We start from the raw sequence: 70139 nt of genomic DNA, 5'->3' as shown, positions 1-70139 counted from the left end.
CTTTTTTTTTTTTTTTAAATTTCTCCTGGTTTCCTATGATGCTTCTCTAATAAAAGAACTTGCATTAATAACAAGAAGCATGTTGGAAATATGTGCGTGGTGATAGTGGCCCAATGACAATCATTTTAGCACAACAAAACATGGGGTACCTAAAGCTATAGCAAGATGTCAGATTTGACTGCGTTTCTTGTTTTAGATGTTTCTTGTAGTTCCTGTTGTTTTTCTCCATTTAAATCACTTTGGGTCATTATCTTGCAGATCTGATGATGAACTTCTGATGGAGAACTGGGAATACATCTCCGGTAGAAGAATGCAGTTGCGGGATCAGGGATTCCGGATTGCAAGTGTGATTAGCAGCCGAATGGATGCCCTACAAGGACCATGTTTAGGAAAGCGTAATTTCAAGCTTGCTAGTCCAATTTATTACAAAGTTTGAGCAGCCTGAAAATGGTTTATGAACGTTGCCAAAAAAATTATTTTGCCAGGGTACCTTGTTCTATTTTTCCAGAGTGTATAATTGAGGTCTGTTTATTCCTGGTTGAGCTATTCAGATTCTTCTTTTTTAAATCAAAAATACATTCCAGTGCATATTTTCAATATTCAATTGAACCGGGGTGCCACATGTTTGTTTTGTTCCTTTTCTTACAGAAGAAGGAAAAAACAAAGATTTTCATGGAAATTGGCATGGTAAGTTCCAGAGGAGGTTTTATGCAATAAAAGTGAGTATTTGATACATTCAACAGGGAAACATGCGAATGCAATGGAAGCAAGCAGGCTTCAGAGTAGAGAACTGGAAGGCAGAACAAGAGAAATGTGGCCCCTTGTAAAATGGTTTATATCTTCAAAAGATTGTACCAAGATCCGTATGTCGACATTTAGTGCAAGTCTGTATGGTATCCGATCGCAGCGGGAGGTTGTAAATCGCTAACCTTTAACGTGATACATGGTGGTCGTTGTTTCGACTGCTTTAACATCTATTACTTTATTGATTTTCGATTTTCGTTGCTTTTTATGTTCCCTACACTATATGCTACTCAAACTATTCACAGTATTACTCCCACCATTTTGGTAGATCCATATTCAACTTGGTAGCCTTGTCGCTTGATCAGCCGAGGAAAAAAACAAAAAAAATCTACCCAAAAAAAAAAAAAGTCGAGAAAAATTTTGTGTTGTATGTCTGCATTGCCCACAATCAGGAGATAGATGGCGTTCCATTTTCAGATTGTCCCTACTTCAGATTTCTGCAAGCAGGGTCCTTTTCTCCTCCTCTTTAGGCAAACTGCAGCAGACGCTGGGTATCATGATGATTTAGGCACCTGGTTGGTCCTTGTCTACGAAAAATTAGTACGTGGGCCAGATTTCCTTTTTTTCTAATCTTTTTTATGTGTAATACCAAGATGCGTTGGGATGATTGCATTCTAGATTCACGATGAATTTGGCCCACCTAATAATTTCTTCTCATCTATGGTAACTTTAGGGATTCTATTTCTCCAAACTTGTGATATATAACAAAGGCCAAATATACATGTTACCCACAAAGCTTGTGCATCCTTAGCTATAAGAAAACGGTTGTCATTTCTCTGAAAAAAACAAATCATGAGAGGATGGAGCGTTTAAGCCATTCCCACAAAGATGGATGGTTTAGCAAACAAGTGCCTGTATTACTTTTTTTTATATTATTTATCTATAATTAGAAAGGCTAAATTCTTTGTAAAAATAAAATAACAAATAGAATAATTTTTTTAAAAAGAAAAAGGCTACAACGAAAATCTGTTTGTTTGACCTGCTTCCAACAAGAAGTATAGAGAGAAAAGCATTACGAATTCGAATTTCCTCGCTAATCAATAATGGCAGGGGAATGATTTTTTTTATTCATGTTTTTGCCTTACGCCAGACAAAATTGCATCGCTAAATCCAAGATGAAAGATAGGAAGGATTGTAATAAGAAAATCAATCGAATTAACCCCATATAGAAGCCAGTGGCCACAATGGATTCAGCGTACATCAGTAGACGAGGGGCACGACGGCCTTCCTGGACCTGGGGTAGTCCTCTCCGAACTTCTCCAGGTACCACTGGTGATGCGCCCTAGCCCTAGGCACCAGGTTGGAGCAAGTGTAGAGGAAAAAGGCCAGCGCCGCCGGAGAGCAGGCCACCACCGCCCAACCCAGCCACTCCGCCGCCTCCCCCATGTAGTTGGGGCAGGTCACCCACTCGAACCACCCGCCCCGCGGGATCTTGTATCCTCCCCCTTCCGCCTTGAGCCTCAACAGCGCCAGATCCGACCGTATGTTCACCGACATCCCCCAGAAGAAGATCCCCATCCCTACCAGAACCCGCAGCCATACCCACAACCCGAAGGCGGCGGCGGCCGGGTACTCGGCATAGTGGGAGGCGGAGCGGGCCTGGAGGTAGGCGTTGAGGAGGTTGAAGGAGAAGGCGGAGAGGGCGATGACGACGGGGAAGCCGGACTTGGACCTGGAGTTGATGGAGAGGCGGAGAGGGTAGATGAGGGTGCGATGGATGTAGTGGAGGAGGTAGAGGGCGAGGATGGCGAGGGCGAACGGGTGGGAGCGGTGGCGGCCGCGGGGGAGGAGGAGGAGGGTGAGCCACAGGGTGGGGCTTTCCATGAGGACCCAGGCCAGGGCCGGGGGGAGGGCGGGACCCCACCCGGAGCGGGCGTGGCGGCCGTAGGGGGCGACTAGGAAGCGGAGGGAGAGGACGGTGAGCGGGCACATCACGTATAGGATCACGAGAGCCCTCCGGAACAGGGTCTCGTCCGATAACGATGATTCCATCCTCTTCTCGGCTTCTTCTTGGCCTTGGACAACAGGGAGGAGAAGGGGGAGACAGACGGGCCAGGGAGAGGCGCGAGAGGCGGGTTTTAGGACTGGACTGGGAGGGATGGGTGAGAATCTTCGTACAGATTTTGTGGATTGATTTAAAATTGGCAGCCGGTTGCCATTTGCCATTCTGGACATAGCAACAAGGACAACGTCATACCATCAAAATCAATCAATCAAACATGGACGATCACATCCGATCCGATGATATTGCGGTAAGGTTACTCAAACCCATTGATGGACGGAGAAAGGACTGCGCTTTCGGTGGGTAAGATGCTTTTAGGTTGGGGTGGGGGTGGGGGGATTAATCCAATCTCAAATTATTTTTTCAGAAAACAAAAGCTTTACCAAATCCAGGTTAATCCAATCTCAAATTATTTTTTTCTCTCAAATTATTTTTTCAAAAAACAAAAGCGTTATCAAATCCAGTTGAAATCATGGTGGAATTAAAGCCATGTCACCTACTGAGACCTTTGACCTCGAGACTTCTTTGATTCGTAAAAAAAAAAAAAAAAATCTTTAAAAACTTATTTTTTAAAAATAAATTTTTTATATATTTAATTGATTATTAAAAAATAATTTATTATAAAATAATTTATATTTAATTGACTATCTATTTTTTCAAAAAAAATTATATAAAATACCTATTATATCCTTAATAAATATAAGATCATTTTTTACTTTTAAATTTTATATAAATATAATATTATAATATAATATTAAACTATAATAATTTATTATGTTAATATAATACTAATATATATTAATATAATATTAATATTTTTATATATTAAATTTATTAATATAGATATAAATATAATATTAAATTAATATTAATATTATATTAATATTAATAAAAATATTATATTAATATAAATATTAAAAATATAATAAATATTATAATATTAATATTATATTCATATAAATATTAAGATAATATTAATATAATATTATATCACTATTCAATATTTTATCCTAAGAATCTAATATTTTATAAAATTAAAAAAAAATTGAAAATAAAAAAAATATTATTTATTATTCTATAAAAAATATCAAAATTCCTCTCTTCTATGAATTTTTACTTTCGTGAGAAGTGATTTTTCATAAGAAGAACTTTTCAATTTCCTCCCATTTTAAAACTCCAACCAAACAAAAGATCTTTTTTTCAAATTACAGTTTTGCAAATCGGATATGAAAAAGAAACTCACCTCGTACCTAAGTCTTTGCCTACGATAGTCCAATCATCTTTGTACATGAAAGAGAAACTCACCCCATACCTAAATCTTTGCTTACAATAGTCCAATCATCTTTACCATAACCGACGTGATTCACAGAATTCCGATGGTAGCATATATATCCATTAGCATATATATATATATATATATATATATATATATATATATATATATATATATATATATATATATATATATATATATTCATTCATTTATCAGGAGTTCCAACGAGGAACGGCATTTCCCTGAACAAGCTGCATGACAATGGAAAGATTGCAGTACACCATGCTGCTAAAATTGAACTGTTCCAGCTCATATTCATATTTAGAGAACAAAACTGACAAATCTTAGTTGCACACGAACTAACTGACAGAAATGTCACTTGCACTCAAGTATTTATAGAATGCCATGCCAAATTGCTGGAAGAGATCTCTTGACGATAGGGATCCATAATTAAACAAGTCATACATCACTCCTATTAGGTTTGTTAGAGATTGGAGCCACCTGGAACAAAAGAGAATCAGATGCAAAGAGATAGATGGGGTAAGCGATCACTCAAAGGTCAAGAATTTTTCATACCGTGTCAGCAGATGGAATCCATTCATTTGTTGCTGGATTTCCCTTGCAGGACACGTTGCGGCCAGATGCAGGGGAGACTGGTCCAAGATCAATGCAGCTGCCATTGGATTTCTCTATCTTGATGAACCCTGTTCCAGTCTACGAGGCCAGTGCATAAAATATATAAGCACGAGAGGCAGAAATTCCAACCATATATTCCGGCCTTCCTTGACCACTTCAAAAACGAGGGCTAAAAGCATGATGGACTACAGTGTATTGGTGCATGGCAAAGGATGAGCTCAGCTATGCCATCGGCATACCACTAGTTAATATATTGTGATATGTGATGTGAAATTTATTCAAGCTGGACTTTGAAGTTGTAACAATGAACTGAACAAAGAAATCAGTTAATATATATATTTTTGATCATTCATTACGTAAAGCTTTTTAAAAAAAAAAAAAAAAAGAAAAGGAAAGAAAAAAACACACTAACTCAAGCATTCAGCAGAAGGTAATATACAACATAAAACCTATACTCAAAAAGTGTAGGTCATTTAGCATGAGAGAAACAATGATATTAGCTAAACACCTCTTTGGTATTGTTGCTGTTTCTGTTTTTGTGTTTTTGTCCCTATAAGCATGTGATGGATGTTGATGTTGCACATGGCATTAGCATTAGCATGGACGTTCTTCCATTCCTTGCTTTTATTTTCACTGTTTTTTTGAAAGCAATAAACCTTTGCTACCAAAATCTTTAAAGGTTTTAAAAGCAAAAGAGTTTCATCATACACTTTGTTCAGTCTAGTTCAATTTTCTTCTTGAATTCTGGAAAGATAAACAAAAAACAATAACAATAAGAAAAAGGCCCTAAAATAACCAAATAATAGAGTGAATCTATTGAATTATATAGGATGGCAGTTGCATTGAGACAAGAATATAGTTCATTAAACTAAAACTATATCCCGTCAGAAGGCCTTCAATGGGTACCATCTTAATCAATATAAGATGAATATGCCCATGAGCATGCAAGCATCAATCAATTGACAGGCACTAACAATCTGTATTAACAGTTATTTTCTCTCAAATCCAAGTGGCCTACAGCACTTAAAGAGTAATGTCACCACAATTTCCAGAGATAAATAGATAGATAGATAGATAGAGAGAGAGAGAGAGAGAGAGAGAGAGAGAGTGTGTGTGTGTAAAGGAAAGCTTATTGCACAGAAGCTTACAGATTCCAACTCTCTGAGAGAAAATGACTGAGCAAAGCCATGACAGACTAAATATACTTATCATCCAAGAGACTGAATTTTCTTCAAACAAGTACAAGAAGGATGGCAAATGTGGTGGGCAGATAGGTAAGCGGTGCAAACACTGGACCAAGCTGTAGAGTTTCTAGAGGAGATTTAAGGTGAGGGGTTTTTTTGCCCTAGCATAATACAAATTAGAACTCAGGAAAAAAGTACTTTTGTACCCAAAAATTATAACCCATCTGCACAGATACACCTCAAATATCCTCAAGGGATATATTTTGAACTGGTGAAGCGACATGATTATGTATATTAGCCTAATAACTTTGCTGATTAAAAGATAAAAGAAAGTTAAAAAATAAACAAGTTAACTACATTACCATTAATTTTCTAAAAGGAGAAGGGGGGGAGGAGGGGGGGGGGGGGGGCGCAGAAAAAAGGAACAACGATGGAATTAGACAAGATTAGACCTCCATGAATGAAGCAAAAGGCATGAACTAAATGATCCACGCAATTGCATAGCATTTTTATGAATCAAAATAAGTGAATAAAATTTACATCTATATTGTTCATTTGTACTGTGCCCATGGATGCAAAGCTATGAAAAGATGCACAGGCGATAAGTACAATATAATAAACAATATAACATCATCATATTTATATCATATTCATGTCATATTTACATAACATCATCATATAATACATAATCTATAAGCACATATGCATGTCATTTTTATGAATCACAATAAGTGAATAAAATTTCTATCTGTATTGTTCATCTGTAATGTGCACATGGATGTAAAGCAATGAAAAGATGCACACATGTTCGATGCAATATAACACAATCATATCGGTCTATTTCAATCCGCAGTATCACATGAACGACTCCGATGGCTTGACCGGATGCTGTGAAACTTCGGAAAAAGTTTCAAATATCTGCTTGAATCGTAAAAATCAAATAGTCATGACATCAAATCACAAACCTTCAGATGCGGCATCAAATCGCACAATAAATAGCAGAATTTTAGTGAAGAAGCAAATAGATCGATAGATACCGTGTGGTGTTGCTTGTCGATGCAATTCAATTCCTTGTAATACTCTGTCTCCACGAATTCCTCTACCACCTCACCACCATCGCAAACCAGTTTCTGCAAGCAAGCAAACAAAAATCCTAATCAATCAAAGGAGCAAAGCCGCGAAATTTAATCGGTACGTGGCGGCGACTAGGCCTGGATCAGTTGGAATTAATAAAGAGGGGAGCCACCTGGGGATCGGCCTGGAGATCTCGGAGCTTGTCGAGCTCGGGGATGGAATCTTCATCAGAAGGGGTCAGGGCGTCGGAATAGACGGGGGAGTATTCACTCCGAGAGGGCTTGGAGTGGCGCTTGGGGGCGATCCCTTGGAAATACGCCCGCGCCTCCGCCTCTATCTTCGCCGCCTCCTCCGGTGGCAGATGAACGTCGCTCCGGGCCGGCATCGACATATCTCCTCTCTCTCTCTCTTGCTTGCGGATCTCTGGGCGGAGTAAAGGAGAAATACCGAAGATGTGAAGACAGCGTAGAATAGATAAAGTTCATGAAAACCGGGGGCGGTAGTTGTTGTTGAAACGGAAAGGAAAAACCAGGAAACGGGGCGGTAGCTGTTGAAGGAAGCCTTCCAGAACGCAATTATTTGAAGTCTTTTAAGAGTCGGCTGGTTCGCCAATAGAATTTTCTTTGATTAGATTTTTTTTTTTTCTCTGAAAAACTGATGATTAGATAATAATATCTGAAAGCATAGTTTTTATCTGTTTAGTTGATCATGGAGGGAAAAAAAAAAAAAGAATGGTTTATGTTTCATCGAGAAAAAAATTATATAAAATATTTATTATATTTTTAAAAAAATTAAAAAAAATTTTTCATTTTATCAAAAAATTTATAAATATTTAAAAAATAATAATTTTTAATTGATAAAAATTAAATTTTATCATATGTCATATGAATTTTTATTTTTTATAAAATATAAAAATATTTTTTTCATGAAATAATTTTATTATTATTATTATTATTATTATTATTATTATTATTATTATTATTATTATTATTATTATTATTATTATTGACCACATTTCTCCCTTTAATCTTTGTGCAAACTAAATGGGTGATAAGGCAGCCAAGATTTTAATATGAAGAGTAATTTGGTATGGACATTGACATTGAAAATGACTCCTAATAACCATCATAATTTGGCAATTAAATATCTATACAATCAATAAAAAATGCAAGTTGGGTCCATTGGGCAGCGGCCTCACCTATTTTGAGATCGGTGCTCTGCTATTTAAGATGCATTATCTTTTGCGCCAAAGAAAGATTCATCCTCCTTCACACGAATTAATCATTGGATCGTATAATGATTGCTTTAAAATATATGCAGATGGATGAATGAAAGTTCGAAATGCTTTGAGATCTATGCAAAATATAATCCAATGGACAGGCAAAAGAAGGCCTATCATTCCTTCGTGCAAAAAATACAACCTAAATCCTATGTGTTATAGGCCTATCAAGACTTACTGGTACTTTAAAACCCCTCTCGTCTGGATCCTCTCCCAGTCGAGGCCGGTCATGTAGTCGAGCTCTCCATAAGTTGCATATATGGGTTCCATGTCACAAAACACAAGCTACTCTTCCATGAATTACAAGGGGCTCACACAACTATGATTGCCTTAGCTATAAGATATTCATTGTCGATGGCCACAAGATTGGATCTCTTCATCAAATCAATCCCAGACTCGGGAGTATTTGAACACACGATCCATCCAGCATGTATCTTCATACTGGTAGCATGCATCTCATGGTCTATTGAAAATATTTAATCTGGATGGCAAGGATTATTTTCGAGATGGAGACTATGCAAGTAAAATGCTGTTGTATAACAATAGCACAATAAAACATCTGATCATGTATTGGAATGAACAATGAAGTAGGTGAGATTTGCTTTGATATCCACAGAAGTAAAAAGCATTATCCGCAAGCTGTTCTTCAACTAGGATATTGATGCAGTAAAACTCTTTAAATATGTCCGTGTGTAAATGACAACACAAACAAAACAATTATTAAAGAATAAACATTATATATCCTACCAAAAAAGAAAAAGGATAAACATTATAAGCTCATAATGAGAATGAATGGTTTGCTACTACTGCATTCAGAGATCCTGGAAAAATAAAATGCCCTAATAAGCATTGGCAGATCTCACCTTTGGGTTAAGCTTTGATTACAAAATGCGTTTACCGTATCCTGAAACCCAAAAGATACACAGATCCCCTAGTAATTGCATAAAATCTAATGCATCTTTGGTCACGGCTCTAGATATTCTGACTGCCAAAGTTGGAATAAGAACCTGAAAATATTCTCTGTGGGAAAATTCAGCAGTATAATTGTCCATGATCCGTGTTCCTACGAGGTGCTAGTGGTGCACTACTAACTCTAGGCGGCGTTTGGATTTTTGATATTGCAGTTCCAATAGCAAAATATTGTGCAGCTTGGGAAGATCTGAATTATGCTATATACATATTAAGGGTTTCATGGATTCATGTAAAGAGACATTCTATCACAGTTATTAAAAGACTTTCTGATTTACTTTCTATTGATGGAATAGGACTGTTGGCGAATAATACACTTACTGCTATCAGTTGAGGTTTCATGTATTATATCGAAGCCGGTTGATTGGACGGCATCTTATGCAACAAATCATATAAGATCTATATTATGAGTTTCTCTGACAGGTCTTTTTTATTTGATTTTTTTATATTTTATTTTATGAATATGCTTATACTTGATAAATTTAAATCTTTCGATTTGCACGGAAAAAAAAAAAAGCTAGATAGAATCAAAATAAGCATCATAAAACTTCAAACTACCGTATACAAGCAGCATGGCTACCCAATCGCAAGGCAACACCACCATTCTGCATGAAGAAATTAACCAAAACATACTTGAGAATTTTCATATTTGAATGGTTGTAGAAGGCACATCAATGTTGATTTCCATATTTTTTCCATTTTAAGTAGAACTCATAGGGTTCAGAGGATGATCCTAATGAACCCTAAAACATGTCACCGGCACTACACCGGCAAGGCCTAGAAAATCGTCTATACCACTATACAATGGAAGTGGAAAGATTGTCTCTTTTATTTGAGAAACAATGGTAACTAAATAAAGTTTCCATATCTCTAGTAAATGGCATCTTCTATGTTTGTTGGCGTTCTCAAATAATCCTTTTCCCGAGTCATTGTTTCACGAGTGTGTGCCATCGCGTTTGCCCTTCATTACTTTCCTGTAACCATATTACTTTTTGCTTCCTTTAAAGTTGCTATTAATTATAGCCTTTCCAATTGTTCTGCCATCGTCTTTAAGATGCTAGACTCATGTCGCTTAAAATCCTCTTTGTTATGTACCAAACAAACAAAAAAAAAAAAAAAAAAAGAAAAACCCCTCTTTGTTGCCCAAAATTCTTACAAACTAATCAATATAATGGTGGTCATCTTGGTGGCCTTGTAGCTACGCCCAACAGATTTATACAAGTTTCACTGGCGATGACTCCGCATACATGCCCGCTTGCCGGATTGTTGGATGTCCGAATCCTATTTTCCTGTAACATTGATGTTCTTGGATGAAAATACCAATTGCAAAGCTACACTCCCCTATCTATGCTAACTTCCTCCACTAATATGACATCGTCTAAAATTTGTTTTAGATTTTATAAAATTTAAGAACTCCCTCAAAAGAGTTTCTTGCACTTAAAATTAATATATATACCCCCTTGGTATCATCTCGTCAATCTACATTTGTGATTCATAAACAGCAAAGGTTTCGTGCAAATACTTGATGCAGACTTCAGCTGGAAGCTTAAACCCATAATTAATGACTGGTCATTATGTCACGCCCCGATCCGAGATTTGAATCGAGGGTCATGGCAACCGCCGCATACTTATAGAATACTTTTTTCATAAGCATGCAAGGCATCTCATCATGATATCTTCACAAACAGTTAAATAAATTTTTCTTCATTCAATAATCAAACCTTTGTTCAAATAACAAATCAAAACTAAATGTTCAAAAGAAAGTAACTGTCTGACAATGTCAATACTAAAAGCAAAACTAAAGGTCTTGAATCAATTCTAAGAAAATCTTAAATCAATGAGTTAACTCCATCTCTAATCGCTCTCCCAACCGAAATCCCGCATCATGCTAATTTTCTGGATCTGTAAGAAAAACATAAAACTTATCATGAGCTAAATAGCCCAGTAAGCAGTGTATACCTTTAACTGAATAATCAGGCAAATAATACTATGCATAACAAATCAATATGTAATTTCATAAAATCATATTCATACTGTCAACCATATATAAAAGTCAATTCATCATAATTTCTAATTATACTTTTCTTCTTAAATTCATCAATTTCTTAAATTCTTCTTACCAACTATGACTATGACCACATTATCCCTGTGGCAGGGTCATAATACCGCGTATCTGCTTGCGGTGGGCTGCGAATCATCTGGCAGCCAAGTCCTTTGGAACCGCTGGTCTAACTGGCGGTTTTGTCGCTGGTCTATCTGGCGACATGTCGCTGGTCTTACTGGCGACGTAAACCCTCAGGACAGTCAATTGCCAACGTATATGTCCCCATTGGCGGGGTCCTCAACACAGTCAGGTTGTCAATTTCATATTGTCTTCCAATTCATATATTATTTTCAAGAATAATAAAATTAATTGATATTCGAGTCAAATCAATTATAACATTCTTTGAGATCATATATCATCATAATAATTGCTCCACAAATAACTTCAATCATAAATAATTTTCTACAATTAACTTTCATCATAAATAATTTTCAATAATTATTTCAATAAATAATTACAATCGCAAGCATGCATAAATTTATTTAATTCATAATTTACCAGATAAATTCAGTAAAAGTAAACACTACTTACCTCGAACGCATTCCAATAAATCCATAAAATTCTATAAATTTTCTTCCAAAAATTCTGTTCGTAGATCATATCGCGATATCCCATGATCAAACATCCACAATCCTATACAGAATCAATTTCAATAATTAAAAAGAATACGAATACCATATTTCAACGGTTTAGACTGGGTCCGATCATCTAATTTCATCTAATCAAAATCTAATTAGGACCTAAACAATCCAAAGTTTGACTATCAGATCAAATCGGATTCGAAATGATAGGATCGAGGTTTCTTCATCGATTTCATAAAATCAAGTGGAGAGAGAAAATCAGAGGAGAGAGAATTCATAAGGTACAATTCGAATTGATCAGGTGACACAATCCAACATTACGATTGATCCAATATCTTGATTGATGAAATCAGCATGATCAAATCAAGTCATGTCTAGATCGGAATCATGGATGATCAAATCTAAAGATTCATGGTCTGATCAAGGTGGGTGCCAGTACGCTGTCTGACAATCATGGATCAGGGTTCTTCATTAGAATCAGATCAGACTTATTAAAAGAAATTTTTTCATTCACTAACCTTTTTTTTAGAGAGAGAATCAATCAAGAGAGAGAATATTTTAGAGAGAGAAAATTCTAGAGAGAGAAAATTTTAGAGAGAGAAAACTCATCTTGAATTCTTCAGACAATATGATTCAACAAATTCTGATCGATCAGATCAAATCATGCTAAAATTATCATGTGGACAATTCAATAAGATCATGAGAAATAAAATCTAAAAATACTTGATCTGATCAAAGTGGATGTCGGTGTACCGTCCGACGATCACGGATCAAAAATCCATCACGATGATCATTTAAATTCATCGTCATTCTTCTCAAAATTCTAGAAATCTTAGGAGAGAGAAATAATCTAGAGAAAGAATTCTAGAGAGAGAAAGTAGAGAGAGAAAATCTAATTCTAGAGAGAGAAAGTCAGGGTTCAGACTGAAGTGAAGAGAGAGAAGAGAGAGAAACTCTCTCTCTCATCAATTTCATTTTTTTTTTCCTTTTCCCTTTTCTTTTTCTTTTCTTTTTCCTTCTTTCTCTTCTCTTTTTCTTCTTTTTCTTCTTTTCTTCTTTTTTTTTTTTTCCTGGTTCTTCCCACGCCGGAACAGAGGACCGGCGTGGCCCATGTTTTGCCGGGCCGTTCAGGCCATGGCCGCCGCGGCGGAGGCCGGCGGCCGACGGGGGCCACTCCCCCAGTTACGGAGGGGCGTGGCCGGCGATCAATTCCGATCGCCGGCGCCGGAAAATCCAAAGAAAAAAGCTCAAAAACAGGGTCTCTTTTCCGTTCGGAAATCGGCGACTCTCGTCGCCGGCAGCCGCGCACAGAAGCATGGGAGGAAGGGGAAGAAGGAAGGGAAGAAGAAGGAGACTTACCTCAGCCTCCGGAGACCTCGCCGGCGAGCAATTACGGCGAGAATCGAACGGTGTCCGCGGCTCTAATTCGAGGAAATCGGAGAGAAAGAGAGAGGGAGGAAGCCAATGATCGGTCTCAAGAGGGAGAGGATCTTCTTATAGAGGACCCTAGGACTCCGAGGGGTCCTAGGAGTCCTAATTTGCCCGGGAATCGCCGGAGAAGAAGACACCTACCGGGAGTCTTCTTCCCGGTTGCTCTGTTTTTTTTTTTTTTTTTTTTTTTTTTGGGCTTTGATCGACTGGCTGGGCTGGACTTGGTTGGGCTATCACATTCTTCACCCCTAAAAAGAAATTTCGTCCTCGAAATTTTTCTTGCTTGAGTTTTCATACTTTCTTACTTGAATCTCATCCACAAATATTCTAATTCTTGATATAAATTCATTCTTAAATCATTTCATAAGAAAAAGTCGGTACATCAAATATCTATCTGAAACGGAACCATTTATTTTCTTATTTATCAAGATCCACGTCTCAAAGATTTTCAATGTTTCAAGATTTCGAAATTATGATCTTATTTTCTGTAAAAATTAACATTCAATATCTCATGACTCAAATTAAAATCAAATCTATCTCTTGTGAATAGAAGAGGATCAATGTCTCTATTCTTGCATAAGAACTTCATTCATCATCATCATTCATCATTTTTTTTTTATATTTATTTCAAAATATTTATCACTCTTAATTTCAACCCATCATAAGATAGGAAAAACATACTTATGTGAATCATTTGATGATATCACAATCAATCAAAATTCAAAAATATTTCTCTTATTCATACTTTCAAAGGTTTAAGATTTATCATTTCAATCTCATTCTCGAACTTTTGATATTTTATTTCTCGATGCAACTTCATCATTAAGTCATTTCATAAAGATCAATATCATCATTGTTGATTGAATCAATATCACTATTTCTAGTCATCGAAATTTTCTTACTCAAACCCTCAAACTCTTAAATATTCTAAGTATATCAATTTTCTTTATCTAAATATTAACATCTCTTAATTAATCGATTCATTATCAAATTATGAATAACTCCAATCCATCTTTTGTAGAACAATCGTCAATATCAATAGATAACCTTAATCTTTTTCATTCAGTCGGAGAAATAATAATAATCAAAAGAGTTCAAACTTCAAATTTCATTATACTCTGGAGATAATTATTTGAGTATACTAATCTAAGATCAAAATCATCATTCGATAAACAATCTCAAATTCTTCTTAATAAATAAAGAATTATAAAATTTAATTCTAGAATAGAGAAAATTTATCTCTAAATATTCTAAATCTAAAATCAAAAATCAAAGGTCCACTCATCCTAGAATTAGGATGCTAATTATTTTTGTAGCATAGTAGGTGGAAGCACTACTTTTAAAAGTCACATTAGGATATCTAAAATGATTCAAAATTTTAAAATATTATTCTTTCTAATGTCAATAAATTTTTTTGTATCAAACCATATCATCTATCATAATTCTTTGACTCAAAGAATCAAGATTCCTGACTTACTCAAAGTAATCCAAATTACCATGCTTCCGCTGCGCACTCTGATCTAACAGTCAAAATTTCTTAGCTTCACCAAAAAAAAATTTGATCAAATTATTTCTTTATCTTATCAATAGAAAAGATCTAAAATTTTAAATTTCAATTGAAGTCAAAGATTAACTTTCGATTCTCATTCATACCTTTACTGGTGTACAATAATCTTGATTAATCCTTGAGTCCAATATCATATTTAAACCATCATATAGATTTACTATAATCAATATGAATCAAATCTCAATTCTCATATCAATTCAATTCGAAAATTTTCAAACCAAAAATCCTTATAAGTCAAATTAATGAAGAAAAAAAAATACTTCGATGCTCCACCAAATTTGGACATAATCTTAATATATAAGAACTTCAAATCATTATTTTTTTTCTAAAATTTCTATCATCAGGATCTTCAATATCTATCAAATATCCTTTCATAATAATCATACAAATTTCAAAAATCAAATCTCCATTTAATAGTAGATTCAATTAGGGACCTCGTTAACAAAAGCAAAGGAACTCAATATCAATTCCTAAATCTCAAATTTCTAAATTGTAAATTCACATGGATCCCTTAATCTGAAATAAATATAAATCAGATCTTTTATCTTAATCTAAAGATATCAATTTTTCATTAACAACCTCAACAATAATATCAGAAAATCTCTTGATCAACTTAGATACGAAGTCTTTAAATTAAAATTTCATACACATCATGTAGTCTCCCAGAGACATAATAAGATCCATTATTTAGATGTAAGGATGATGATTAAAGCTTTCAGTATGATGAATATCCTATAATCTCAAAATCAATTTCATCAATAAGACATAGGTTTCTTTGCAATATCCTCAAATATGTATTCATCATAATATGCCACTTTATATATAATCCACATACCAAATTCAATTTCGATAAATATTCCAATCAAGCATCATAAAAGATTTTTCTTAGCCTATTCTGGAATAATATTTTATTATCAAATCTTTATCTTGCCAATAATAGTCAATCTCTCAACTAGAAGTAATATCATAGTATTATTCTCACATCGAATTTGAACTTACGATTCACTTGAATAACCAATGATCAAATTAATAACCATAATGCACAATAAAATTTTATATCAATCCTTTTGTGATTACTTTCGATCAAGATCTAACTAATCATATCATGATCTATAGATCATCCATCATATTTCAAACTCCATATGTCATAATCTCTTATGATCCTTTTATACATAATCTCAATATTTAATCAAAATTTTTAAATATTTCTCCCACAACAATCATCAAAGATCTACACTATAATGTCCCTGGTGTCTATCCACTTATATCCATTCTATATCTGATTCTATGTTTCATAATTCATCCACTTATGCTCTGATACCATATTAATTGTCACGCCTCCGACCCGAGATTTGAATCGAGGGTCATGGCAACCGCCGCATACTTATAGAATACTTTTTCCATAAGCATGCAAGGCATCTCATCATGATATCTTCACAAACAGTTAAATAAAATTTTCTTCATTCAATAATCAAACCTTGGTTCAAATAACAAATCAAAACTAAGTGTTCAAAAGAAAGTAACTGTCTGACAATGTCAATACTAAAAGCAAAACTAAAGGTCTTGAATCAATTCTAAGAAAATCCTAAATCAATGAGTTAACTCCATCTCTAATCGCTCTCCCAATCGAAATCCCGCATCATGCTAATTTTCTGGATCTGTAAGAAAAACATAAAACTTATCATGGGCTAAATAGCCCAGTAAGCAGTGTATACCTTTAACTGAATAATCAGGCAAATAATACTATGCATAACAAATCAATATGTAATTTCATAAAATCATATTCATACTGTCAATCATATATAAAAGTCAATTCATCATAATTTCTAATTATACTTTTCTTCTTAAATTCATCAATTTCTTAAATTCTTCTTACCAACCATGACTATGACCACATTATCCCTGTGGCAGGGTCATAATACCGCGTATCTGCTTGCGGTGGGCTGCGAATCATCTGGCAGCCAAGTCCTTTGGAACCGCTGGTCTAACTGGCGGTTTTGTCGCTGGTCTTACTGGCGACGTAAACCCTCAGGATAGTCAATTGCCAACATATATGCCCCCATTGGCGGGGTCCTCAACACAGTCAGGTTGTCAATTTCATATTGTCTTCCAATTCATATATTATTTTCAAGAATAATAAAATTAATTGATATTCGAGTCAAATCAATTATAACATTCTTTGAGATCATATATCATCATAATAATTGCTCCATAAATAACTTCAATCATAAATAATTTTCTACAATTAACTTTTATCATAAATAATTTTCAACAATTATTTCAATAAATAATTACAATCGCAAGCATGCATAAATTTATTTAATTCATAATTTATCAGATAAATTCAGTAAAAATAAACACTACTTACCTCGAACGCATTCCAATAAATCCATAAAATTCTATAAATTTTCTTCCAAAAATTCTGTTCGTAGATCATATCGCGATATCCCATGATCAAACATCCACAATCCTATACAGAATCAATTTCAATAATTAAAAAGAATACGAATACCATATTTCAACGGTTTAGACTGGGTCCGATCATCTAATTTCATCTAATCAAAATCTAATTAGGACCTAAACGATCCAAAGTTTGACTATCAGATCAAATCGGATTCAAAATGATAGGATCGATGTTTCTTCATCGATTTCATAAAATCAAGTGGAGAGAGAAAATCAGAGGAGAGAGAATTCATAAGGTACAATTCGAATTGATCAGGTGACACAATCCAACATTACGATTGATCCAATATCTTGATTGGTGAAATCAACATGATCAAATCAAGTCATGTCTAGATCGGAATCATGGATGATCAAATCTAAAGATTCATGGTCTGATCAAGGTGGGTGCCAGTACGCTGTCTGACAATCATGGATCAGGGTTCTTCATTAGAATCAGATCAGACTTATTAAAAGAAATTTTTTCATTCACTAACTTTTTTTTTAGAGAGAGAATCAATCAAGAGAGAGAATATTTTAGAGAGAGAAAATTCTAGAGAGAGAAAATTCTAGAGAGAGAAAACTCATCTTAAATTCTTCAGACAATATGATTCAACAAATTCTGATCGATCAGATCAAATCATGCTAAAATTATCATGTGGACAATTCAATAAGATCATGAGAAATAAATCTAAAAATACTTGATCTGGTCAAAGTGGATGTCGGTGTACCGTCCGACGATCACGGATCAAAAATCCATCATGAGGATCATTTAAATTCATTGTCATTCTTCTCAAAATTCTAGAAATCTTAGGAGAGAGAAATAATCTAGAGAGAGAATTCTAGAGAGAGAAAGTAGAGAGAGAAAGTCTAATTCTAGAGAGAGAAAGTCAGGGTTCAGACTGAAGTGAAGAGAGAGAAGAGAGAGAAACTCTCTCTCTCATCAATTTCAATTTTTTTTTTCCTTTTTCCTTTTCCCTTTTCTTTTTCTTTTCTTTTTCCTTCTTTCTCTTTTCTTTTTCTTCTTTTTCTTTTTCTTCTTTTTCTTCTTTTCTTCTTTTTTTTTTTTCCTGGTTCTTCCCACGCCGGAACAGAGGACCGACGTGGCCCATGTTTTGCCGGGCCGTTCAGGCCACGGCCGCCGCGGCGGAGGCCAGCGGCCGATGGGGGCCACTCCCCCGGTTACGGAGGGGCGTGGCCGGCGATCAATTCCGATCGCCGGCGTTGGAAAATCCAAAGAAAAAAGCTCAAAAACAGGGTCTCTTTCCCGTTCGGAAATCGGCGACTCTCGTCGCCGGCAGCCGCGCACAGAAGCATGGGAGGAAGGGGAAGAAGGAAGGAAAGAAGAAGGAGACTTACCTCAGCCTCCGGAGACCTCGTCGGCGAGCAATTACGGCGAGAATCGAACGGTGTCCGCGGCTCTAATTCGAGGAAATCGGAGAGAAAGAGAGAGGGAGGAAGCCAATGATCGGTCTCAAGAGGGAGAGGATCTTCTTATAGAGGACCCTAGGACTCCGAGGGGTCCTAGGAGTCCTAATTTGCCCCGGAATCGCCGGAGAAGAAGACTCCTACCGGGAGTCTTCTTCCCGGTTGCTCTGTTTTTTTTTTTTTTCTTTTTTTTTTTTTTGGACTTTGATCGACTGGCTGGGTTGGGCTTGGTTGGGCTATCACACATTATGTCTTCATACATGCAATTAATCATCATATTACATCACAATACATCTTTTATGCCTGTTTGATTTAAGCAAGAAAGTAGCCTTAAGATCTATTTTAGTAAGATCTAAATTAGTCTTTTGGGATTCTAAATATACAAATTAACTTGCAAATAACCCAATCCGTTAGCAGATATCGAGCTTCTGCTGTCATATTTAGAAAATTTATATACAAGTAGCTCCAAATTTTGATCTTGAAACAAGGAAACACAAGTACTTTCTTAGATGCTGCCACCCATTTGGCACATTTGGCGACTCGTAACAATTATGACATTCGAATCTAGCATACATTCCAGACTCAGGTCCCAACTTTGAACATTATTTTATTATAAGAAATTGAACCATGCTATCTATTACAGTAGATTCCTGACTCTAGTTCGGGTGGCTGGAATCAAACGGAGATCATGGATATAACAGAACTTATAAAATAAATTTTAATAGAAGTTGGTTCTGATAGGAACCCTCCGATACTTAAGTTAGAATTTTGGCACAGATGAAAAAAAACATACGTGAGAGAGAATGTGTATATCTTAAGGATTCTTTTGAGATCTCTATTTATAAATAGAGGTGAAAGCCATTTAAAGAACGATATTTCGGATCCATCCTGACCAGCTCAGACATAATATGATGAGATTTGAGATTGGGATAATCGGAATGCAGCAGTTGTAACTATCTTTTTTTACTTCTGGACCAACTATCGTGCCATAGTAAATTTGAAAAGAGGTGTAAGATTTTTAAATCAAATGGAGTTTGGTTGGAGTACTCCTAATTGACTGTTGGCATCGCTGGCAAGAATATCTCCTTAGTATTAGAAGCTTAGATCGGTAACCGAAATTAGGATCAGTGGCCGAAGTCAAAAGGCTTTTCAGTTAATGGCACTATTCAGTGTGGTTCGAAAGAAAAGTGGGGATCCGTGAGATCTAAATTTGTTTGGATCTTTCATTTACTTATATCTTCAGCTTGGACGATACATTACCCCCAACACTATTCTTTACGTACAGCCACTGTAGCGGTGGAAATCTAGCAATCAATGCTTAAATAGAATTCTAAAACCAGGATTTATCGTATTGGCCAAGATTTTGCCATCTTGGTGCAAACATATCAACTGGCATCTCATAAAATCTGGGTTCCCTCCAAAATTTTCCCACTTAATTATCATATAACCCAACATAAACCGAGGTCTTGGTTCATCTCGCGGTCTGGTCCACTAACCGAGATGACTGAAATATCAGGATTTAAAAACCTTGATTTTACATGGTGCGGATGGAAAATGATGGTTTTGTCTTTTCAATCCAAAAATATCATTTGACGGGTATATATTGAAGTTCGATACCAACGACATGAGAGGAAGGCGGGTAGAAAACTTTAAAGATGGATTTACCAAAAAAGAAAACTCTAAAGATGCAAAGAGCCGCAGCGGGAGGGGAGTTGCGGCGTTCTTTGGGTTGACACGGAATGGTTACCAAAGATGAAGAATGTATAGAACTCATGGGTACAATTGCAACCTAAATTGTGTCCATCCGAATGAATGAGAAGCAATTTTTTGCTAAAGGATGTTAGTTGCTCCACCAGGCAGCTGCAGTAGAGGCAAGTTTTCACTTGGCTCCACCAGGCAGCACTACTGGGAAGTTTTGTCGCTCGTCAAACTACCCAGAGATTAGAATCTTTGAATGTGCATTGGGTAGCTTCACATACCTCAAAGTGATTTAGGCGGAAGGGTTAACTTGCGATCTCACTAGTGAGCGAAGCTAATTAAGCAGCTTCAACTTCAAATAACTTATGGCTACCTCAAAATAAAACATGCAAAAAATGAGAGTGGCAAGGTTTTGATTAAATCACTGTTATATCAAATCACAAGCCATGTCTATTGTTGTGGCCAATATTTGCTTGCTTGATCTCTGAGTAAACCGAAGTAATGCCGAAGTCCTTCACCTCAAACCATGACGAACTGAAAGCCACAATTATATCAAATCCACGATTTCAGCAACAGTTATACTTGTTTGGCAATGATTGCATGATTAAAATAATTATAACCACAGAGAATATGGATATCCGTTATCGTGCACTTATTGCACTTTAGAAACTATTGCTAGAGGGTTATCCTACATTATATTTATCTTGATAACAGTCACCGGCCTTGGTCTATAAATAATAGGAACTAGGAGATCGTCAAATAGGCCTTTTTTTCTACAATATTCTCTATTGGCACACACACTCTCTCTCTCTCACTATTTCTTAGATTTTTCTAATTTGAGTTTTGAAAGATCCTCCACCGAAAAATCTCCATAAGTGAACTTGGTTTCTAAATCAACCATGCATCCAAAGAGTCTGGACGGCTACATCTCCAAGTTCCTTCGCCTCACCATATTTCTTTTCTCCACCTCGAGAGGAGTTCGACCTCGTCATCACCTAGTGTTTCTACCGACTGATTGACATCTACTTCCGTCTGCTCGTATACTTTTCTTCGCCGCTTCGTTCATCTGGACTCCATGGTTCGGGCCATCCATCAGCCACGGCCCACATGCTGGATGGTGGGGTTTAGCCGTAATTCCGAGTGCGCTTTTGACGAGGCTAGCACCGATGCAACATATCATCCATACCGTCGATGTGACCTAATGCAAAGTTTTAAATGCTCGCTTCCAAAGCGGCACCATTAAATGGGATGTAGCTACGAAGTAGAAAACCCATCGCTGCTCCCCCTACTCAGCAAAAACAAGCACAAGGAAACAAATCCCATCCTAATCTAGTCTTGGGATGTTGGGGGGCAGTGCCTCTTGACCGCATGACTTCGCACATTTCTGACGCGTGGATCAGCCCTTGTCCTCCCCCTTCCTTTCCAAGAGTTCTTAAACCACTCAGAAGGTTACGAGAATAATGGTAGTCGATACCGAAAAGATCTGCGGCTTTGCTTCGCTGAATATGTTGCCACAGATGTGCTTCAGCTTCGATAAGCTTCTGCCCAGGTGAGTTCTGGAAAGCTTAAGTTTGAGCATATAGTTTTTGCATCTGTTAGAGAACAAGTTTATATTACAGTTAGGTGAGATGGATGATTTTTTCTGTAACCTATGATTAGGCCAAGACCACATGCGTGTCCAAGCCACGGGTGGAGTTCAGTTAATTCGAACTGGCTCGGACGTTTAATCCATTTACCTGGTGCCTGTCATTACAGCGATTCCTACGTCCCCTCGCCATCTGAAATCACTCCCTTGGTCTACTAGTTGGCACCTTTCTTGCTTGCCAAGAGCCTTTCTTTTTGATGCTTGTCATCAACCTCCCGCCAAGTCACTGAAATTTGTCTACAAACAGTTCCTATTTGTAAATGGGAGCAATCTGTGCAATCGTGATAGATCAGTTCTAACCTTTTTGTTGAGGTGTTCTGCTTTTCTGAAGTCTAAACTTTGTTCCGTGTGTATGGTTAATTTCACATTTTCCCCTTCTATATATTAATCGTTTTTATTATTTCTGTTTCAATTAGTGGTTTTTTCTGATAAAATTAATGGTATTTCAGAAGAAGGAAGGATGCTCGCAGGACCGTGGCAACCAAGATGAGCGGCGGAGATCTGCGATATCCGTCCGTTATCTACACTGGGAAGCCAGACTCGAACACAATAAGATTCCCTGTCCGGTCCGAGCGAGGAGACAGGTCACACACCGATCGCCGTCTCATTAGTCCGCATTCTCGAGATTAATTAATTTAGTAATCATGTTAACTTAGACTTAGTTCACTATCATAGTATCATCAACCCGAGGCCCCTGATATCGCCATGTAGCACACCGTGAGAGCGGGTCACGGTGCATGTCGGCCGTCGCTGGCAGATCAGATCGTGGACCAGGTGGTCTTCCTGGAGCGCAACCATTCCACGGTCCTGATCGCGGGACCATGCCACCATGGATGGCCAAAGACCGCCCCACGTGATCGCACACCCACCCCATCCCCATCCCACTGTAGTAAAGTATTTAATACGTTGCGCGACAGATAAAGGACGACATACACGCGTACAGCAGGCTTTCCTTTTCTTCTTTGTTTTATTCTCGAACTTTACCGTTGGTGGGAATAAATGAGCATTGACCACCATCTCTCTTGCAGTGATTGTCTTGGCTCCTGAGAGCTGAGGATCTCCACTAACTTAATAATAGCTATACAGGAGTGGAGAGATCGGAGAGAGGAAGAAGGAAATGGTGAACAAGGTGACCCATATCTCTGACTTGATCCACCGAGTCGCCTCTTCTTGTCTCACTCATCATCTCCCGGGAGTCCATGGACTAGAAAGCGGGAACGATGTCGATGGGGAAATAGAAGAGGAGGAGGACGCTGTGGAGAAGGAAGAAGAAGAGGTGGAGGGAGAGGAGAATGAGCTCAAGATCTGGGAGGAAGAGAAAGGAGGACCAACTGGTGGAGTTTCGGAGAGGGTGAGGAAGATGGAGAGCGTGATGGGCGAGGTGTTCGACTCCGTTTCGGCGGTGAAGAGGGCCTATGTCTGCCTCCAGGACGCCCACCGCCCGTGGGATATGGACAAGATGAGGGTAGCCGACGCAGCGGTGGTGGCGGAGCTGAGGCGTCTCGGGAAGCTCCGGGATCGGTTTCGAAAGAACGGTTTTGGTGCGTCCGCCGCCGCCGTGGCACCGCTGAGGGAGGTGGTGGCGCCGTACGAGGCGGCGTTAGAAGATCTAAAAAAGGACCTGAAGGCAAAGGAGGCCGAGGTAGAGAGTCTCCAAGAGAAGCTCCGGAGCACCACCCTCCGTGGTTCTGGCAGGAAGAGCCGGCTTCCTTCCAGCAAGAAGGTCGCATGCACCAGTATTTTAGGTCAGACCCCTCAAACTCTCTACATTTACTAGGACGCCCTCGAGAAATCATCGTAGTTCAATACAGTTATAGAGATGGGTATTTTGGCGCATCTATTGTCCGGTAAGACCCAATCCCGATCCTATGACAGGGGCACCCGGGATGCCGACTCCGGAGCTGTTCGAGACGTACATGGAGCAAGTGAAGTCGGCGTCCAAGTCCTTCACCGGCCACCTCCTCTCGCTGATGCGCTCCGCCCACTGGGATATCGCCGCAGCCGTCCGGTCCATCATTGAGGGTGGCGGCGACGGTGCAACCGACCACAATCCCCGCCACGCGAAGCACGCGGTGGAGTCGTACGTGAACCGGAAAGTATTTCACGGGTTCGAGAACGAGACCTTCTACATCGAGGGGTCCCTCACGTCACTGCTACGGCCGGCCGATTTCCGGCGCGACTGCTTCTCCCAGTTCAAAGACATGAGGGGGATGGAACCGGCAGAGCTGCTGGGCGTGCTCCCAACGTGCCAGTTCGGCCGGTTCGCAGCCAAGAAGTATCTGGCCGTCGTGCACGCGAAGATGGAGGAGTCGCTGTTAGGGGGCGTGGAGCAGCGGCGGCAGGTGATGGGCGGGACCCACCCGAGGACGGGGTTCTACGGAGAGTTTCTGAGGCTGGCCAAGGCGGTGTGGCTGCTACACCTGCTGGCCTTCGCGCTGGTGCCGGCGCCCAGCCACTTCGAGGCAAGCAAGGGTGCGGACTTCCAACCGGCTTACATGGAAAGCGTGGTCCGGTTCGCCGGCGGCCGGGTCCCACCTGGCTTGGTGGTGGGGTTCTCGGTCAGCCCCGGATTCAAGCTCGCCAATGGGTCCGTGATCCGGGCAAGGGTCTACGTCGTCCCGAGAGCCCACGGGTTGTGAAACTGTGAGTGGGGGTAATTGCTGCCTAAAGACCTGCTGAGTTTGGCTGCTAGCCTAGTACGAGGTCTCTGCTGCTTCATTGTTTATTTTATCATAATTTTGGGATAAGATGTCATATACTTTCTAGTCCTTCGAGTGTGGTATTTTGGTGTGCGAGTAAACTTAGTAGCAATTGTGCTGCCTCGCGTGTGAACTTGCGGCGCTATAGCGTGGTGTATTCATGCAAACCAAGCATTTTCATTTGTGGTGTAATCTCATAAACGATGATTTTTTTTAGCAGATTTGATAAATGTATCTTTTGTTATACATCATGCACATCCTTTTATTTTCACTGTTTGATGATTATTCGGATCTTCCCTTCAAATCATTTTTGAAAAGTCTAATGGGCAGTCAAATCTTATGTCCCCTCGGGAAGACCGGTGGGTACTAAATACTATATTTTAGAAATTTCCAAACCTAACCCAAATCAAATAGGTGTGTCTCTCAAGCGGCTCGGCTTGAATAATTTGTTTACTTCCTTTATTTAAGTTGAGAAAAATAACTCAAACGCAAAAAATGGTAGATAAGTAATATCGCTTAGATTCATCCATTGATGATGGTTATGGACTAAACCAACCGATCAATGGTAGAGCGCCGTATGTCCAGTTAACCAGTCAATAATGAAGCGACCCATGTCCCTGAATCAAAGTACGTTAAGGATAATTAAAGATCGTCCAGGAGGAATAATCTCATATTCATAAGATGTATTGTGAGATGGTTATAGCTCGTCTCATACGTCTTTGCCGTTACTATACATCCACTGGCTACTGCATGTTTGATCTTTTCGAGTAACTATCCTATATATATATATATATATATATATATATATAATTCTCCATTTTGAGCAAACCTTTCAGTCTGAGCAAAACAATCCGGCCAATCTATATGAGATTGACTTCAAGACCATCAACCTTCGTGAGGTTGCATTTTTGTAACAACAGCAGGGTTCCCAACATCCTTCTGCAAAAAACTAAACCATCTCCACATAGATGAATCTAGTTTACATGTACATGAAAGTTTAAAGAAATTACATGCACAGTCCCCGCCATCTCGCTTCCGAAGAAAAGTAGATCCAAAGCAAAGCCATGCAAGCAAACCAGGCTAGCTCACCCCGAGATGCACCTTGGATGCTTTCAAAGTTGTGCACTCGGCATCTTGAAGATGCGTGCGCACATCACGTCAGACGCATTCTCTCTCGTACGCCAAGTCAAGGGCGTATTAACCATTTATCTAACAAAATCAAAGAGGACTGGTTCCTACTAAAAAAAAAAAAACACAAAAAAGAGGACTGGTTAGCATGACACGGTTGCAGACAAATTAGACGTCCAGCTGATGTGTAGCTAAGCTATTGCTTTGCCTTTTGAGCTGGCCCCATACGTACAGCCAAACTCGGGACGGTAGGAGCTGTCAGTTCATTCAAACATTCTACACCATTTAATTAAAAAAAGAAAGTAAGTAAGTAAAAAAAAAAAAAAAAAAATTCCAGGCCATGACGTTTATGTTACCACGTCTAGCTCGAAAAAGACTGGAAGTCGAATCGTGTCGAGGATGAAGAAAAAGGAGGCTGGAAGAGTAGTGGGCGCCCTGTGATGCTACGCCTCTGTCCTTTTTTTCCTCTCCAAAACAGGAACCAGCCTACTCGCTTTTTGTTGTTTTCAAGTCTGGGAGTCAGATTCCAGCAGCCCCACGGTCCCCACCTGAGCTTTCCTCCGTGAGAGCCACTCCATCACGCGCCCCGCGCCGCGCAGACCGACCAGGAGACGGAAGGGCAAGCCGCTTGTCATCGATTCTCCACCGCCAAGCTCCAGATCCTGGCTTACGATCGGGTTCATGGGATCCTCTGCTAGATTGTTTGGGAGGCAGAGATCCGTGCATCAGATCCTCGGAGGAGGAACCGGTAAGTGAAATCGGAACTAAAAACGCAAAGCTCTCTTGAAAGCGTCCTTAGATTACTTGTTTTGATCGGTTCAGTTTCTGGTCTTACTGATGGCTTGGAGTTTGGAATTAGATTGTTTTTTGTCCGTCTTCTGAATTAAAGCGTTTTCGCTTGTACGAATTCGAGTCTAATTGGTTAATGGAAGCGGTTCTGCTGATTAATGTTTTCTTCTAGCACAATATGATCATTGTATCAGATTACCAAATGTTTGATCTCTTGGATTCTCCAGAGTTTTGAGTGTCTTTATCAGCATGCGATCTCCGAAATTTTTCATTCCAAATGCCTTTTCTCTACTTTTATTTACTTTAGATTTATTGTTGTTTGAGATTGCCAAGGACAGCAAACCACATTTATGGTCGAAACTACTATATGAATTTGCCCTCTGATCGTGGTGTTTATATATTTTGGTTATTGGATTGAGCATTTATGCTAGAGTGTCTCACAGTTGCAGATGTGGTGCTATGGAGGAGAAGAGATGTAACGGTAGGGATACTGCTTGGATTGCTGGCTGCTTGGTTGGTCTTTGAAAGATCTGGTTATACTCTGCTGTCCTTTGTTTCTAACGTTCTGCTGCTTCTGATTTCCATTCTTTTTACGTGGGCAAGGGCAGCTGCAATTCTTAACAGGTAATTGAGAGTTTCATGGAGCACTTATAATGAATCTTTGTTTTGATCCAACGTAGCTTGTTAGCATTTTAATAATCAGTGATAGGTATATGGGTGTTATCAGTCTTTGGCATGTGGTCAAAAATTTAATATGCTGCATAAAGCATCTAGTTTATGTCCTATGTTACATTATAAATGCTCAGGATATTTTATCATCACAAACTATTATTCATGACCTCCGGAGTTAGGATGTTGCAGACACCGATGCACTCCCATCACAGAACGCACAAGTTAAACAATGGTGTCTGTTTAACTGTTTGCAACAAAAGGAGTTTATACATTCAAATAATAGTATTTTCGTTTTTATATTAAGGCGCTGGTTCCTTTTTCTCCTCTTATTATGTGAAATTATAAATGTCCATCTTCTTGTTGACACAACGCAGGCCCCCTCCACCCTTACCAGAGATGTACCTAACAAAAGAAGCCATGAATGAAGCAGCAGTGCTTGTGCATTCTCATGTGAATATGGCACTCCTGGCTTTTCATGATGTTGCGCTTGGAAAGGACTCAAAGCTTTTCTACAGAGTAGCCATAAGTTTATGGCTGATCTCAGTCATTGGCAGCTTGACTGATTTTCGTACTTTATTTTACACAAGTAAGTAGTTATTAAGACAAATATGTATGTTGAGGGTCAGCATTAAATTAACTGCATACTTTAACTCCATGGAAGAGAAGTCAGGTAAATTAGAGTTCCTTGGCTTGACATGTGGTGAGTTATCTCCATGAATTGAACTGATGAAAAATAGTACAGAGCAAACTGTTAGGAATTGGATGGAGTGCTGATGGTTTGCTGATTTCTCATCAAGTTGGTAGTTTCAAGTTTCAGTAGAGAAAAATGATTTTTTTTTTTTGTGGTGGTGGTTGCTTTGTGGTTAGAGAGGGGGGGGGGGGGGGGGGGGGGGGTTGTTCTACAGAATGATCTGGTTATGGAGACCTGCATTAGAAATAACTACTTATCCGTTTTGGACCATTTGAAATATTGGAAATCTGATGATGGCATCAAATATCAGAAATAAACTTTTACTCTACTGCATCTGGTTGTTTATCATAGAGGTTAAGCTTTCAAGAATGAATGAACCAGGGTCTTTCCTCCAGAATTATCATCACCTCACTAACTGGTCTTAAGTTCACTTTCTTTCTTTTCTTCCTTGCAGGCCTTGTTACTGTCTTTACTATCCCTGTGCTGTATGAGAAGTATGAAGATTATATTGACAGATATCTGAAATTGGCTTATGTGGAGATGCAGATGTACAAGGGAATATATTCCGAGTATTTTCATGAGGTTAAGAATTGGATTCTGGAGAAAAAGAAACCAAGCTGATGGTATCTACGCTTTTTGTGATTGACCTGGGCTTCTTTACCCTGTTTTGCTTTTCTTCTATGTCAAAGCTCCAAGATTTTAGACTTCTGAGTGCATTTTATGGCATCCGGCTCTGTTCAATTTGTGAGCAGTTATGTTACTTCTTAGCATTAAAAGAAGTTACGGAGTTCTTTTTTGTGTGTGTTGGACTTTTCAAGTACATATCAACCTAGGAAATAAGGATGAGATAGAGATGTGTGATTCACAAAAATTTGTATCTTGAACGAGTGATCACACAAGTTGGACTCCTGGAATTTGCATCGAGTTCTGTTTCTTCATTCCCACGGGATCAATGTATATCTTATTTTACTGAAGTCCTTCCTTTCAATTACTGGTAGACCTCCACCTCATATTACCGGATGAAATGGGTCTCTTATTTTGGTCATGTTAGTATGAGTAACCGTGTATAGTTGTTTTAAAAGCATTCTATTTAAGTTCTGTTGCTCACTACCCTGAACCTATATAAACAGATTCATCGCACTTGTATGTAATCCGTTAGGCATCCAATTTATAGAACCTAGCCTTGTTACTTTCGGATTGCTTGATAGAACGGGTCTAAACAGTTGAGTTCATTTCATATTTCCCTGATCTAAAGCCAAACCCGGCTACCTATTTGCAAAGATTAAAAACACCTTGAAAATTATCAGAAGGGGTAGGCAAGGGATATAAGCAATATCCCTATTTCGTAAAGCAGGATTATCATGCTGATGAACATGTTGCTGAAGATATTTTCAGCAACAATAAACGATATTTCAGGCTATCACCCAGCAAACAAATAAATTAGAAGATATCTCATATTTTTCCTTTTTCTTGTCCTCAATCGGCTGTACTCTGTTAATTGTCATGCATAGCTTGTTGAATTATAATGTCATGATCACTTAGTAGTGGCATATGGTTGCAGCTTCAAGGAACCATTACATGGAGAACCATTGGCATTCGAAACCTTCTATCTGATGTTTCTAAATGAAGGATGCAGGGTTTGACAATGATGGCACTGCTCTGGTGCTCCTCTGTAGTCAAAATGGTGATGTTGAACAAGCACTGGAAAAAAAAGATGCAAATCCATGTGATGAATTGAACAAAATTTAACTTAATATATAAAAGCATGAATTAGCTGTCTTCTGACTTGTTTTATGCACAAGATCCATAATAACATTATAGCCTATGTTTTCAGAGAATCAAACACTTTAAGTTTGAAAGTTCTAATACCTTAACCACCGTTAAGCTGTTGCTTGCAGCAATAGGCTCGGGTTGTCATTACTGAACCTTATTGATGCTGTCATTCTTTAGCTCTCTGTTGCTGGAACTTTTTATGTTGCCGGGTTATATGATACTCTAGTTCGATAAGGTGTCTGAATATGATCAAGAAAGCTCCCTTAGGAATGTGGAGAAAAATTTGAGAAAAGTTTGCTGGTTACACAAATGATCAAGTGCCAGGTCATATCATGTCACTACTTGCCTACTGATACCTGCAACCTACGTTCAAGCGCCAACTATCCTTGTTCCATGATCTCTGCTTGCATGGCAAATCCAACCCATTCACCACTTGGCATGTCCCCCCACCCCCCGGCCCTTCTTTTTTTTTTTAATTTTTGTGGTATAATTGGCATGTTCCCCTTTGGTTGAAAATTAGATCGCACGTAACTGTTAAATGTCTGTTGATGTAGTCCATACTCCAGCACTCTAAATTCTCCCAACCACAGTCAAAAAAAAAAAAAAAAAATTGCATATTGTATCCAAGCGAGGCACCAAAACATTGGGGCCCTTGCAAAATGTGCAAACTTTTTATAAGACCGGTTAAGTAATTTGATTTGGGCACCTGCAAAATTGCAAATGTTGGCTTGCAAGGGCATTTTGCAACCTAAGATGAGGATGCATGATCTCTGCTAGACACCCGGCTTGGGTCTGGACAAATACAAATCCTAGCTTATAATTCATATTTTGTGCCTCTAGATAGGATATATTTTCTATACTATATATATATATATATATATATATATATATATATATATGTGTGTGTGTGTGTGTGTGTGTGTGTGTGTGTGTTCGTTCTAAAAGATTTGTGTATTTGGAGTATATATTGATGCAGTAGTGACACAAGTTACAACTAGATGGATTGATTGTTCATGCTCTCATTCTTTCATTTCAAGGATGCCATATTTTTGGACTTGATTTATCCAGTGCCAGGTAAATTTAATTAATTGGTCATTTAATTCGACTTTGACTTCATGATTTACTATTTGTCATTCTCAATGAATTTGATTTATCTAAAATAGCATAAGAAATTGTGGTTATATAAGGCCACACTATTTTAGAGTTTATTTTGATTCGTAATAATTGTTATATTATTAAATATTTTTGAAGAAAATAAAAGGCCTCGCATTTAGCAAAATACATGATAAAAATAACAAAAAGGCTTTTCTTTTAGAATCTAGAATAGGAGATATTAGAAGAAATGCTTATAGAACACGTATGGTTTGTGCAACTCCTTGCACTGGATCAACTTGTTTCTCTATCGTTTGTATTGAATCTATTCATTTAGGAGGTCTTTTTTTAGTGGAAAAAGTCAGAAACTCCCAAATCTTATATTTTAAAAATCTTCTTTAAGCAACACCGAACACGTGATAAGTGAATCAGGAACAGCAGACGGCCGTTACGGTATCACCTCCTCTCCAGTATCACAGTGTCGTCCGTCGAATCAGCAAAACAGGATGAAATGGAGCGGTTTACATTCATTGGACGGACACGATTAAATCGCATGCAGAACGGATGACGCCTTCCAAAACGGAAGAACCAACCGAAGCCTGCACAGCAGCATAATTCCATCGCATCGGCGCGGTCGTGGATAGGACCAACCAATAGCATAGCGCATGCCAAGGTATTCCATAAATCCATTATTCCGCGACAAAAATAATCCCAAACATAGAGTCAGCCCATCCCGCTGCAAACTTCCCAAGTAGATAGTCCCATAGGCTCCACCTTAGCTCGCAACGCGTACCCATCCTTCCAAATACACGTCGTGCCCCGTTCGAAAATTCCCACGCGTCATGCATGTAAATGCCAATTCTATTTCGCTGTGCTACAATCCAAACTCCAGACCTCCTCCTCTAACGGGTTCCTTTTTATCCCGGCGTGCCTTCGTTATCATCACAGTCACTGCCCTCTTTTTCTAAGTTTTCCACCCGCTCCCATCCTTTCCATCACTTTTTATTAGCCGCCTCCGCTCGCGGCGAAAAGCGCAGAGACCGCCTTCGTCTTCATCTCTTTCCCATTTCATCTGTTCCAATTTTTATCCCCGGTTCTTGCTCGGTATTAAGAGCAATCTGGGAGGTCTCCGAGGTTCCAATCCTTGATCCATTGCTTCGTCCTGGCGTCCGTCGTTTCGCTTCCTCATTTTTCTTATCTTTTATCATATTTTTTTACGTTTTGAGGGCTGGGTCTAAGGATTTTGGTAGCCGCCAGTCTCTAGATCTCTGGACGCGGGTTTAGGAGGTCAGGGAAGATATTTGGGCGTCTATTTTGAAAAGCATCAGGTCGTGTAGATCTCGGACCGTCTGATCCGAAATCGATGGCTTTCAGCGGCACGCAGCAGAAGTGCAAGGCCTGCGACAAGACGGTCTACCTGATGGATCAGTTGTCCGCCGATGGGATCGCCTATCACAAGTCCTGCTTCAAGTGCAATCACTGCAAAGGCACCTTAAAGGTTCGCCTTCTTTTCCTTCGTTTCTTTGGCTCCTCGATTCCTGTTGTTGTTCTTGAGAGTCGCTTTCTGAAAAATTCGGGGCAAATCTACTGTTCCTTTTTTTTTTTTTTTTTCTTTTTTAAGGGGCATAGTTCATATCTGATTCTTGCCAAATGGTAGATAATTCCGGCAATAGTTCGAAAAGGAACGCCAGGTTTATTTGACGTCTTTTAGATCAACAATCGCCTTTTGATTTTGTTGGTCATGTGAGTTCTATAAGATGTTCATGCGAGATCAACTACACACAATCTACTCTTGTGCTTTTTCTGGGCATGGCTCTGCTGGTCTCTATTGTGTGGATTTCATAACCTGGAATATAAAAAGATCGATCACTTGATGCACCGATGCAATGTGCCGAATTATCTCTAATCTATATTGTTGAATACGGGTAAAAAATGCTGCGGCTTTTTTATGATTTAAAAATTCTTCTTTCATGCATGACACTTTGATGCACATGATATTTCGCTCTCTCTAGGATAGTCGATTGCCCCTCATTGCTTCAGTTTTATCAAAATTACCAGTGGGTTATGATTATCCAAATCATTTTTCTAGAACACACTCCATCGAACATTAAGCACCGGTCTTAGGAAAGATTCTCAAAGTGTCATGCTTTGAAACATGCATTGAAGTTTATTGGGTTATATCCGAGATATGATTAAATGTTTCTCAGTAATCTTGTGGCTTACATTCACATGTCCAATACTGTGGACAAATTTAAGTGCGCACTTGCTTAACTACAAATCAGAATGATTATCCAACACAAGCACCTAGCATGAGCAAATGATGACGTGTATGGATGCGTGCATTCGTGCTATCCTCGACTTCACAATGCTGGCTTTTCCTGATTTCACAATAACTGTATAATACTGCATCAGCAAATGTACATTCTTACCTAATTTGTGCTGCACTCAGAAGCTATGTGATTCTGTAGCAGGAGCAGGGATAAGACCTGATAGGGGGACCAGTCATCTTATATTGCACACGGTTCAAAGTGGTATGGGAACAAGATTAGATAGTAATTTTTGCTTATTTGGCATATGATGTGTTGGTGCAAAGTACAACAATTGGAGCAAATATACAATAGAGAATAAGTATTTCCTTCAAGGATGATAACACTAATCAAACTAAGGCATAGAAATCTCGTTCTCTTTAAAGAGATTTGTCCTCTATAATTGGCAAAGCCCACGAACCGGTGTAGCAGACTTCTTTGACTTATCCCCTTTAGGATGCAACCATCCAACTGGATCGTTGTATGGTTCAAGACCAACTCTACACAAGAGGTTGGGCCCAAAGCTCCACCAAGAGAACACCATTCTTTGGCTAGAGAACTCTCAAGTTTTGTTTGCAAGTGGAATAAGGATAACTTATATGATGTGTTGTGTGTTAGAGACTAATAGTGAGGGTTCTTTTTATAGGCTTATAGAGCCCATCCAAGTTAATATGGTCCATCATTATCCAAAATAGGGGGCTAGAGAGAGAGAGAGGGTGATAAATTTTTATGTACAAAATATAAATATAATTAGGCCTTTAGTAGGAGAGTGAATTTCCTTCCCAAAAGATACTAGGAATAAAGACCTCGTTAGCACACGAATAATAAAGTTAATATATGAGACTCCCATGCATATAATGGAGTCAAAAAATCGGGACCAGAGATACTGCATTTAATAGAAAGAATGAATCATATGGTAGTCATAAGAAATACACTATTTATTTTATGTTAAACAATTTATTGGTTTAATTTTTTGAATCCATCTCTATAGTGTGAGTGCATTTATCTTGTAACATTTTGAAGGTTGAGTTTTTTGAAACTCTTAATGAAAATCTATAGCTCTTATTAGTAGGATGTTAGAGTTATAGGAGCACCCTTGACAGATGTCACCTATATCAGCATGGGAGTTAGGCCACTCCTAATAAAAATTGGGTTTGTTTTCAAATACGCTCATAAAAAATCAGGATAAGTACAAAGCCGTGACGTACTAGCTAATAAAACTGATGTCAACACTTGGATTGTTGTATGTGGGCAGTGATACTTTATTTCTCCTAAGCATTCATAATTCAAGTCTGAGACTACTAACTTTGGAGTAGAGGTTGTTGTTTCACTAAGTGATGGTTCAATGCAGAGCACATCTTCATGGGGTGTAACAATCCCTCTTTGGCTGGTAAACTTTCTTCTTTCATTTTAATTTTAAAATGAGTTGGGGAATGTGGGTGCATTTTATCATTAAAATGAAAACAATTTCTTAATAAATTTTGGGATAATGGAGAATATGAATGGTTGGGAGTTTATTTTTGACTCCATACTCATATGCATGGGAGTTTCATGTATTAATTCCATTATTTAGGTGCTAAAGAGATCTTTATTCCTATTATCTTTTGTAAAGGAATATTCTCTCTCACTAAAGGCCTAATTATTCTTATATTTGTAATATAAAAATTTATTACCCCCTCTCTCTTTAGCCCATTACTTTGGCTGATAATGGATCATATTAACTTGGGTAGACTCCATGAGCCTATAAAAAAATCCCTCACCATTAGCCTCTAACACAATATATAACACATTATACAAGTCATCCTTATTCCACTTACAAACAAGATTTGAGAGTTCTCTAGCCAAAAAAAGTGTTCTCTTGGTGGTGCTTTAGGCTCAACCAATTGTGTAGACTTGGTCTTGAGTCATATGACGATCCAGTTGGATTGTTGTATCCTAAAAGGGATAAGTTAAAAAGATCTGCTGCACTGATTTGTGTGTTTTGCCAATCGTGAAGGGCTTGAATTTTCTTAAAAAGAGTAAGATTTCTGCACCTCAGCCTGATTAGTATCGTCATCCTTGAAGAAATTTCTTATTTTTTATTGTATACTTGCTCCATTGTACTTTCCACTAACACAATGACAAGCCATTTCCTTTTTAGTTGCTATTAAACAAGTCATGCATTGTTTGCTGGTGTTATGCCAATATCGTAAGCATTGTGGCCTTGCTAGTATGCCAACTTACTAGATCATAATGATACCATGAAAAGAAACCCAACAAAGCCTATGTGCCAAGGGCATGCAGATTGTTTTCTCCGGAGATGGTTCATAGGTTTATCACATGTGCTTAACCATGTGGTGCTAATTACGTTACAATTCATGATGGACTTGAATACATGGTGAGTTGGAGACCCAACATAATGTTGGCTTCATGGTGACCCCAAAATATGTTATGGAGGGGCAGCCAAGGCTAGAACTGTTAAACTCATAGAATATTACTTCAAGGAGTCAGAAGATACTACCTTTTATCTGTTCTAGTATAAAACAACTTTTGTTCTGCTAGTCTATGTAGTATGAGAGCTTCGCTTGTTGTAGGTGGAACTGCAGACCTTTGATAAACTCTAGGAAGTAGTAAGCAATTCTATGCACATGTACTACCTTAATTATGAAACAAGAAATAGAGAGAGATCCAAAATCATGATTATTACCTAATTTTGTTATCATTCTTTGTCAGCTGAGCAATTATTCTTCACTGGAAGGTGTCTTGTATTGCAAGCCTCATTTTGAGCAGCTCTTCAAGGAGACAGGCAGCTTCAACAAGAGCTTTCAGTCACGTGAGACTTCATTGCAAGTTGGTTAGAGATAGTTCAATTATATTTTCCATACATAATCTCAGTATTTGATTGCTCAATATGTTTTGCTCTTTGACAGCTGCAAAGTCGGCTGAGAAGTCAAATCCAGAACTGGTAAATTCAAAATTTTACTTTGTTTCTATGGTTATGTCCTTTACTAGAAAAAGCTTAGAATTCAATCCAAAAATATCATACAACTATCGTGCGATGTCAACTGACATGTCTCGAATTCAGACTAGGTCTCGTAGCAAAGCTGCTGGCATGTTTTCAGGAACTCTAGAAAAATGTGCCACTTGTGGCAAAACAGCATATCCACTTGAAAAGGTTTGACTACAGAGAAGTTATTTGTTATAATCTTCTGCTTCACTATTTACTTTTAATTAATGCTCGATAATCCTTTTTGACAATGTGCTGTTTCATAAATTGTTTTAACAACAATATTTTCAATTATTATAGTTATTTGAATGTGTTAATAGTGAATATAAGTCATAAAAAATCTAGTATTGAAAGCTTGCAATTGTCCAAAATTTTGTAGAATTTAATCAGGTCATGCTGTAGTTATCAGAATTAGTTTGCTCCATAAAAGGCCTTGGAGCAGATCTTCAGATTTCCTTGTGATTCCCATGTAGAACAAGCATAGATTGCTCCTTTTACTTTTGCAACTACCTAAACAGCTGTGTGATTACGTTTCCACAAATCATTTACTCCAGAACTATCCTATTTTTGACATTCTCCTAAAGGAAAACTGAAAACATGTGCAGAATTAAGAATAGACTCGTCCAAGATTTGTTTTTTTTTATCTTTGCACAATTTTGTGTCTCCGTTCTTCTAATTCTTATCCTTCTTGGTTTTTTTTTTTAGAATCTATTTTTAAAATCCATCTAAATCTGCCTAAATAAGCTTGCCGCTTGTGGCTGCCTAACTGCAATTGCCAATCTTGAAGCTGAACTGCTACTGCATCATTTTGCTGGCTAACAAATCCTTGGGTATTTCAAATTGTACAATTTTAATCCATGGGAAAACTTAAATTTTATAACTTGTATTTGTACCAAAGAAAAAGGTGAAGTGTTCTTAATTTTTTTTTTCCCCCCTTAGTTTCATATGAAATGACAATATCTTTGTTTACAAGCATCTTTTTTTTGGCAAAACAACTAGATTTAATTTTAGTTTACTAGATACATCCAAAGTTGATAACATCCCTTTCACTTTGCACGGCTGTTCTGTGTATGCTGTCAGGTGACTGTCGAAGGACAAGCGTATCACAAATCTTGTTTCAGATGTTCCCATGGAGGCTGTCCCATTAGCCCTTCAAACTACGCAGCCCTTGAAGGTATCCTCTATTGCAAGCACCACTTCTCTCAGCTTTTTAAGGAGAAAGGAAGCTACAACCATCTCATCAAGAGTGCTTCCATCAAGCGCACTGCGGCATCCACCCCAGATCTTTGAGTTCATTCTGTTTACTGCAGTGGATTCACACCTAAGCTTACCATCCATGTCTTTTTTTTTTGGATGTTTTCATCCTTTCTGATTGTTCAATTAAGGAATTGGCAAATTTGCATTCCTCTGCTTTGTTAATCCTTCTTGTGTGAAATTTATAGCTATGTTAAACCTTAAAAACCTGGTATTCCATATTCAATGCATGTGATTTGTGTTTTCCAACATGATTTTCATTTAAGCTACATGTTTATTTGAAAATAGGTGCAGGATATAACATTATGCTGTAATACTATGAAGTTTCTGTTTTGGGGGCCAGTCTATGGCCATGCCCTTGATCATTCCTGTGAGGGGATTATTCGTTCAGTAATTTCAAAGCTTTGGCTTTGTTGGTGATTTGTTTGCCTCTAATTTCCATGTATCCATGCACATTTCATCTGTACATACTTCAGGGTTCTGGTGTTTGTGTTGAGAGGCCTTTTTAAGTTTGAAGAGAATGCCGTCTTCCCTTTGGCTATTTTAGTTTTGATCGATGAGTGCACGTTCCACCCGCTATCTAATTTTATAGTTCAGGGTGCTGGTATATGTGTAGAGACGCCTTTCTTAAACGTTTGATGAGCATGCCATCCTCTCATTGGCTATTTTAGTTTTGATCAATGACAAATGATGCTTTAGAGTAAGCTGCATGACAATCTTGTTTATAGGGTTAGTAGAATAATGATTTGAAACTGTTTCAGCATCATCCTCCTCCCCCCGGTATTCCATGGATCCAAGAACCGAGATATATACCTATTCTTAGACCATTGGGCCACCATGAATATTGTGTACCAGGCTAACATCCACAGTATGTTTGGGTGAAATTATTTTAAGTGCCATAGCATAGGTAGGAATATATACACTACTAGCGAAGAAAAGGAACCTCGGTTTATCGGAGTGGAATAGTTAACAAAACAGGAGGGAGAAAATATATGATTTATATACGAACTTTATATAAATTTTAACGACACATCAGAGTGGCGCAGCGGAAGCGTGGTGGGCCCATAACCCACAGGTCCCAGGATCGAAACCTGGCTCTGATAGGAGAAGGCTTTCTGCATTTGGTAACCCATTTTTCTTTCTTTTTTTTTTTGACTTAATTCAGTATATATTTTTGCTAGAATTTTTTCCCTCATTCAGTATAGATTCTAATTTGAAATTCTTTGTTCTGTTGATTATATATTTCTAAAATTATTTTCATCATCTAATATATTTTTAATTTCTTCAAGATTTTTGTTTCTCCTTTTTCTTGAAATTTTTTTCTACATTTATTACATTTTTATTAAAAATTATTTCTATGTTTAATAGGTGTTTTCCTTTATTTTTTTCCTCATTTACTGAAGTATATATATTTTTTAATTCTCTTCTTCATTTAATTAAAGGTAGCTTTTAATTATTTTTGTCATTCAGTTAAAGATATGTTTGTTAACTTAATTACAATAAATCATCTTCATTTGCTGAGAGTATTTTGTCACACCCATGCCAATTCAATTATATTAAATTCTTTCCAATAGTATTTTTATAAATCTAGTTATAATAAAGTCCAATCAATTTAATCAATGATCTTTTAGTCAATTTCTTGCAATAAATTATCTTTATGTGCCAAAGATATTTTCACTAATCCAGTTACAGTATGCTAATTATGATGCATACGAAATGCATATGGTTATTTGAATGATTTTTAAATAAATAGCATGAATTAGGTGTTAACATATTATTTGAAATTATTTTTTCAGTATCAAATGAAGTCCACGTTTTTTTTTTCCTTCTTGTCATTTTCATTTTGTTTTATTCAGTTCCGTGGCAATAAACCCCTTAAAAGAGTCATAGTTGGCCTTTTTTTTTTTTCCCTTTTTTTTGTTTTTCACTTCGGAGCTTTGGGCACGAGTCTATTTTCATTGCAACAGTGATACCATATCATCATTGTAACAAACCAATCAACAGTCGAGAATAGATGAAATACAAGAGGTAATATGGGATATTATCCACAGAAATAGATGAAATATATAGCAATAGGTAATATGGGATATTATCCACAGAAACTGATGAAATACATAGCAATCGATAAAATATGAAGGTTTTCATTGGTTTGTTATAGATTTGACGTGGTATTACTATTGAAATGAATGTTTTTTCTTTGGGCACGCAAAATGGCAAGAGTAATTCTTTGTGCACTGTATGCAGTGCAATAAGAGTGCACTGGTCAATACGTACATAGGATAGATATTTAATATCACTCAGTTTTTTTCTTCCTCCAATTTTTAATGACGAAAATATCTTTCTCTCTACAGAATAAAGAAACAATAGTATTATCACTTTTGATGCCTTGTATAGCTTTCTATGAATATATATAACGTTTTGAATGATATATGACCTCTTATGTTTTTATGACATTCCAAATAATATATATGACTTTATGATATTTTGTATAACTTCTTATGAATATATATGACGTCTTGAACAATATATATAGCTTCTTAGCATTTTATACGACTTTCTTTGAATATATATGACATCCTAAATAATATATATGATTTCTGTGAATATACATGACATTCTGAATAATATATATAACTTTCTAATATTTTATATAATTTTCTGTACATATAGTATGACATCCTGAATAATATATATGGCTTCCTGTGAATATATATAACATCTTGAATAATATATGTAGCTTTCTAACGCCTTATATGATTTCCTATGAATATATATGGCATATAAGATATAAAACCAACAAAAAGCCATATAAAGCATTAGGAACAATATATATGACTTTTTGAACAAAAAGTCATATAAGACATCCTGAATAATATATATGACTTTTTAATATCTTATATAATTTTTTATTGATTTTATATCTTATATACTATATATATTTACAGAAAATTATATATATTGTTTAGGGTGCCATCTATATTCATAGAAAATTATATGAAGCATTAGGAATCCATATATATTGTTCAGAAAGTTATATATTATTCAAGATATGATATATATTCATAAGAAGTCATATAATACATCAAAAAGTCATATATACTATTTAAAATATTATAAATATAATATATATATATATATATATATATATATATATATATATATATATATATATGGTTCAGAACGTCAAATATATTCATGAGAAATCATATAAGACATTAGGAAGTAATAATATCGTTGCTTCTTTATTCTACGAAAGAAAGTACATTATCATCATTGAAAATTAGAGAAAAAAAAATTGAACGATATTAGGTACGCTACGTGCTTCAATATAATTGGACAGCGTACTCTACATCATAAAAGATTTTTTTCAAATGACAAAATATTTTTTTTTATATATAATTTAAGGAAAATTAAATACTCAGAGATATATTTTAATTTGCAAAAGACCCATGACTTAAGGAGAAAATTACCCGACGACCCCCCGAGGCGCGACGATCGCGAAAACCCAGGGCGGGAAAGGCAACAAGTTCCCGCCAGAAACGCCAGCAAACCCCGCCTTCCCTTCTTAAATTCCATCCTTCTTTTCCATCACCAATTTCTCCTTCCCCAAGGCCCCAGCCCCCTCTTATCTGTCTTTCCCTGAGAAAACGAAGGGCTCTTTCTTTCTCTCGAGAAGATGTTGGAACTCAGGCTGGTGCAGGGGAGCCTCCTGAAGAAGGTCCTGGAGGCGACCCGGGAGCTGGTGAACGACGCCAACTTCGACTGCTCGTCCACCGGCTTCTCCCTCCAGGCCATGGACTCGAGCCACGTGGCGCTGGTGGCTCTCCTCCTCCGATCCGAGGGCTTCGAGCACTACCGCTGCGACCGCAACCTCTCCATGGGCATGAACCTCAACAACATGGCCAAGATGCTCCGCTGCGCCGGCAACGACGACATCATCACCATCAAGGCCGACGACGGCAGCGACACCGTCACCTTCATGTTTGAAAGCCCCAGTAAGATCCAAAATCCCATCTTTTTCTCTTTTTTCTTTCCCAGGATCAGGGTGCCTTCTGGTCTCTCCGTACATTTCTATTTTACACAGTCGGAAACTAATTCCCAGATTTGTTAGTTGTCCATCCTGCGTTTTTTCTTTGTTCCTCCTTAGTTTATGTTGAAGGATTGATTTAATATGCATAAGCCCAATTGTTTTGTGGAGTGGGGTGGATTTAAAAGAAATCTGTTGGATTAATATTCGTTTCCCAGTCGTTGCAAGTGTTTGCATTTCAATGCTTCTATCATTTTTGTTCGGAACCCAGATCAAGATAAGATTGCGGATTTTGAGATGAAGCTTATGGACATTGATAGCGAGCATCTTGGCATTCCAGATGCCGAGTACCATGCCATTGTGCGAATGCCATCTACTGAATTTGCAAGGATTTGCAAGGATCTCAGCAGCATTGGTGATACTGGTATGCTCTTGTTCTCAATTGAAACCTCATTTGTCTTTTACGTGTATACTGTTTGTCTAATATTTTTTGTGGTTTTGGGATGGTAGTTGTTATTTCAGTAACGAAGGAAGGCGTGAAGTTTTCGACTGCTGGAGATATTGGAACTGCAAACATTGTTTGCAGACAGAACAAGACTGTTGACAAGGTATCTACTAAAATCAGTGTACCTGCAAATGCTGTTCTACTTCTATGTATCTACCTGTTGCTCATCAGAATTAGACAATTAGTGTATGCTTTTCCTTCATAATAGATTGCGCTGCTGCATGCGCTTCAAATCTATGCGGGTTACTCATGCATGTTCCCAGCCCTCTTCACTTCAGCTGCCTGGTTAATTATACTTCTAACTGTTGTTACTCAAACGAACAAACAAGGAAAAAAGAATCTTTCAACATTTAAGTTCAATCTAAAGTAGTTCCTCTGTTGATTCATAGTACAACATGTTTGCTGCTCCCTTTTGCTTAGGATTATATGATTATTCTTATAACTCCTAGTAATGTACTGGAATTGGAGTCTCCTAGTATTCATTGAGCTGCTCTTCTGTCACACTCAATACCTTAACATGTTGCCTGTGTCTGCCATCCATTCCAATGCCTCATTTTGTTTGATCTGTACAGCCAGAGGAAGCAACCATCATAGAGATGCAAGAGCCAGTGTCCTTAACTTTTGCTCTGAGGTATATGAACTCCTTCACCAAGGCAACGCCCTTATCTGAAACTGTGACCATCAGCCTTTCTTCTGAGCTGCCCGTGGTTGTGGAATACAAGATTGCAGACATGGGTTACATACGGTTTTATTTGGCTCCCAAGATTGAAGAGGATGAGGAGGATATGAAGCATTAAGCATAATTAATTTAAGCTTTTTCCCCATCTTTGTTTCTTGGTTTATTCTCTAGAAAAGAGTTGGTCTACTTGCATTTGTATGGTCTTTGTTAAATTCTAGATCTGGGAGAATATCGAAGGTTGTGTAGATTGATCGTATTTTTCTCAGTTTGGTGTTAGATTTTTGCTATTTTTTTCTTGTAATGACGATCCATGAGCTATGGTGGACGAGCATGGGAGTCCCATGCTGTTCTGCAAGAAAATTCAACAGTATTTTCAAATGATGTTCATCTGACTCTGATAGCCAATACTGGCTCATTTGGCTGGGCAACTAGAGGATGTGTATTGAAAAAATAGGAGCTTTTCGAGCAGTTGTGCTTATAATAACTGCAGTTATATGATGCGTGTTGGTTGCATATAAAAATTGGTGATATAACTTAGTAGTTCATGTAGCTCCTTATTTGCTGCTGAGGAATTTTATCTCTGGATTGGTTACACTTTCTGCACTGGAACTGATAACAGATAATTAGATATACATTACGCCTGACCATACCTGCAGTTATGATCAGGTGTAATGTATGCCCCCATGAGCTTCCTGCATGGTGCAAGTTAATGGTGAGGAAGAACCCTCATAGACAAACCAATCCCAGGCATCCTAAACAGTTGAAGTCTTAATTAAGGTTATAACAAGTGTTCTGGCACCAAGAAAAAAGGTTTCCATGCTTTAGTTAGATCACGAGAGAAATATAAAATTGCAAGCTAAGTGCATTCTAATGCGTAAGTGTTTCATCTGTAAATTGATGCTGAACAAATTAACTGATCAAAAAATACACAGATATTTTAGATTGGTCAATAAACTACTGCAGATGGCCTTGCTATCTTGAGCCTATAAACTAAGTGCGACTACCAATCTCAATAATTTGCTGAAAACTGGAGCATCTTTTAACCTCGACCAGTTTTCAATCAACAACTACAGTGTGAAGAATTCAACTCGAAAAACTTGCACAGATGTGCTCAACCTACCAACGGAACAAGAAGCAAGAGATTTGGATAAGAATATCGTGACCTTGATCCATAGAGCTTCATAAGATCACATGCTGAGAAAAAAAAATGTGAAAATGAGAATCTGCTGCATTACGGTTGTCTCCGGTTCACATCGGCATAAGCATCTTCACTTCCAGAAAAGTAGTGACAGGAAAATTGAGATTGCTAGTAGAAACTAGACTAGCCTATACAAATCACTTGGTGAGAGGAAAATTGAAATTGCTAGCTCAAACTAGACTAGCCTATACAAATCATGCGTAGTATGATTTCGATTTATCAAAGAGCAATTTGGTGCATTTGGAGCAGTATCTAGCATGCACTTCGTAAGTGGCACCGATCTGATGCATGACTGCTTTTGTATCTAGAAAGGCAGCTACTAAAATGCCATCAATGCTGAAATTACAGTATTTGTGGATCCCCATACTCGCATCCATTTAGCAAATCAGCATGCAGATGTGAATCTAGTGTCTCAAATAATGCTATAAGTAGCCCATATTTGAAATTTTACAATGCTCTCATAAAGCAGTGCATGATTTGGTGGACAAATCTGATTGTACTTTGCAAGTTGTTCGCCATAAGGCGCTCCAACTTTGATCTGACTGGTTGGGATGCCAACTCTCATAAACAATGAAGGAATCTTCAGTCTCTCTGCTTCTGTGAGATACAATCACCCCCCAGCGAGCGTCTTTACCCCGCTTCACAACTTCTATAGCCTCTGTGACAGTTCCAACCTGATTTACCTGGATTTATATTGGTATGTTGTATCATGATTTCGAAGAAAGCCAGCAGAAGCTGATCGAACCAAAAACTTGAGCGCTCAAATACACAAGCACGTCAACAGAGTAACCCAGTCTGATCATGATTTCTACCTTCATAGTTTTTAATGTTCTGTCGAAATCCGATAAAATGAGTAAGATCCATGTTGAACTCTAGAAAAGAAATATTGATTAGCGCACTTTTGATTGAATGTGAAAATTTCTTGCGAGTTTGTACAACTGATTATACCTGTACACAGCATTAAGCTTACTACTAGTCCAGCATTTTTGTTTAAAATGAAAAAGAAAGTACATTAGAGTCATTCATTAGTTTCATTTTTAACAAAAAGAATCATCAACGTATCAAAAATTTTAACCCAATAAACTCTCAAACAGCTGCAAGATCTAAGGCTACTCAATGCTGACTCTGGCGAGTGGTGTGATGAAAATTTCGTAGCTACAAGCACCATGCGTATTCTATTTTTTAAATACTAACGGTCTCCTTGAATATAGAACTTAATATCACTATCATCCAAATGCAGAATATTAATTTACTATATGATTCATAACCTGGAATATTGTAGGTCATACTGGGACAGCCAGATTATTCCCAGCATGTTTTCCACCACTAATGGCAGTTGATGGATGGAACGGGAAGAACTGGAATCCTTTTACCAGAAAGATCAATGATATCTTTTGTAGAGAGGAACCGGCAACATAAAACAGTAACCAAAAAGAATAAGAACTATGCAAGCAAAGGGAACTAAAAACTTAGTAGATATGATGTCATGCCTCTTTTTCTGCAGCACCAGCTTTTCAAGCAGCAATCAACACAGCTAACATAGCATTTGCTCCAAGTTCGGCCTGCAAAATGTTGCCGAAGTCTTACATTTTGCTACTTAAATCATCCAAGTTGCATAACTAAAATATAGGGTAAGAGATGATTTTTCCTCTGCAAAATATCTGTGCTGACAAAAAATAAGATCATATCGAAATGTTAAATGCATTAAATGATTCATTACTTTAGATATATTTAAGGAATTCAGGCATTCAAGATGAACAAATAACTTAAGAAAGCAACTAGAGTTCTCGCCATTGGTAATAGATAAATGTGATGTGATACATGGTGCAATACAAAATACAACGGTACTGAAGAAAATGAAAACCTTATAAACCAAAATGTAAATTCAAAGCACTAATCAACCAAAAAGCAGAGTCAGCAATCTCTTAACAACTTTAGAAGCCTCTTATTTATGCTACTCCTTTTTCCTTTTCTTTATTGGTAGAGGGGAGGAGGTTGTGGGACAGCACTGTTTATTTATGGAAGGATTGAGGGAGGGTGTATTTCGTGAGATAAACTGCAAACAACTTGATTAAAACTTAATGAATTAAAAGATTTAAATAAAAACGAACCGTGAGTTTCTTAATAACATGTGACCATAAAATATAAATTAGAGACCACAAGGAGGTTTGTGCATAACTGCAAGCCAGTATTGTGCCCCGCACTGAAATTACGAAGACATATTTCAAGTACAAAAGGCTTTTTGAGGATTAAACATAGAGAGGCAAAGCACATAGAAAAAGTTGACAAGAGAAGTTGCCTTATTCTCATTTTTGTCCAAATCCATAATTGCTTGATCCATCTGGGATTGAAGCATTGAGTCCATACCTATTAAAGCTTCAGAAATATTTTCAGTAGTAATATACACAGCTCTTGGAACACCCTTTCCAAGATATTTATCTTTCTCACCCTCACGCAATTGAACAGCCTCATCATAGTGTCAGAAATTAAACCGAAGCTCAATAACCTGCCTATAGATTGGTGATCAGGTTTGAGTACATCATAGAAGCTACGTGGTCAACATTTCAAAACAGCATAAAGCAGGCAAATTAGGCAATCGGATTACACATGCTTTTATTTACTAAGAAGCATATATAAATAAAGAAAAAACAAGAACAATTATAACCAAAGAAGTTGGAACAAGGGCAGCATACGATGAAGAGAACGGGGTCTGAAGTCTTGGCTCTGACGGCCGCATTGACGGCGTCTTCGATCTTCCGAGAGAGCATGTGCGCTATGATGCTTCTCCCTTCTTGATCTCGGATTTGAGGGGAGCTCGGCTGCGATGTCTCTAGTAGAGCCACCTTCTCGTCGATTACTACGAGAAATCGACCTCGAGAGAACTCTCCCTCTCCCTCTCTCCCGCCTTGCCCAAAGCCAAAAGAGAACAAATGCTAGGAGACGCAGGGATGAGATTCTTAAAAACAACACAGCTTTGGCTATAAATTACTGAACTAAAGCATAGAACTAGCTAGATATTCCCTTAGCCATAGAGAATGACCAGACTCCAATGATGGCAGAATCTTAAGCTGTCCCGAGATGTTCCCAATCCCATTAGTTCTTTGGGGAAAAAAAGCCCGGAGGTTGCAATTCGGATGGATGGCTGCTCCAATTGCCGGTTTCAAGAGTAGAGAGTAAATTAGTCATTTTGACGAATTTGGTGTTACTGCTGCTGAACCGAGTGAGAAGCCAATAAATTGACGAACTTTTGAGTAGATGTCCAGAAACAGTTGCCGACTTCAGTAACAGTCTAAATATGTAAGCTTAAATAATCTGAAGTAGTTGCGGGAATTGAAAACCTCACCTAAAATCGCATGGTGGGTCGTTTTACGTATGTCAGGAAACATCAGCGAAGCTACCTGAGGTGGAATCACAGCCATTCGCCAAAGATTTTTCTTGTTGTGCCTCAGACTTCTATATTCCACCTTTGGTTTTCGCTCGCCACGGGTCCGATCACTCCCCCTGGCGTCCTCTTTGTCGCCCGATTAGGGTTTCCGTCCGTCCCGCATGGCCGCTTCTTGCTCCAAGCCGTGGATTTCTCCACGCCTTGTCGCGAGATTCCCTGATTCCAAGAGGATTACGCGCGTCCTTCCGGTCCGCTACGCCCCCAAGTGCCACGATCTTGGACGCAGGGGAGTTCTCCCCATTCGCTGCAGCAGCTTCGACGAGGACGCCGGGAATGGCTCCTCCGGCGTGTACCCCGACAGGGAGAACGAGCAATTCGTGGGCTGGTTTCGCCAGGCGTGGCCGTATATAAGAGGCCACAGGGGAAGCACTTTCGTCGTCGTCATCTCGGGGGAGATCGTGGCTAGCCCGTACTTGGATAGCATTCTTCAGGTAAACGTAATAGAATTGGATGGTTTTTTTTGCGCTTAATTTGTGCTGGAGAAGAAATTAATTGTTTTTTTTCATTTGTTCGCTTCCACATCATACTCGTGGAAGGTTCAGGAAAGGTCTGAGCTCATGAAATTTTTGGAAAGAAAATTTTGTTTAAACAGTTTGTGTCTAGGGCCAAATGAGATTCAGTCTTCTAGGTCATCTCATTCCCACATTGCTGGAAGATAGTATCGACGTAAAGCTTAACTGTCAAAATTATGGTCCCTTCGGAGGCGCGTTTTTGTGCCTGATTGAACTAAGATACAAGGTTTTGGAGTCATATGATGCGGGGCCTCTTATAATTTATCTATAATTTTTGTCCAAGCTCATTAGTAATTGGAAGCGCTTTTGAACCTTTCATAGGCTCCATGTCAGGTAACCAATATATAATTAACAAACATTAAAACATAATCCTTTTCCCGTCCAAGTTGCTATATTTGGGCACCTTTTCACTTTCTTCAAATGTGGTAATTGTTCCTCTAGTTTTTGTTGATATGATTCCAAAATTGTTTGATTGATCTGTAATCGTAGTATGCTTTTTTGTCTGCAAAGCTGTTATAGTATGCTGTTTTGTCTGCAAAGCTGTTAGAAGATTGACAAAATGGATACAGTATTGTGGTTAGTGATACTTCTGCACCCCTCTCCTTCCATGCTGTGTATCTTTTTCATTACTAGTGAAGACATACGTTCACATAGCAAAGTTGCTCAAGTATAGAACTTGTTAATTTATAGTGTTAATAATTCTCTCTATCTATCTAGGATCCACATTCAGTTTAGGCTGCTTCTTTCTCTGCATGAATTAGGAAGCAATTATGCCAGGTTGCAGAAGAAAGCAGCTAAGCACATGGTTCCTTCGGTTTTTTATCAATATTCAGTTAATAATCAATGGACTCAAATTGCATTTTATAGAACTCACTTAACTCGTATCTCATACGTCTTTGCTTTTGTAGTGGTAAACATGCATCTCAACTGATGCATTTTTTTTCCTGTGGGAGAATTTTTGAACTGGGAAAACCTTATAACTTGTAGAAGAAGCCATTGCTGCAAATAACTTACACTGATCATAATTTTTCGTGCATCTGTATTCAGGATATTTCACTCCTCCATGGTCTGGGGATCAAATTTGTCCTTGTTCCTGGGACCCATGTCCAAATTGATAAGCTCTTGGCAGAGAGAGGTAGGTGGAAACGGATCACATCTTAAGGTAGATTGGTTCTTGCATGATTGCAGTTCGTGGGCCCCGCTCATTATCGATAGTCATTGTTTCTGGATCCTGCATGTGCTTGTACCTGTTTTTCTTTCTCAAAAGGATCATGATGAAGCCAGCTTTTCATTCAATCGTTCTATTTCTTGAAATATATCTTCGTCCTTTTTATTTATTTACTTATGCTTGTTACAACGTAAGAATGTTTAAGTAAAGGAACTCATGGGCTTTGAGCCAAACTGTGACTTGTGCACGTTATCGGCAGATAAGATGACCCTTGATGCACAACTTACCTATCTATTCTTAGTTGCTCTAATAGAAAAGTCAGGGCATACTTTCATGAAAGAATTAATCTTGATCCTACATTATTGCCCAAAACTAGCAATTATTTAACATAATGTAAACAATTAAAGCAATAAATCTGATGTTATTATGGCATGCTATATTTTAATGGGAAAAGCTGATATAGTAAAACTTTCATGTTAAATTTCTAGCAGGTTCTCATAACTTTGCTAGAGCTTTATAAAAATATCAATTTTCAAATTTACAAGTTTTCAACTTTGGAAAGTTCAACATCTAGTATCCATTTGATTCCCATAGTTTAATGCCATCCAAATATGTTTGCTTGCAGTGCATAACTGAATAATGTTTGCTTGTATTTGTTATTTTGGTGCTTACTTCATGCTATTCCTCTATTGGTGCTTGCTGTTCTGGTGTCGTGTGATATGCTTTCACATGTTCTTCATATACTGCATTATGTTTCAGGAAGCAAGGGCAGGTATGTTGGTCGGTACCGAATCACGGATTCTGATTCACTAGAGGCAGCAATGGAAGCTGCTGGGAGGATTCGCCTTACAATAGAGGCAAAGCTTTCTCCAGGGCCTCCTATATTGAATCTTCGCCGGCATGGTGATAATAGTCGTTGGCATGAACTTGGTGTTGGCGTTGCAAGTGGCAATTTCCTTGCAGCTAAGGTGATTAATATTGCATAGCCTACCTGAACTGAATCCTAGAATTCATGCTATTGTTTTTAAGAACATAAGATAAAGACATTAATCTCTTGTTACACAAGTTCTTAAAACCTTTCTTTGTTAATAAAAAGAATGTTGTTAATAAGAAAATGCCTTGAAGAAGTCCCCTCGTGGCATCCTTCAAACATTTTGCTGAAATCCTATAGATAAAGTACTACATTAGCCTTCTGAGCTTAGAACCTACACTTGAACAATTCTAAAACCAGTCTCAATAATGCTTTTTGGAATTTACCGTTGTCAGATGTGGTTGAACTAAGCTTACCTCCATGTACAGTTTACTGCTTCGGTTGTTCTCTTGTAATTCAGAAGATAAATAACCTGAGATTTTACAACCAATCAACCATGGGAGTCAATTGATCTTCATTGGTTGATCAATAACTTACTTTTTTATGAAGTTGATAGTAGTTGAGTTTGTTAGATCAGACATCTGCTTATGGGTTTGTAATCTGCTTCCAGATTTTCCTCATTTTGCACTTTTTTCAATACATAGACATTTTCTGACAATGTAAGACAGGCTAACTAGATATCACTGTGTTTGCATCAGGTGTATTATCAAGATCAAATTATAATTTTGTTGGGAAATGACTAAATATTTCAATCCTGACAGAAAATACTTATTTTCTGGAATTGTTTGCTTTGTTGCCTAGAAGGGGGCATCCAAACAATGTGGCTTCCTATACCACACCAAGTGCCCTAGCGATTATCCTTTTTAGTCTTTTTCAAGTTGAGGTCTGATCAACTTTTCCGGTTTATTCATGAATTCAGTATTTTTTTCCTCTTTCTCCCTCTTTTAAGAATTAACAAGTAGGGAATTCCTGCTGCTATAAGAGAACGATGTGGAGGGTACCTCAGCTAGCTTCTAAGGAGGTTACCAAGACATTGGTGGCATCACAACATTAGTACAGCTAGTAACTTAATTTAATAGTGGTTTTGCAACATCTTGACTGTCATGTGGCCATCGACCTGATAATAAATTTGTTGTTACTGTTCAGAAAGGTGGTAATTTTATGTGTAAATAAATCTAAGTGATTTCTTGAATAGTTGAAAGTTTTTCCCCTTTTTTCCCCTTTCCCATGTCTGGTAGACTTATATAACTTCTCTTTCTGTCAGAGAAGGGGTGTTGTTGAAGGTATTGATTTTGGAGCAACTGGTGAAGTTAAAAAAATAAATGTTTCCAGTATACGAGAAAGGCTTGACAGAGATTGCATAGTTGTAGTAAGCAATTTGGGTTATTCCAGCTCGGGAGAGGTTTTAAATTGCAAGTATGCTACTTAACTTTCTTTTTTTCCTTTCTTTTTGTATATAATATCAAGGATCTATTCTATCTTCCAATGGGGTGATGGTCTTTGATTTGTTTTATTTATTTAATGCTTCAGCACGTATGAAGTCGCTACTGCTTGTGCCTTAGCTATTGAGGCAGACAAATTGATTTGCATTGTAGATGGTCAGATTCTTGATGAACATGGACGACTTATTCGTTTCATGACTCTTCAAGATGCGGATTTGTTGATCAGAAAGAGAGCTAAGCAGAGCGAGATAGCTGCAAACTATGTCAAAGCTGTAGGCCAAGAAGATACTAATTGCCCAGGTTATATTGATTCGTATAGAAGTAACAGCACATCCTGGGATGGGAAAGGCTCTAGTGAAAAGTATAATGCAACATTTCAGAATGGTATCGGATTTGCCAATGGCAACGGTCTGTGGTCGGGTGAGCAGGGATTTGCTATTGGTGGTGAAGAACGGTTGAGCAGATTAAATGGTTACCTTTCAGAATTGGCTGCTTCAGCATTTGTTTGCAGGGTAAGGCTACTTCATATCGTGTTATGTCTTTTTTTAAAGGGTTTCTCCTCTTGTTTCTGGTGAACTTTATATGTGTTTATTATAGAAGTTGTTTAATAAATTCTTTCATTCATTCATCAAAGATATCACGTAAGTAATGCATTTTGTAGGGATGACCATTTTTGCTGATGCTTGTTTGGCCGTTTTTGTCCTATGTGAAGGCTTGATTGTATCAGGGATGGAACCACGGGGGGAATGTGGGGAGCCATGGCCCCCCAAGAGCCAAGCAAACCTTCATAGACACCCCATATTACGTCTCATGTGGCCTCCCTAGCTTAATACCACGGCCCCCCACCATCGCATGATCGCCTGCTCTGCAAAAACACCAACTTACTTGGTACTCTTGTTCTTCATTTGATATATAACATATAGTTTCTATTATTCTTTTAATTAGGACTACCATATCTCTCTGTCTAATAGATTGTGACAACCCAATCTCCTAGGTGACCTGTTGGCTTACAACTTACTTTCTCTCAGAGGCCTTTGCCAATTGAATCAACTGCCTTTTAACTCTTCATTGGTATGGAGATTTAATTATAAAAAAAGGATAAAAGCTAATCGATACTTATGGGCTTCAGTTTTTCAGTCTAGAACCAGTAAATGCAGTTGTAGTTCTAAAATCTCATGGATTGTGGAGATGAGATCATAGCTGTTACTTGCCAGTTGATTTTTTTTTTAAAAAAAATATAAAATAAATAAATATCACGATGATCATATTAGCCTTGTAATATAAAATAACATAAAAAAATATTGTTTGCTCAAATTAATATTTATAGTATAAAACATACATTGAATATATGCAATATTACTGTTTAAAGAACAAAATAAGACATCTTTAATTGGATATAGAGATTTAGTTTTTAAAATCATATTTTAGTCTAATCCATAACAAAAAATGTTTGAATGATTGCTTTGGTAAACAAGAACCATCAAGGAAAGCCCCAGTGACACAAAATATATTGCCTAATAGGAGGCAAGAAAATTGATATCATATCCATTATAACATTATTTCAAAAGTCAATTTAAAACATTAGTTTCTTGAAGCATATTAAGGATCAAAATTGTTAAAACTTAGTCTTGCATCATCATTCAAATATAAATATTTAGTTACTACTTTGGCCCCAAAGTAATGATTCCTGGCTTTGCACCTAGATGATATTTCTGTCCTATACAATGGTTTGTCTTGTTACTGTTTCTTCTTGAACAAATGATGTTCAATAAGCTGTTTCTTTACGCTATTGATCAAACTGTCCGCTGTACCAGTCACTGGGTATAGTACTACCGTACCATACTGGTTCCAAATTGGTATGCAGTTTTGTACCATACTGACACTCGGTACGCATTACTGTCTCATACCATACCGCATATGGACACTGTAATAGGATGGTATTGATGTAGGGTTTGGTACCGGTGAACCTTGACTATAGTGCTGGCCTCTGATTTGAATTTTGGTGCCTGCCAAGGCTTGTGGCTTGACCTGCCATGGCACATACCAATAAACTATGATTACACCATGGTTCGCAAAGGATATTACAAATCACACCACATGGCACCATTTTTGTAGCTGGGTTTGTGCTTAGGTGATTATGTGGTTTCACCAGTCATAACTCATGATAATGCATATGACAGGTTCTGGAGGCCTGTTTACCAGGCTGATGACTAGGATTTGTTAAATATTATATGCCTCCACGGAATCTTTTCACATTGTTCTTTGTTTTTCCACTTTACAGGGTGGAGTTCAAAGAGTCCATTTAGTAGATGGTACTCTTGGTGGGGCCTTGCTTTTGGAATTATTTACAAGAGATGGAGTAGGGACTATGGTGACTAGGTATGTGACCATGCGAACCAACTTTTTTGATTTTTCAAGTCTACTGATCATATATCTGTGATGTCTTTAGCATGATTCTTACAGTAAATTGAAATTGACTAATGGCTTTTGTTGTTTCTTATTTTGGTTTGGCTTGCTTTGAGATTGCATCATTACATTGCTCTATCTGACTAAATAGTGGTTGAATATGTCTTACATCCTTCTAGACATTGCTTTACCTTTTCCCCTTTTATTCAAATAATTTGTTGTGTGCTATTCTTTTGACCTGGTTGATTTGCCTTTTGCTTTTGTCCCATTGTATTGAAGTTCCAATAATGTGTAGATCATTCTCTCTTCTCTGTTCATTCCTGATCTAGATGTCCACTATAATACTGGTAGACATTTCTTTTTTACATTTGATTCATGACTAAATAATTGTTGAGTATGTCTTACATCCTTCTAGACATTGCTTCACCTTTTTTCCCTTTATTCAAATAATTTGTTGTGTGCTATTCTTTTGACCTGGTTGATTTGCCTTTTGTTTTTGTCCCGTTGTATTGAAGTTCCAATAATTTGTAGATCATTCTCTCTTCTCTGTTCATTCGTGATCTATATGTCCACTCTTATACTGGTAGACATTTCTTTTTTACATTTGGTTCATGAGAGAGTTACATTTTTTCCAACCCCATTGTCAATGTGCAGCATCAGAAACTCATCTGTTTAACTTTTATATTTTGAGGTTGAGGCATCATTGCGTAGGAATGGTCATCTTTTTGTTGGACCGCTTTCTCTTTAGCTGTACTGCTCTCTTACAAAGTGCTATTCATCTCCTGATGTGCACCTTTTTTGGCACAACAATTGCAATTGTTAGTGCGTAGCTCATAACAGCTTTGTTTTGCTAGTGCATAAAAGATTCATTTTTCTCTCATATGTGATAAAAAATATTTAGATGTTAGGCCCCAAGGTAATTTAGTTCAACTATGTTGTATGATTGAATTTTTCTATCTTGTTCATATTTATTTATTTTTTTAATTGCATAATAGATTGGTATGGTTTGGCACCTCTCTTAGTAATTATTTTCATTCCTCTAGTGATTTATATGAGGGAACTCGGAGTGCTACAGTGGCAGATCTTCCTGGTATAAGGCAGCTTATTCAACCTATGGAAGAATCTGGTGCATTGGTTCGAAGAACTGATGAAGAGGTCTATGTTGTCTCATATTCTTTGTTTCTCTAGCTAAAATCTCTCTCTCTCTCTCTCTCTCTATATATATATATATATATATATAACTTTGCCAGATGATTCTAACTTTATGTTTCTTATCTATCTATCTATCTATCTATCTATATATATATATATATATATAACTTTGCCAGATGATTCTAACTTTATCTTTCCTTTCAGCTCATCAAATCAATGGATTCATTTATCATTGTGGAAAGGGATGGTTCCATTATTGCCTGTGCAGCACTTTTCCCTTTCTTTGAGGATAGATGTGGTGAGGTTGCTGCTATTGCTGTCTCTCCAGAATGTCGTGGGCATGGACAAGGAGATAAATTGCTTGGTAAACTTTTTAATATATGCAAACTACTGGAATCTTGTCTTGTTCCTGTAAAATGCAATGGCTTGATTTATTTGAGAATTTATATACATGCAATCATGTGTCACCTATCAGATTTATCAAATTAAAACATATGATCTTAGGAAATCCAAAATGAACTTGTAATTTTGCCTTTTCTCTCATTGTGGATGTTTTGTATTACAAAGAAATGATGAGGAACATAAAGAAAATTCCATTTTTTCATTAAACAGAAGACAATATTTCTCCATATAGTGTTTTTTTTCTCTTAGATTGAAGCCTAATTCAATTTATTAAGCACATAAAAGTTTCAACAGTTAGCCTAGGCTAACCAAAGTTACAAGAGTCAAGTAGCTACGGGAGAAAAGAAAGTTCTCACTATGCCAGTCAAATTAATTAGCTGACCTATCCTTGTTTCTCCCATGATTTTTGAAACTTTTGATATTCTTTCCGATCCTATTGCACTGTTCTTTTGCACCTTCTTCAAAGTTTTCTTATCCAGATATGATGATGATTTCCTTGCATTATTATGTAATTTTTTTATTTATATATTCCTTTATGTAAATGTTAGTCCGTCAAAGTCCTTATTTAGCAACTTTAAGCTATACTTTTTGTGATCTAATCAACCTTCAGTGAGATTTTATTGTCCTTAGTGCGATATATGAATGATATTCTTTGACTTTTCTTCTATGATAAAATTTGGCATACCCATTCTCCGAGTGATTTTCCATAAGCATATTGTACCGTCAAAACCTAGCATACAAGTGATTTCCATAAGTACGTTGTCTTCTAGTGAGCTAGGCTTTCGTCCGGAATTCTGCTACCTTCAGGAGAATTTTGGACTATTGCGCTGCCTCAAGTCAGAAAGTGAACCTCTTTAAGTTAGCAATCTATTTTAATCCAAAGTCCAGAGCGCAGCATAGGCAAGCGATCAGAGTAAGGTTTGCAAACTCGGTATTGGAATTTATGCCGGTCGACTGGCGATATGGGTCGGTATCGGATCAGACTGATGCGAACCGACACAGAGAAAGGAAGCAGACCTGCAGGAGGAAAAGAGAGAAAGAGAGAGAAATATAGAGAGAGGGAGGGAAGAAAAGGAGGGAGGGGAAGCTATTAGAGAGTCCATTGGATGGCCTTCGGCTAGCCATCATGGCCGCCGGACAGCACTCTCCACGCAGACAGCACCGCGGACGTAAAACAAGGGCGATGCCCCTATTTCATATTTTTTTTTAAAAAAAAAGCTGAAAAAAATGTGAAGCTAGCAAATTAATTACTAGCTTCACTGTGTTTGACTTTTTTAAAAAAAAAATTTCAAAACTAAAGCCGGCAATAGGTTTGTCGACTTCACTATTCATCCTCTTTTCAAAAAAAGACGATGAAGGAATGGGCAGTAGCTCTTGTTCCTCGATCGTGGCTCCACTTGTGCAGTTTCCGCCGTTTGGTGGCCACAGCAACCATCTGGCAAGCTCCGATGGCCCCTCCGCTAGCTGCGCTTTCTTCCAGTATGTCGTTCCCTCCCTTTCTCTTTCTCGCTCAATCGGACAATAGTCGAGCTGCGGAGGTTTCCGCAACCCTTCGGCGGCCACAGGCCACCACCGGCCTTCAACGGCGTCTACTCTCTCTCCCTCTCCTCTCTCTTTCTCTCCCTCTTTTGGTATATTGGTTTTTTCGACCGAACCGTTCCAGTTTTCCGCTGGTCCGATCGATACGGGGTGTACCGATCAGTTCAGGCCGGTATGGAATTTCTTGGATCAGAGAAATTTTAGGTGTCGTGGAACAGACAAGGGCCCTGCAAATATCTAGGGGTCCTCATTACAAGTTGAAGACTCCAGAGGAGCAAGTGCTTAAACATAGAGGCATCGATATGGGAGCAATTGAGGGTTGGCTGTCTAGAGCCCTCTCGATGATGGCGAGGGTGATCCTTGTTAGATCCGTTCTCAGCATTGTTCCACTTTACTTGCTTTCCAAAACCATTCTGTCGAAAGCTTCCCTCCTGAAGCTGGAGCATCTCTTTAGAAACTTTTTATGGGGATCGCACTATAGAGCAGACAGGGTGCATTTGCTGGCTTGGGAGGTCGCGTGCCAACCAATCTGTAAGGGAGGCTTGGGTTTCCTTCCTTGCTCACCCAACTTAATGCTTTGATTGCTCGCCATGCATTGAGATTTCTACTCAAGCCAGATAGCTATTGGAGCTCGATATGCAAGCTAGGTATGGCCCATGGACATGTGATGGAGAGCTCCAAGCCAGCCAAGGGAGCTCCTTTATGTGGAAGATCTGCACTCGCACCCTTGATGTGATGGCCCAGATGAATTGGTTGGTGGGAAATGGGCTACTGATTGACGTCACCCGGGACCAGTGGATGTCTGACCTCCTTATGTCGGTGGCCCACCTTTGTCAACTCTAAGATTAGAGGTCCACTACAGGTTTGCGATCTTTTCTAGGCCTTGGGGGGGGGGTGTGGAGGATGGAATGTGGAGTTGGTGACCCACCTCTTCGGCGGCCATCTGGTGGAGAGGGTTTTGGCTCAAGCTATTCCGATTGTGAAGGGGCCGGATGTCCGCGTCTGATGGTTATTGGGCACCTCTAGAGTGGTGGCCAGGAACTTATATGACTTCTACAGGGGCAAGCCATCCAAGAGGATGGATGGCATTTGGATCTGGAAACCCGGAGTTCATTCGAGAGTCAACTTGTTTTTGTGGAAGGTAGAGATGCCTCTCGACCAGAGTACTACTAAGAGCCTGAGGGATGTATATCCCCCCCATATGCCCCGGATGCGGGTTGGACGATGAGATGGTGGAGCATGCCATTTTTACCTATTTGAGAGCAACGTAGGTCTGGCATTTGTCTGCATCCTCTGAAATTATCCGATTGGAGCAGCCCACTCAGGGTTTTATAGGGGCTCTACGGCGGACCATGGAGGGTGAGGCTATCCGGTTCTCAAGCATTCGGGCCGCCTACATTGCTTATTGCATCTGGCTAGCTTGGAACATTAGCACCTTTGAGGCTAGATGGCAGTCGGTGAGGTTTGTTCTTAAGAGGTTTCTTATTCAGACTTTCGAGTTTGCTGATATCTAATCATCCAGTTCACCCCTGAGGACTTGGGACATCTGGGACAACCATCATGCTCAGGTAGCACACCATTAGGTCTTTATCACTTGGGAATCCCCACCCCGGAGTTTCCTTAGGGTCAACTTTGATAGCAGTGTAATTGGTAGTAGTGGAGGAGCCGATTTCTTGATTTAGGGTGCTAATTCTACACATTGTGGAGTTTCCTTAGCAGGACGACTATCCTCGGGATGGAGCTCCGGACTGCATGGGAGGACATCACATATGCGAGGCTGGCCCTTCGAGCTGACCGGTTAGTCATTGAGGGGGATTCGGCCATGGTGGTCAGTTGGCTGTGGAGGCAAGTGAATGCCACTACTGTCCACCCATTGGCTCACAACATTTGGAGGCTGCTAGAGGGTTGTACCATTGTAGACATCCGACATGTCTACCATGAGGCGAACAGCATCACTAATTGGATTGCTAGTCATGTTGCCCACCGTTACTAGTGGGGCCTGGCCTTTTGGTCTGATGTGTCTGCTCTGCCTTTGCTCCTGTGGGATTTATTTCTTTTTGTTCTTTTTGATTGTATTCATATCAGATCTGTATGAGTACTTTGCTCTATCAATATATATATATATACATATATATATATATATATAAGAATTTCACATGCTGATGTATGAGAGAGAGCTGCAAGCCCATATGCATTAACATCTTTGGAAAAACCACTACTTTGAGACCACTTTCTTGTTTTACTGTCGATAAGAAGTATTGATTGCTATCAAGCATATAGATGTTATCACTCTAAAATAATTTTGTTACATTTTTTTTTTAATCTTTATAATTGCGTTGGATATCAGCAATCATATATTTCATATATGGATAATTTATTGTCATCATCAATATTCATAAATGTACATATGCATTTTATTTGTGTTTAAATACAAGGTTTTGTTTTACCATACAGATTATATTGAGAAGAAGGCATCATCCCTTGGACTAGAGAGACTTTTTCTGCTGACAACACGTGCTGCAGACTGGTATATTACTTATACCTGCAATGTTGAATGACTAAACAGCTACGCTAGCTTTCATTACTGATAATGGTTGCATGAAATCACTGACAAATTAACTCTTTTACAGTTTGTTTCCTTCTGTTTTTATTCTTGTCTTGCAATGAATGTGTGTATATAATAAACTATCCTCTTCATATGCGATAGTTAAGCCGGTGCAGTGAATTCTTGGTGCTCCTCTTTAAGAGCGTTTGGAAAACAAACAAAATGCAATTTGGCTATCTAGGTGATCTCTGTTGTTTGTTTTTATTCTTGAGTTTGATGCAAGAAAAATAGAATTTTAGTAATTTGTGGGATTATTTGATGTTGAATTCTGCTGTATATTTTTAGGATTTAAACATAAAGAACAATGTTGGATCTTGGAACGCATACTGCATCATTTGAAGAACTAGAGCTTTTGCTTATGTTTGCCTGTAATAACCAAAATAATAAAGAAACAATGCATCCTGTGGCAATCAGAAACAGTAAAGAAACAAAGTATCATGTACCAGCGTTGCATAACATGTGGCAGCCGAGCAGTTGATTGTATGATCTTATCAGTAAGATTTGAAAGCACTATTCATATGATGCAGGTTTGTGAGACGTGGCTTCTCGGAATGTTCTATTGAATCCATCCCGGAGGGGAGGAGGAAAAAAATCAATCTCTCACGTGGATCAAAATATTATATGAAAAAGTTACATCCAGAGCTAGGTGGAATCACTGTCAGTAGCCCTGCCTTCAGATATTAGTGAACAGTGTATTTCTTCCTGCTGATTCACCTTTACATCGTGCATCTTAGCCAGTTTTGAATAGATCATTGTTCAAAATGTAGCTAAATATGTGTCTGGCGGATGGTTGGACTGGCAAGCACAGAATATAGGAACAGAGCTGTAGGAGATGTACTCTTCCCAATCGATGAGATGCAGAATCTCTCTGAGATACCTGTTGGCATCTGTACTAAACAGGAGTTGGTGGGTATCATTTCTACTATTCTACAAAAGCAAAAAAGAAGAGAGAGAGAGAGAGAATTTTGTGGTTGAAGCAATTATCTTTGTCAAAATGGCCGATCGAAGGTGAGTGGCTTTGCTCGTGCATTTGCATGCTCTGCATGTGCTTAATTCGGATGCCCCCTGGTATCGATTGAATGGTATATGCCAGGTTTAAACGTCACTTGTGTTCTTCTTTGTATACAAATTGGGGTTGATCTTTAGTCTCACTAATTTTTACATGGTTTCTGAACGCCTTTTTTTTTTTTTTTTTTGAAAAAATAAATCATGGTGATCTGTGTTGGAATATCCTCTTTTTGTCGCAAATGAAGCTTTCAAGAGTAGGTCTGGCCCATGTGGTGTCCGGTGGGTTCCCGTCTACCTTTTGCTCACGCCAACCAGAAAATCGCAGGCCAGCCCGCCTGCATTCCTGCGAGGCTGCCATTGTCGCTTAGCGACTGCAGGCCCACTCACTTTAAAAGGAAAAATTCATTACTTTTTCCCCTCCGAGGCTGGGAGGGACAAGGTAGTAAATTCTTTGTACACCACCTGTCATGTAAAAAATAGAGTACATTATTTCGTTCTATTGAATTTGTATTGAATTTTAATATATTTTTTAATATTTACAGTTTTATTTTTTTATTTAAAATTTTGAATGATGAAAATATTTTTTTTTAAAAAAAAAAATTATAACATTCTATGTAGATATTATGATATTTTATGTTGAAATTATGATTTTTTGTATAAAATATCGTGATTTTTTCACAGAATATCATAAAGAAAGATATTTTTATTATTAAAAAATTATAAAAAATATTAAAAAATTATGATATTCTGTAAAAAAATTATGATATTTTATGAAAAAATTTATATTTTCAACGTAAGATGTTATAATATTTATATAAAATATCATAATTTAAAAAAATATATATTTTTATTATTCAAAATTTTAAATAAAAAAATTAAAGTTACGTGCACGTTAAAAAAATAACGATTACAAGTTAAAAAGTGATGGTTATGAGGTCTAATAAAATGAAGGTTTAATAAAATAAAATAATACATTTTACGTCAAATTTTTTACATCACATTTTCTGCATCACAGGTGGCATAAAAAAATTTCCCTTTTGAGGTATACCCGCTCTTCGAGGGACTGAGGGTCGAAAGTCTAAAGCCCAAGCAAATCAAGTGTGGTGCTTACGGAACCACCTACCGGGTAGCGGGGCTGAAACGAGGGTACCCAGCCCCCACCCTTTGGTAATGAGGGTTCACGCCATCCAAACCAATCTTAGAGAAGCATGGATGGGTTTCAAGTTCAATCACTCTGGACGGAATTGGATCGGAAGTGGAAAATGTGTGTGGAGAAATCTGTTTCAGAGGTTGGCCCGATACCTCAGGACACCAACCGCGAACCATTGTGACACCAATGTCGGACTCAACAGGAGAGGATCCCAGCTCAGGTGTCATTTCACACTCACCTTGAAATCACGGGTACCGTGTACTGATGTTTTAAAGGGTTTCTACGTCAAAATACTAATCATAAATTTGAACTAGTAGTCCCCACGGTCCATGTACCGGGACTAATTCAAATCTAGTAGAAGAATTATTATTTATAAATATGTATTTATTCATGTTAGTTTAAAAACTGTATTTACTAGTAATGCTAATGCTTGTGTTAAATTTGAACTCATCCCGGCATTTAGATTGCCCGGAGTGGCTTACTTAAACTAATAACAGCATAGATGAAGGCCTCTAGAGTATGTAAAAATTATACCATACATATATAGTACTGTTAAACGAACTATTCCAGGCACTTCAACTGTGAGGACTATATCAAGTTCAGTGGATCCATAGTTGCATATAACCCCTAGAGAAGAATGTGTATTTTTATTGATAAATCCCTCTTACAAAGTACTCTCTTCTCCACCGCGGCATCCACCTTTGGAGTGGGGGGAGGGAGAGAGGGTAGATCGGTTTCAAATTCTTAGCAGATAAGTGTGGAGGCGGAGACCTTATAGCTGATTTAGGAACTAGTTATAGCTGTAACTTAAGAAACAAGCAAAATCTACATCACTCCATAGTCAAGCTTGAAATATGAACTCAATAACAGCAAATCACAACCTTATGCGGCAAACAAGGAGATGATTAATTCCAAAGTCAAGCCTTGGAGCTGCAACTGCAAAAGTGACATCTAAGAAGCTAAACCAGACAATATTCAGCAATTGCCAAGACTTATGGAATGCTGACGGTTAATTCTTCACTTTCAAGTACATGTGATTTTTCTAAATAAGACATCCAGGAAAAGTATATAAGCCCCCCTGCCAGGTTCATAATGACTTAAAGGAATAGCAGAAGAGTTGCCTATGTGTTTATGGTAAGGTACTTCTCACACAAGGTCTTGTAATGGATGTTGTGAAAGGAACAAGAACATTCCCTCCTTCTGCATCTGATTTTTCAGAACAGGACTCTGAAAAACTGCTCGACCTCAGTCATATTCATAATATCCCCAGGGGATGGCAGCAGATCTGCCATTTTGTTTATGTTTCAGTAGGCACTCTCAGCACAAAGCATTTGCTTTTCCTCTCCCATAAATTGCACCCAAGTATTCATTTATTCAACTCGCAAATATCTGACAGATGAGGCAATAGCTATCCCAGAGTCAACTTGCACAAATAGAAAAAATGAAACTAAGCGAAAACATGTTCTATTCAATATCTATATCAAAAATCATCTACTTAGCAACACAGGATACACAATTAGTCTTTCTGCTACCAGGGTTCAAGGAAATATGACAATCAGAACAGTTATCCAAAAAGGCCTGCCAACTGGCAAACAAGAATGTGAACTGCTTTTAACAAGTAAGCAATGCCACATAGTTATAGTTGAGTAGAATCTAATTAGCGTCCTGTAATTATACCAGCAAAAAGAGAAATTGCTCTTCTTTAAGGATTCAGGGACACAATGATGAAAATACTCAACACGGAAGCCCGGATAGTTGGCAGACAAGATCAACCTCTTTCAATTAATAGAGAGCAATACCTTGTTAACCTATAAACCAATTAACTGCAGCTAACAGTCTCAAAGCGATCTTTGATCTTGTTGAATTGTCTGGTGGATCTCTGCTCATTAAGTTTCCTCATATTTGAGGAAAATAAAAGAGGATAACAGGTAGTAAGGTTGAGTCTAAGGCACATGCAAAGCAATGACCATATGAGAAAAGGCCGCACTGTTGGCACTTACATGGAGTTTTTGAAGCAGGTATGTTACCCTAGATAGAAGTTTCCTACTCCTAAGTACCAACTTGAGCCTTCAACACTAACGAATATATGGCCATGGAAGAGCCATGAGCCCACTAAACATAATGGCAGATCTGCTACCATCCCCTGGTGATATTATGAATATGACTGGGTCGAGCAGTTTTCCAGAGTCCTGTTCCGAAATATCAGATGCAGAAGAAGGGAATGTTCTTGTTCCTTCCACAACATCTATTACGAGTCCTTGTCTGAGAAGTACCTTACCATAAACACATAGGCAACTCTTCTGCTATTCCTTTAAGTCATTATGAACCTGGAAGTTTCCTATTCCTAAGTACCAACTTGAGCCTTCAACACCAACGAATATATGGCCATGGAAGAGCCATGAGCCCACTAAACAAAATGGCAGATCTGCCATTACCCTAAAAGTAACTATGGTGGCAACAACTGAAACCAAAGTGCCTTTTCTATGTCCTTGCTTACAAGGGGTTTTGATGGTGCCTACAATAAAAATAAATAATGTCACAATTGGCACGAAAAGAGGAAATGTTTGATATCTGGAGTCTTAATTTTGTTATAGACAAAAAAATAGATACTCAAAAAGACTTTCATTCATTTCTTTCTCAAGAAAAACAAACATAAGCATATTTACCATCAAGAGATTCAATCCATTCATTGAAAATTTTAAACAATGAATTAGAATTATTATCTAGTATTCAATGTAAAAGTTAGAAGGCAAAAATTTCATCAGATATTTTGCCTCAGTTCCTGGCTGTCCAACTATATTTTAAACATGAGTACTACGTAACAAAATCAACAAAATGTAATGGCTTCATATACTAATACTTTGATAGACATGCAAAGAATCCTGGACATCCAAAATCTTGTGGTATTTCTCACCTTATTACGACTGCTCACATGAATTAGGAAAAGACAAAGCATATGCCTTCAGAAACCAAGTTACAAAGTTATTTGGTTCATCCAAACAAAAGCACCATTCTTTCGGCTTTTTCTTTGTGAGCGGTGACTGTTAATGCAGTTCACAACCAGCAGTAAGTGGCTTATGTTTCCTTCTGGAGATGATGTGGATCCAATTGCATGATGTGAAAGACAGGTAGATATCATAACATAGTATAAGAACTAATCGGGTTAAAAGACAAGGACCAAGCAACTGGTATGTGCAAGATGGAAGGACCCACATTATGCCATCAACAAAGAACATAGCCTGAACACAACCTGAATCAACTGTCATTGTATACCAGCATAATAGGTGCATCAAAAGCAATAACACATCAAACTATTCCATCATCAGGCCTAGAGCCTTCAAAATCCTGCTATTTAGTTGCACATAAAACCTTTGATATATGAAATCTGGAGTCAGATACTAATGATTTCAACCAAACAAATTTTCATCGCCAAAAGTCATCCACCAAGCAAATGATGGACAGCTCGTCTTTGCGTTTGTACAAACTAAGTTTGTTCTTCCATGTTGCAACAACTTTTCTTGACATTGGACCTTACGATGCGCCAAGGACCTCCACACAGTCTTCTTGTTGTTGTGGTGGATGTTATAAAAGAAGGCCAATCAAAATCTTCCTAGCCTCCTACATCTTTCATTCTCTACATCATTGATGTTTATTTTCACTGTATCCCCTCCCTTGCCTCATTAACTTACTGTAGAGTCCACTTTCATCAAATTAAGTTCCTGTAGGTTACAGGATCCACCTACTCATTGATCCACTTCAAATGGAGATCACCATACATAAGGGTACCAGAAATTTTGCAATTTTAAAGTTGTAAGAACAAGCTTAGAAAAGGCCAGAGGTTATATAGCTTATTAAATTTCAATCAGTGATACTTCTTTTATGGGGTTAAGATAAGGTTTTCTATGCCTATCTAAAACTGTGGCAGCATTCCTCCAATATAGGCAAAAACAAGACCTGTAATAGCATTAATGTTACTGAATTCTAGCTCACATGTTGTGGACCTCAGGAGTACCCGTTCCTGTACTCAAACATAGATCATGTAAGTTACAGAGAATTATTTTTTCCTATAGTCATTTCTGTGGCTTGCGGTAATTATATGAAAGAAATTAGTGGCAAACAAGGAAGAAAACAGGATTAAAGTAGCCAAAGGAATGCTGAAAAAGAATATATGGTGGTTCCCATAATAATAAACCAATCATGCAATCAAAGAGCCTTAATTCACTAACAGTTATTTCTCTCTGCTGTCACTATCACTAGTATCAAGAAGAATATTATTTGAAAAGGAATTACCAGAAAAGTGCTTGAAAGAATATAGAGGGTCTGGTTGACAGGCTGATACAGCAAGCTTACCTTGAGTTGCTGGAAGTAAATGCCACAGTTTGTTCTACTGCAAATAGAGATATTCCAACATCAAAGAATAAGCAAGCAGCTGCAGGAGAAAAATAGGTAAGCAGAAATGGCATGTTCACTCCCACCAGAAAGGTATCATGTTCTAGTTCCAAGCTTATTATAAACGAATCTATAGAGCAAAACATCTCTTGATTCTTAAAATATGTAATCAAAACATACATAATTTATTTTTTTTCACTATTCCAATATAATAATAGTTGGTAATAAGTTCTCCTACTGATTTAAGTTGCATGAAAATTGTCCTCTAAACCATGGAACTTCCTCAAGTTGATTGTGTAACACATCCATTGTAAATCTGAAAATTCTCAAATTTCAGTGGGTTGCAAAATTTGAGAAGATCCTCACACAATAGTCAGACATTCAACTACTACATTAAATGATTATTTTTTGCAGTACTGGAAGATGATTCTTAGCTTTCACCCAGGGGGAAAAGGAAAATAATTTGAAATCTTCTATCTGCTTAATTATATAATCAGAAAATTAACAGGTCAGCTATTATCTATACCTTAGATTGACTTAATTCCAGTCTGTAATTTGTTTCTCCATATTTGCACTTCAATGTACTGGAATGGTTAGTTGTCATAAATAACTTGTTCTATTCAAACAAAAGTCACCAGTAGTCCTTACAGGAGCATATACCATCCTCAAAATGATGAAAACGACTAGAATCTCTGACAATTATCTTATGGTTAGTGATCTTTGAGACCAGTTTTGTGACCGTGTGGCAATCTCCACAGACACGGAGGTTTTTTATTATTTGGATTGTCATCCCTGGTTCTGTGTTCAAAAGAGCAAAGGATATGGCTAGTCTCTCACTATGACCATGTAGGAAGGATAATTTCTCTTCTTCCTCCACATTATGAAGCACTGAACTTGTGTCTGGGACATAACCCATCTTCTCCATCTTTTCAAACAAGCCATTCCACACATCACACATGCTTTTGTACTGAGGATGGGATTGGTCACCGGCTCTAAATGCATGAATGGCATTATTTATCTCAACCCAACTACAACCAGGTGTCTTGTTCAGACCTGTGTGATTCATTGCTACTCTCACCTTCCTAGCATCAGCCCATCTTCCTGCCTGAGAATATATATTAGCGAGAACCACATAATGTGCAGCATTCTCGGGTTCTAGTCTAACTAAGTGGTCTACTGCTATTTCTCCCATCCATACATTAGAATGCATTCTGCAAGCACCCAACAGAGCTCCCCAAATACCAGCATCAGGAGTCATTGGCATACGTTGAATCAAACCCCAAGCTTCATCCAATTCACCAGCACGACCTAGCAAATCGACCATGCAAGCATAGTGTTCCAGATTAGGCTCCACCTGGTTTTCAGATTTCATGGATTCAAAAATCTTTCTACCTTCTGCAATTAAACCCCCATGCCTGCAAGCAGACAAAATGCTAATAAAGGATACTGAATCAGCTTTGATGCAATTGTCTTTCATCAGTGAAAACAGCGAGATGGCATTTTCACCAAGCCCATGTATGGCATATCCAGCAAGCATCACATTCCATGTTACTGTATCTCTATTGTCCATTTGATTGAAGAAGTCACGTGCATAATCAAGCCTTCCACATTTCGAGTACATGTCAATTAGACTGTTTGCCACAAGCAAATGAGATTCAAACCCTATCCTGATCACATATGAATGGAGAGCCATGCCTTCTCTTAAAGAAGCCAGGTATGAAGCTGCTGGAATTACGCTCACGAGAGTAACAAAATTGGGCTTAAGATTCTCAGCTCTCATTAGGTGGAAAGTAGATATTGCTTCACTAGCAAGTCCATTGTGCATGTATCCCGTTATCACGGTATTCCATGTTATCACATCATTATATAGTTTTGTTTCAGAGAATAAGATCTTGGCAGAATAAATATCCCCAAACTTGGCATACATATCAATGATTGCATTTTTCACATGAAGATCTGAATCAAACCCATTCCTGATAACCAGCCCATGGATGCAAGCACCTTCATCTAGGCAGCTTAAGAGAGCACAAGCTGGAAGCACACCTACTATGGTTCCAGGGTCTGGTTGTTGTCCGAGTGATCGTAATTGATAAAACATCTGCAAAGCCTTACCTGCTTCCCCCATCTGTGCATATCCATTGATCAACGCATTCCAAGTGACAACATCTTTGGGATCTAGGGCATCAAACAGAATATGTGCTGAGCTAAAAGATCCACATTGAGCATACACTGCTACCAGGGCAGTTGCCACTGTAACACTTACATTAATCTTTGATTTTAAGGCATAGCAATGTATGCTTCTTCCCAACTTCAGATTTAACAAATCTGCACAAGCTGGAAGTAGACTAACAAGAGTCACAGAATTGGGTATGATGCCTGCCAATAGCATCTCTCGAAAAAGGTTCACTGCTTCATTGGGGTGACCTGTTTGAACAAATGCTGCGATCATTGCAGACCAAGCAACAATATCTTTTCCTTGAATACCATCAAACAACGATTTTGCCATCTCTAGCTCCCCACACCTAGCATACGTCGTCATAAGCATTGTGTTGACTGCAATATCCAAATGTGATTCTTTCTTTATTGCATAGTTGTGAATTTCAATCCCCCTCCCAAGGTCACCTATCTCAGCTGCAGCTGAAAGAGCACTCACCACGGACACCTGGTTCAACTTCAGGTTTTCTCTTGTCAGCTCATCAAAAAGCTCCAAAGCCTCCAGAAAACACCCATTGTGGACATAACCAGAGATTATAGTCCCCCATGAAACATCATCTTTAAAACTCGACATCCCATCAAAAACCTTGCGTGCAATGTCAGTTCTCCCACATTTGCAGTACGTATCAATCAACCCATTAAAAACAGAAGGCAAAAGATGCTTCCTAATGACAAAACCGTGAACAGCCCTGCAAAGCAAAAGAGCAGACAGTTCACAAACAGCCGGAAACAAGTTAAGAACAGTAACTGAATTGGGGACTTCACCGACCAACTGCATCTTCCGGAAATATGCTAGTGCTTCATGAGGATCACCGGTCTGGGACAACCCAGCAATCATGGCATTCCACGAGACAACATCCAATACCTGCATTGATTCAAACACCTCGCGTGCAGTATCGATCATGCCCAGTTTAGAGTACATGTCAACAAGGCCAGTCCCAATAAAGACATCCTTTTGTAATCCTCTGCCAACTATCTCGCGGTGAACCAAGATGCCAGTATCCGAGTCGAGGGCCCCAGTGCAGGCCTTCAAAAGAAAGGTGAAGGTGTACTTGTCGGGCTCGATACCTCGTCCCACCATGTCATTATAGAACTGAATTGCCTTGTTATGCTCCCCCGTTCTGGTGTAGCATCTGATCATGGAGTTCCACAGGATGACGGTGGAGTTGGGAGAGGATTTGAAGACGGAGAAAGCGGGGTCGGATTGGTGGAAGGTTGAGTAGGAATTGAGAAGCAGGGCACCGATGGAATCGTCGGATGCGGCTCCGAGGACCACGAGGCGTGCGTGGATTTGGAGGAGGGAGTGGATATCTTTGCACGAACGGAGGAGGTGACGATAGTCCAAGTAATGAGTGGCCTTGTTTGAGGACGGTGTGGGGGCTCGGGATGCCACTGCCGCCAGGGAGCCGAAGGGACGAAGGCGGCAGCACGCGGGCATGCTCGATTTGGATTATTTTTTAGAGTTCCTTTTAAGAATTAGGAGGAGGGGAAGCCGCCTAGAAATCAACTTAAATATCGATATTTATTCATTTTGTAACACAATTAGTCGGAGATCCGCACCTAATCGGAAAATAAACTTTTTTTTTTAGATTTGGTTGTATTGAAAAAAAATATATATCTAAATAATAAAATAATATCTATTTAAAATTTTAAATTTATTTTATATCTTCAATTATCTAATAAATAAATTTTAATTATAAAAATATAAAAATATTATATATTAATAATATAATTTAATATGAAAAAAATACTATTTTCAAGTGGGACAACAAAATTTATTTGAGAAGCTTGATATATATATATATATATATGTGTGTGTGTGTGTAATAGGATCCAGTTGATCAGATCCCAACTCCCATCCGATCGGATCCCCTCTATAAGATCTGCGCACATCTCCAAGATGGATGTTTGGACAAACGGAGG

General features: G+C 38.1%; 9 protein-coding genes and 1 non-coding gene across 13 annotated transcripts in view; 7 read left to right on the top strand and 3 right to left on the bottom strand.

Annotated features, from left to right (window-relative positions):
• LOC105046290 (uncharacterized protein At2g39920) overlaps window positions 1-991 on the top strand; it is a 5760-nt gene extending 4769 nt beyond the window's left edge. Inside the window, exons 5-6 of one of the 2 annotated variants that reach the window (XR_832228.4) lie at window positions 259-522; window positions 649-991. Coding sequence is in view for 1 of the 2 variants with exons in the window: in XM_010924842.4 (XP_010923144.1) it covers window positions 259-436 (178 nt within the window). In the remaining variant the exon portion in view is untranslated. Of the gene's footprint in view, window positions 1-258 lie in introns of both variants that reach the window. The other variant, XM_010924842.4, reaches the window with a different exon arrangement.
• Window positions 992-1848: 857 nt separating this feature from the next.
• Window positions 1849-2982, bottom strand: LOC105046291 (steroid 5-alpha-reductase DET2). Its single transcript, XM_010924843.4, has one exon. The coding sequence runs from the start codon at window positions 2977-2979 to the stop codon at window positions 2005-2007; it is 975 nt and encodes a 324-aa protein (XP_010923145.2). The 5' UTR covers window positions 2980-2982; the 3' UTR covers window positions 1849-2004.
• A 1386-nt stretch (window positions 2983-4368) lies between these two features.
• On the bottom strand, window positions 4369-7502 carry LOC105046292 (uncharacterized). The gene is made up of 4 exons (XM_010924844.4): window positions 7146-7502; window positions 6937-7029; window positions 4656-4793; window positions 4369-4580 (listed from the first exon to the last, which is right to left on the bottom strand). Exons 1-4 carry the CDS (start codon window positions 7362-7364, stop codon window positions 4539-4541), a joined length of 492 nt encoding a protein of 163 aa, XP_010923146.1. The 5' UTR covers window positions 7365-7502; the 3' UTR covers window positions 4369-4538.
• Window positions 7503-21840: 14338 nt separating this feature from the next.
• Window positions 21841-25029, top strand: LOC105046293 (protein GRAVITROPIC IN THE LIGHT 1). Of its 2 annotated transcripts, XM_073258667.1 has the most exons (4): window positions 21841-22018; window positions 22564-22698; window positions 23201-23859; window positions 23990-25029. In XM_073258667.1, exons 1-4 carry the CDS (start codon window positions 21930-21932, stop codon window positions 24751-24753), a joined length of 1647 nt encoding a protein of 548 aa, XP_073114768.1. In that variant the 5' UTR covers window positions 21841-21929; the 3' UTR covers window positions 24754-25029. The 2 variants fall into 2 exon arrangements, with proteins under 2 accessions (XP_073114768.1, XP_073114769.1); XM_073258668.1 differs by lacking the exon at window positions 21841-22018 and having other exon boundaries at window positions 22571-22698; window positions 22790-23859.
• A 1301-nt stretch (window positions 25030-26330) lies between these two features.
• Window positions 26331-29118, top strand: LOC105046294 (reticulon-like protein B12). Its single transcript, XM_010924847.3, is given in 5 exon segments — window positions 26331-26501; window positions 26503-26689; window positions 27174-27354; window positions 27777-27988; window positions 28548-29118. Coding segments are annotated over 5 exon segments (867 nt in total). The 5' UTR covers window positions 26331-26381; the 3' UTR covers window positions 28715-29118.
• A 2789-nt stretch (window positions 29119-31907) lies between these two features.
• On the top strand, window positions 31908-37755 carry LOC105046295 (LIM domain-containing protein WLIM2b). Of its 2 annotated transcripts, XM_010924850.3 has the most exons (5): window positions 31918-32456; window positions 35977-36076; window positions 36174-36208; window positions 36329-36418; window positions 37331-37755. In XM_010924850.3, the coding sequence occupies exons 1-5, from the start codon at window positions 32322-32324 to the stop codon at window positions 37538-37540; spliced, it is 570 nt and encodes a 189-aa protein (XP_010923152.1). In that variant the 5' UTR covers window positions 31918-32321; the 3' UTR covers window positions 37541-37755. The 2 variants fall into 2 exon arrangements, with proteins under 2 accessions (XP_010923153.1, XP_010923152.1); XM_010924851.4 differs by lacking the exon at window positions 36329-36418 and having other exon boundaries at window positions 31908-32456.
• Window positions 37756-38535: 780 nt separating this feature from the next.
• Window positions 38536-38607, top strand: TRNAM-CAU (transfer RNA methionine (anticodon CAU)). The gene has a single exon. It is a non-coding gene; the product is annotated as a tRNA-Met (tRNA).
• Window positions 38608-41091: 2484 nt separating this feature from the next.
• On the top strand, window positions 41092-43065 carry LOC105046296 (proliferating cell nuclear antigen). The gene is made up of 4 exons (XM_010924852.4): window positions 41092-41499; window positions 41803-41955; window positions 42042-42139; window positions 42609-43065. The coding sequence occupies exons 1-4, from the start codon at window positions 41181-41183 to the stop codon at window positions 42831-42833; spliced, it is 795 nt and encodes a 264-aa protein (XP_010923154.1). The 5' UTR covers window positions 41092-41180; the 3' UTR covers window positions 42834-43065.
• A 4250-nt stretch (window positions 43066-47315) lies between these two features.
• LOC105046297 (probable amino-acid acetyltransferase NAGS1, chloroplastic) lies at window positions 47316-60629 on the top strand. The gene is made up of 11 exons (XM_019850297.3): window positions 47316-47789; window positions 48918-49005; window positions 49798-50006; window positions 51174-51325; window positions 51440-51863; window positions 53633-53730; window positions 54801-54912; window positions 55114-55273; window positions 59305-59377; window positions 59983-60112; window positions 60223-60629. Exons 1-11 carry the CDS (start codon window positions 47460-47462, stop codon window positions 60268-60270), a joined length of 1824 nt encoding a protein of 607 aa, XP_019705856.1. The 5' UTR covers window positions 47316-47459; the 3' UTR covers window positions 60271-60629.
• Window positions 60630-66599: 5970 nt separating this feature from the next.
• Window positions 66600-69706, bottom strand: LOC105046298 (pentatricopeptide repeat-containing protein At2g39620). Its single transcript, XM_010924855.4, has one exon. It carries the CDS (start codon window positions 69652-69654, stop codon window positions 66634-66636), a length of 3021 nt encoding a protein of 1006 aa, XP_010923157.1. The 5' UTR covers window positions 69655-69706; the 3' UTR covers window positions 66600-66633.
• Between the last annotated feature and the right edge of the window lie 433 nt (window positions 69707-70139).

The sequence above is a fragment of the Elaeis guineensis genome, chromosome 5, assembly GCF_000442705.2.
Source record: "Elaeis guineensis isolate ETL-2024a chromosome 5, EG11, whole genome shotgun sequence".
NCBI classification, from domain to species: domain Eukaryota; kingdom Viridiplantae; phylum Streptophyta; class Magnoliopsida; order Arecales; family Arecaceae; genus Elaeis; species Elaeis guineensis.
This window is presented reverse-complemented; position numbering and strand designations above follow the sequence as displayed.

Coding starts and splice junctions, on each gene's coding strand:
- LOC105046293 (XM_073258667.1), top strand. CDS start 21,930: ATGGTAGTCGATACCGAAAAGATCTGCGGCTTTGCTTCGCTGAATATG. Junction 22,019..22,563: donor TTCGATAAGCTTCTGCCCAG/GTGAGTTCTGGA, acceptor ATGGTATTTCAG/AAGAAGGAAGGATGCTCGCA. Junction 23,860..23,989: donor CGCATGCACCAGTATTTTAG/GTCAGACCCCTC, acceptor ATCCTATGACAG/GGGCACCCGGGATGCCGACT.
- LOC105046292 (XM_010924844.4), bottom strand. CDS start 7,364: ATGTCGATGCCGGCCCGGAGCGACGTTCATCTGCCACCGGAGGAGGCG. Junction 7,030..7,145: donor ATCTCCAGGCCGATCCCCAG/GTGGCTCCCCTC, acceptor GCTTGCTTGCAG/AAACTGGTTTGCGATGGTGG. Junction 4,581..4,655: donor GGATTCCATCTGCTGACACG/GTATGAAAAATT, acceptor CTTTTGTTCCAG/GTGGCTCCAATCTCTAACAA.
- LOC105046296 (XM_010924852.4), top strand. CDS start 41,181: ATGTTGGAACTCAGGCTGGTGCAGGGGAGCCTCCTGAAGAAGGTCCTG. Junction 41,500..41,802: donor CTTCATGTTTGAAAGCCCCA/GTAAGATCCAAA, acceptor TTCGGAACCCAG/ATCAAGATAAGATTGCGGAT. Junction 42,140..42,608: donor AGAACAAGACTGTTGACAAG/GTATCTACTAAA, acceptor TGATCTGTACAG/CCAGAGGAAGCAACCATCAT.
- LOC105046297 (XM_019850297.3), top strand. CDS start 47,460: ATGGCCGCTTCTTGCTCCAAGCCGTGGATTTCTCCACGCCTTGTCGCG. Junction 59,378..59,982: donor ACAACACGTGCTGCAGACTG/GTATATTACTTA, acceptor CATATGATGCAG/GTTTGTGAGACGTGGCTTCT. Junction 60,113..60,222: donor CAGAGCTAGGTGGAATCACT/GTCAGTAGCCCT, acceptor TTCAAAATGTAG/CTAAATATGTGTCTGGCGGA.
- LOC105046295 (XM_010924850.3), top strand. CDS start 32,322: ATGGCTTTCAGCGGCACGCAGCAGAAGTGCAAGGCCTGCGACAAGACG. Junction 32,457..35,976: donor ACTGCAAAGGCACCTTAAAG/GTTCGCCTTCTT, acceptor ATTCTTTGTCAG/CTGAGCAATTATTCTTCACT. Junction 36,419..37,330: donor CAGCATATCCACTTGAAAAG/GTTTGACTACAG, acceptor GTATGCTGTCAG/GTGACTGTCGAAGGACAAGC.
- LOC105046298 (XM_010924855.4), bottom strand. CDS start 69,654: ATGCCCGCGTGCTGCCGCCTTCGTCCCTTCGGCTCCCTGGCGGCAGTG.
- LOC105046291 (XM_010924843.4), bottom strand. CDS start 2,979: ATGTCCAGAATGGCAAATGGCAACCGGCTGCCAATTTTAAATCAATCC.